The sequence below is a fragment of the Cyprinodon tularosa genome, unplaced genomic scaffold, assembly GCF_016077235.1.
Source record: "Cyprinodon tularosa strain WSP-4 unplaced genomic scaffold, ASM1607723v1 ctg1294, whole genome shotgun sequence".
Taxonomy (NCBI): Eukaryota; Metazoa; Chordata; class Actinopteri; order Cyprinodontiformes; family Cyprinodontidae; genus Cyprinodon; species Cyprinodon tularosa.
The window spans coordinates 80,389-152,477 of NW_024038108.1; the positions used below are offsets into that span (position 1 = coordinate 80,389).

A 72,089-nucleotide genomic window follows, 5' to 3' on the forward strand; every position below is an offset into this window, starting at 1 on the left:
TAAAGGCCACTATCAGAGCAACCTGGGCTCTCGTGACACCTGAGCAAAACCCCAGACTGATCAACTCCTTGCTACACTGCAAAACTGCAGCAATCCTGACTAAAGGGACCCCAACTAAGGATTGACAACTATACATGTTCATAAATTTCATGTTCATACAGATCCTTTCAGTGTTTTGGTCTCCCGAAATACTGACTTTGAGGATTTCATTAGTTGTCAATGATAATCGCCTAAATTGAAAGAAATAAACCCTTGAAATATCTGTCTGTGTGTAATGAATGGATATGATGTACAAGTTACAATGTTGGATTGAGTATAAAAGAAGTTGAAGACCACTCCTCTCTGCTTCTTGGCTGCCTATCCAATGCAGAGATGGAAAAAGAAGAACCACTGAACCCATTACAAACTCCACTGTCACCCAATGACTCCACAAACTGGGAAAGCCCTGATCCTTTCAAGTTTCAATTGGTAGAGCTCTAGACTTTGGCTGCAAGGATGCCAGTTTTTCCAAGTTACGTTTGTCAAAGTTTTTTTCAATATCACAAGATAGTTGAACTTGTGGATGTGTCACTTAGCGAGCTAAACCCTGGATAGAGAGTATTCAGATTGAGAAAGCCTTGAAGGCATGAGCCCTTCTAAGGGTTCTATGGTGTAATGGTTAGCACTCTGGACTCTGAATCCAGTGATCTGAGTTCAAGTCTCAGTAGAACCTAGCTGCTGTCTTTCGTGGCTTGACTGAAGCTCAAAGTTCTGAAAGCAGCTTTTGTGAGAGGTTGTTTATGACTGTGGACTGTCTTTGAGTCGATGCCTTTCTTTAGAAGATTCTTTGGCATTTCTCTTGTTCAAGGTTCCCCTAAGCATTTGCCCGTTGACAGATTCATAGGCTCTGTTCGAAAACCTAGGACGCGTCCTCCAAGGACGCGGTCTACCTAGACTGGATCCTTCGAAGACCGTGAAAATAAGGAGACCGGAAGTGTTCCGCCTATAAATTCGACCGGTGTAGCCTCCATCTGCTGCCTCCGCCCCTCATTCGGAGTAAGGTTCTTTGCTTAGCAACCGTGACAGCTCCCGCACAGGGCAAGAAAAATAATGGATGCGGAACGACTAACCATTGTTTTGTTGGGCAATCTAATTTTTGAAGAGCTCCAGCAGCAGTACCCTCGCCTAAGATATTACAGATATCTGATGCTGATGAATAATCGTATTCAGGTAAAGTAAATGTCATCATTGTTTTTATTTGTGTAACTACAGAAAGACATGCAGTGTAATGGCAAGTGAAATAATCAAATATTACATGTAAAAATGCTGCTGCATCAAATGCCTTTTATTACTTTTGTCAAGATAAATGTAACTTTAAATAAAGTCATTTAAAATAACCGGGCCCTAAATTTAATGGGACACCTGTCCCTGGTTCTGCACACCTCATGTAAATGGAAAGCTGATTAACAATCAGTCCTCTAAATAGACTGAAAGGAAACATGCAGAAAAGGCAGGGCTCTGGACCTCAGTGCTATAAGTTAAAGAACCCTTATTTAGAATTCCTTTTTTGTTGGTAGAATGAAATACAATTTAAACTAAAATCCCTTTATTATCCCACAATGAGGAAATTCTGGTGTTTAGAGTAGCAAGGAGATTATGGAAAAAATGGTTACACAAATGTGGACCTTAGTAAAGTGTATTTGAATAACATAATAGTGAAGAGTTTGAAAAGAAGTACATTTTATTGTTCTCACACATTCAAAATAATGTAAAACACATTGTTAGACTACTTTCTTCTGTTTTCTCGTCTATAGACTAGATCACAGTACTGCAGGATAAACCTCAGTGTCCCTGTCCTCAACCGCTTCTTTGATGATGAGGACACCAGACTGATTTCAGACTGAGCAGGGAGTCTTTGGGAGTCCTTTTAAATCTCCTGAAACAAGATTGGCGACATGGATGGGGAGCCACTATTGAAACATTGGTGTTCCTTTTCTGGCTGGCAAATGGTGCATCCTACAGGTTGGTGTCAGCTTCGTTTGGAATTCCACATACCAGTGTCCATGACATCATTCATCAGGTCACAAAGGATGTAGTGGCCATCCTTTCCTTTATCTACCTCCCCAAATCTGCACAGGATATTGATGATGGTTCTCTTGGGTTTGCACAGCTGGCACGCCACAGAGCTTTTTCCAAAGCAGTGGGTGCAATAGATGGCTGCCATATCCGCATAAAGTGTCCAGGCGGCGTTGATGGTTAGTGCTTTAGGAATAGGAAACTGTTCCCATCCATCATCATGCAAGCTGTTTGTGATCATCAGGGCCGTTTCCTAGACACACTTTTGTGAAAGATTGTTTATGATTGTGAGTACCTGTGGACTGTCTTTGAGTCGATGCATTTCTCTTGTTCAAGGTTCCCCTAAGCTTTTGCCCATTGACAGATTCATAGAGTAGTTTACTGGCTCTCTATGATTGTCTCAATGGATTCTGATTTCTAAAACAAACAGTAGAAGGGATTAGGAATTCTATATCTACAGTTTACTGTGGTATGTGTGAGAAATAGTTCCCTCAAAACATAACCCATGTGATAGACTTAATGCGATGAGGCCAATCATTAGCAGTGGGCTTTGGCATATTTCTGGTCTTTTCCAAGCAGCAGGGTGTGGCACAACACTGCCTGTAGTGTAGTGAGGAGGATTGTCTGACCAACATATAGCTCTCTGGTTTCATATAAAAAACAGAAATATTGTTTTCAGCTATAGTTTTATCATAGAGTTTTTTAATGGTGACATAACTATTCGACCTACAAATAGGGCACATACCACACAAAACACGAAATATACTTTTTCCAATACGAACCGTCCTACCTAGCTGCTGTCTTTATCTGCTTGGTGCTTCATACATTGTGGTGATCTACCAGAGACTGCATTGAAGAACCTCTTCCATATAAGAACTTGATGAACTCTCTCTCACCATGAGGTCCACTGCAGCTTTTTCACAGTCAGGGAGGGTTTGCTGTGCCATGACATCTGTTGTTGTTGGTCCATTGAGTTTTCTCAGGAAAGGGCAGCCACCTACTAGGAACGTTTAGAGTACTTCAGAGACCCTGCTGCTCACCCACCATAGGGACATCCAGATTTCATCCTCTAAATGGACTTGGCCACTGAACACAAATCCAAAGCTAGCATTACCTGCTTTTATGGACCATGGTATCCCCTTTTCTTAATCAGCCATCAAACTCACCCTTAGCATAACCCAATAGAATATCTATTAGGGTACTGGGAAGAGGAAGATAAGATACTCCAGACCTAAAAATGCAGAATAACTAAAGTCCACTATCAGAGCAACCTGGGCTCTCGTGACACCTGAGCAAAACCACAGACTGATCAACTCCTTGCTACACTGCAAAACTGCAGCAATCCTGACTAAAGGGGCCCCAACTGAGGATTGACAACTATACATGTTCATAAATTTCATGTTCCTTTCAGTGTTTTGGTCTCCCGAAATACTGACTTTGAGGATTTCATTAGTTGTCAATGATAATCGCCTAAATTGAAAGAAATAAACCCTTGAAATATCTGTCTGTGTGTAATGAATGGATATGATGTACAAGTTTCAATGTTGGATTGAGTATAAAAGAAGTTGAAGACCATTCCTCTCTGCTTCTTGGCTGCCTATCCAATGCAGGGATGGAAAAAGAAGAACCACTGAACCCATTACAAACTCCACTGTCAACCAATGACTCCACAAGCTGGAAAATGTCATGATGGGTTCACTGAAAGCGACCCAAGAATGCAGAACACCACTGACGGACACAAGGATGAAAGTTTAACAGTTTTATTTTGCACAAACACACTGAATATTCTGGTTCAGGTTCGGGGCCTGGATTCTGGTTCACCGGAGTCTGCGTGAGAGACAGTTCAGTTAGCGTTGCCAACAGAAGTTTGATTTCCAGAAGTCTACTGATTGTACCTTGAGGGTTCTTGAGATTAGCTTTGGGAGGGTCACTGTTGGTTCTGGAGAAGAGTTCATTAGCAGAGTCCGTAGCTGCTTCAGCGTCTCACTTCTACTTAGAACAGACCTTGGCTTTGGGTTACCCAGCTCAAATCCAGAGCTGCTTGGAGGTTCTCTGTGAATCTTCAGGTTTGGCTCAGAGGGTCGGCTCGGCAGGTTAGCTCTTCCAGAGCTTTCACAGAGGAGGCACAGGTTTCCTGGAAAACAGACACAGGGGTTAGAATCCAAGCTGGATTCAAAAGTCATAGATTTACTCTGAGGATCTAGGCTTAAGCGCTGACCAACTGGAACAACACTGTGGCGTTGAGGCAAGGACTGAAGACAGCTTAAGTAGTGGATCCTCTGATGATCTAGATTAGCTGCAGCTGTGCAGGAGGCTCCCTCAGAGGATCCACGGCGGACTCTGCTGGAGAAAGGTGGAATTTCTCCAGCTCCCAACAGTACCCCCCCCTCAACGACCGCCCCTTGGCGGTCCGGAAGAGGTTGATGGGCAGGAGCGCTCGTACTCCTCGATAAGAGCTGGATCGAGGATGTACGAGCCTGGAACCCACTGGCGATCCTCCGGTCCGTAGCCCTCCCAGTCGACGAGGTACTGCCATCCGCGACCTCGTCGACGGGAGTCCACCATGCGGCGAACCGTGAAGGCCGGATGTCCATCGACCTCCAGGGCGGGTGGTGGGGAGTCGGATGGAGGGCACAGAGGGCTTGAGGAGGCAGGCTTGATCTGGGACACGTGGAAAGTGGGGTGGATCCGGAGGGACTGAGGTAATTGGAGACGGACGGCTGAAGGGTTGATGACTCGAGTTATCCTGTAGGGTCCAATGAATCTAGGGGAGAGTTTTCGAGACATCCCCTTGAGGGGGATGTCTCAAGTGGACAGCCATACCTCCTGGCCTTCGGCGTACTCGGGGGCGGGACGTCTCCGGGCGTCGGCGAAGCGCTTAGTCGCTTCTGAAGACTGGTTGAGAGTGGCGATGGTTTCCCTCCAGATCCTTTGGCAACGGCGGATATGATGGTTGACGGACTGCACCGAAATCTCTCTCTCGTCTGCGGGAAAAAGAGGTGGTTGATAGCCGAGACTGACCTGAAATGGGGATTGTCCAGTGGATGCAGATCTGAGGGAGTTATGGGCGTATTCTATCCATGGCAGAAATTGGCTCCAATCCACGGGGTTATTGGACGTGAGGCAGCGAAGGGTGGATTCCAATTGCTGATTCATGCGTTAAGTCTGACCATTCGATTGGGGGTGGTAACCAGAGGTGAGAGAGGGTTTGCAGCCGAGAGCAGAACGGAAAGCCTTCCAGACCTGGGAGATGAACTGCGGGCCTCTGTCCGAGAGGATCTCTTGGGGAATGCCGTGTAACCGAAAAACATGCTTGATGAGAAGCTGGGCAGTCTGGAAGGCCGTGGGAAGTTTTCTGTGGGGAATAAGATGGCAGGACTTCGAGAAGCGGTCAGCAATAGTGAATATGGTGGACATACCTCGAGAGACAGGGAGACCGGTGACGAAATCAATGGCGATATGGGACCAGGGACGCGAGGGAACAGGAAGTGGTTGAAGCAGGCCAGAAGGAGGTTGGTGTGAGGCTTTGTTACGGGCACATGTGGGACAAGCCAACACATACTCCTTTACGTCCCTGTGGAGAGTGGGCCACCAGAAGCGTCTGGAAATGAGAGCTACTGTTCTACTGACTCCTGGATGAGCAGAGAATTTGGCGGCATGCATCCACTGGATGAGACGGGACCTGACAGAAGATGGGACATATGTACGATTAGATGGACCGTTACCTGGATCGGGTTCAGTGGCCAGGGCTGAGTTGATGAGGTCAGTTATCTCCCAGTTGACCATTCCCACTGTACATGAAGCCGGAAGGACAGGTTCAGGTGTCTCGGGATGATCGACGGAGTAGAGATGAGAGAGAGAATCGGGCTTCACGTTCTTGGATCCGGGTCTGTAGGAGATGATTAGATTGAACCGAGAAAAGAAGATTGACCACCTGGATTGGCGAGGATTAGCTTGTTTTGTTGACTGGATGTAAGCCAGGTTCTTGTGGTCTGTCCAAACAAGAACCGGGTGCTCAGCTCCCTCCAGCCAATGCCTCCATTCCTCCAGTGCCAGTTTAATGGCCAGGAGTTCTCAGTCACCCACATCATAATTCTGCTCAGCGGAAGAAAGCCTACGGGAGAAGAAAGCACAGGGGTGTATCTTCTGATCAGAGTCTAGTCTCTGGGAAAGGACTGCTCCAACACCGGAATCTGAAGCATCCACCTCTAGGATAAATTGCTTAGTTGGATCAGGTTGCATGAGGACTGGTGCTCTGGAAAACAATGACTTTAATTTTTCAAATGCAGATTGAGCCTCGGGAGTCCACTGAAAACTGCGTTTGACAGAGGTCAGAGAAGTTAGAGGAAGGGCGGTCTGGCTGTAGTTTCTGATAAACCGACGATAGAAGTTAGCAAAACCCAAAAACCTTTGTAATTGTTTGCGGTTCTCTGGAACTAGCCAGTCTAAAACTGCCTTGATCTTGTCCTCAGATGGTTTAACCTGGCCGCCCTCGAGCACAAACCCCAAAAAGGTGACTGATGGTTGATGAAATTTGCACTTCTCGGCTTTCACAAACAGTTTATTCTCCAGCAGTCTCTGTAAAACAAGACGGACATGTCTTTTATGTTCATTGAGGTCCTTGGAGTAAATGAGAATGTCATCAATGTACACAAAAACAAATACGTTGAGAAAGTCTCTTAGGACATCGTTAACGAGGGCCGTGAAGCAGGCTGGAGCGTTTGTGAGACCAAAGGGCATAACCAGGTATTCAAATTGACCTAAGGGTGTTTTGAAGGCAGTTTTCCACTCGTCGCCTTCACGGATCCTAAGGAGATGATAAGCGTTTCTTAAATCCAGTTTAGAAAATACAGTAGCCCCCTGTACGGGCTCAAAAGCAGAGGCGAGAAGAGGCAGTGGGTATTTATTTTTAATAGTGATCTGGTTCAAACCTCGATAGTCAATACAAGGTCTCAGGGAACCATCCTTTTTTCCCACGAAGAAGAACCCGGCGCCCAATGGGGAAGATGAAGGGCGAATTATTCCAGCAGCTAGTGATTCGTTGATGTACTTTTCCATTGTTTCTCTCTCGGGCTTAGAAATGTTGTACAATCTACTGCTAGGTAAAGGAGCACCAGGTAGAAGTTCAATGGCACAATCGTATGGTCTGTGTGGAGGTAGGGACGTCGCACTGACCTTACTGAAGACAGGGGCAAGATCATGGTACTCAGAGGGAACTGAAGAAAGGTCAGGAGAGTCCATCTCCCCCCCACCTCTAGGAGACCCCACCAAGGGGGCAGCAGAACGAAGGCATGTTTCGTGGCATGAGATGGACCATGATTCCAGGTGACGTTTAGCCCAGTTAATGTGAGGATTATGCTTCTCCAACCATTCGAAACCGAGCACCAGCGGGGAACATGCAGAGGGAAAAACAAAAAATGTTATCGTCTCTCTGTGGTTAGCTGACAGAAGTAGCTCGAGGGGCTGAGTTTGATGGGTAACTTGATGGAGTCTTCTTCCGTCAATAGCGGATACTCTGAGAGGCTGAGTCAGAGGAATAGTTTCAATTTGGAGTTGCTGGACGAGGTTAGAATCGATTAGGTTACATTCACAGCCTGAGTCAATGAATGCAGAGAAAGAGAGGCTCTGGTTAGCACAGAAAAGTGTGGCAGGCAGCAACAATCGAGGAGATTTCTTAGTATTTATTTGGCCCGCCAGACTCCTCAGATCCTCTGGCGGGCCCAGGCTTTTGATTTAGCCGGGCAGGAAGCAATGAAGTGTCCACTCTCACCACAATAGATACATAGTTTACTTAGAAAACGCCTTTGTCTCTCCTCTGGAGTGAGCCTGGTGTGTCCCACCTGCATGGGTTCGACATCCCTTTCGCCCGAATGAGAGGCCTGAACAAGCAATGGTAGAGACTGGGGCTTAGACCTCTGAATGGGCAACTGCTCTGTAGAGGGAGAACAAACAGTCACGTTATGAGAGGCAGAAGAAAGTGTACCCTGCTTCTTTGAACTGTTTCTGGCTCGAATTCTATTATCTAATCTGATGGAGAGGCGAATTAACTCTTCGAGGGTAGCAGGTTCGTCGAGGGTTGCGAGTTCATCTTTAATGTGCTCGTTTAATGCCATGAAAAAGGCTCCTTTCAAGGCGCTTTGGTTCCATCCGGAAGCTGCCGCTTTAACCCGGAAGTTAATAGAAAGCTCAGCCACCGAAGAGTTTCCCTGTTTGAGATTGAAAAGAGCCCTAGAATCAATAGTTTGGTCAGTTTCTTGGTTGAATACCTGAGTAAATTCAGAAATGAAATCGGAGTAGTAGCAATTTAAGCTATCGTCAGCGGCAAATCTTGCCTGAGCCCATTCCAAGGCTCTTCCTGTTAACTGAGAGAGAATGAAAGTTATCTTCTTGTGATCCGTGGAAAAACAGCCAGGGGAGTTCTGAAAAATCAATCGACATTGAAATAAAAATCCTTTGCAATCTTTCATGTTACCAGAAAATCTTTCTGGGAGACTTGGACGGAACTCTGATGACGTCACTGCTGGTGACCTCGGAGGAGGGACTGGACCCGGAAATGGTTGTTGTACCGACGCAGCATTAGCGCTGTTCACGTAGTTTGCATAGCCTTGAATGGCTTGATTCTGTCTTTCAATGTGGGTGTTTAACTCACGTAGAGCCAGGCCGTGTCCATGAATTTGGGCAGCCTGTTCCTCTAGACGACGGATGTAGTGATCTGCTGGGCCTTGAGTTTGGCCGCAGTGTTCTGTCATGATGGGTTCACTGAAAGCGACCCAAGAATGCAGAACACCACTGACGGACACAAGGATGAAAGTTTAACAGTTTTATTTTGCACAAACACACTGAATATTCTGGTTCAGGTTCGGGGCCTGGATTCTGGTTCACCGGAGTCTGCGTGAGAGACAGTTCAGTTAGCGTTGCCAACAGAAGTTTGATTTCCAGAAGTCTACTGATTGTACCTTGAGGGTTCTTGAGATTAGCTTTGGGAGGGTCACTGTTGGTTCTGGAGAAGAGTTCATTAGCAGAGTCCGTAGCTGCTTCAGCGTCTCACGTCTACTTAGAACAGACCTTGGCTTTGGGTTACCCAGCTCAAATCCAGAGCTGCTTGGAGGTTCTCTGTGAATCTTCAGGTTTGGCTCAGAGGGTCGGCTCGGCAGGTTAGCTCTTCCAGAGCTTTCACAGAGGAGGCACAGGTTTCCTGGAAAACAGACACAGGGGTTAGAATCCAAGCTGGATTCAAAAGTCATAGATTTACTCTGAGGATCTAGCCTTAAGCGGTGACCAACTGGAACAACACTGCGGCGTTGAGGCAAGGTCTGAAGACAGCTTAAGTAGTGGATCCTCTGATGATCTAGATGAGCTGCAGCTGTGCAGGAGGCTCCCTCAGAGGATCCACGGCGGACTTTGCTGGAGAAAGGTGGAATTTCTCCAGCTCTCAACAGAAAAGCCCTGATCCTTTCAAGTTTCAATTGGTAGAGCTCTAGACTTTGGATGCAAGGATGCCAGTTTTTCCAAGTTACACTGCATGAAAAGTGGGATTTTCGTCAATATGCGGCACTGTAGATTGTCGTGGAACTTCAGGTTAGTGGCAGTTTACGGCAATTTGCAGGCTTCGCCGAAAACTCCCGTAAATTGTCAGAAATTGACGTGGACTTTCTTAGGCAGTGTTCCCCCCATGCCTCCCCCCTTGGAATTCTAGGGGAGGCTTTAACATGTAAATGAACATGCTGTGAGCTATACAAATGCAAATCAGGGTTGCAGGGGGGGGGTTTACTCCAAGTGACATTTTTCTAAAAGGTAAGAAAATCTCTGATACAAAGAGATCAGGCTCAGTATAGCCTCTCACATTTTAGCTTGAATTGATTTATTTAATTAAAGTATAGAGACCAAAACAGATCTTTAGCTGACAGAGCAATACATTTAGAGCAGTAATTATAAAAAAAAAAAAATTGCATTTAAGATAAAAAATAAAATGTTGTCTGTCAATATGCTCAATTCACAATTACTTAAGTGAAAAGTTTCAAGAAATGAGTCTGAGATGATTCACTTTATAACATGGTGCATTATCCTGTTAGAAGTAGCCATCAGAAGATTGGTACACTGTGGTCATAAGGTCCGGCCAGGTCAAGATCCGCAATTGCAATCGCACCAAACAGGAAAAAGAACATCAACAAATTCCGGTTCGTCAAATTAAAATATAGCAGCAACAGATCGGTGACTAGAAATTATAGCACAATTCTTATATATATATAAAAAATAATAATAACACCGTTTATTTAAATGATTGGATCCAAACTATTGGTTATTCACCAACGAGGAAGCAGATTTCTCATCTCCATCAAAATATTTATTTTATACCGAGGGACTTAAACTTTAATCAAATCCATTCAAAAGAAACTTCTTATTACAGGAATGAAAAGAGATGCTGAGTTTGGGAGTAGAGAACAAGTTCATTAAAAAAAAGCAGTTTTGAATTATCCTTATCCCCGTTACAAAAATCTATATATATATTTGGGCAGAAACTGAACATATGCTGGATGATGGTGGGATTTTTTTAATATGTCATATTAAATTAAGCGCTCACAGGGTTCATACAGGAATGAGTGACTCTAATTTAATGCTATTTCAAATGATTTTAATGCCATCAACAAGAACCATGTACACAAGTTATTAGTGTACATGAAATATGAAGGAGCTGTAAGCAGAGTTCCATGACTCCTGTATGTATGTAAACACACACTCACACATATATACGTATATATATATCCTCTAGCTTTTTCTCCGCCTGGAGCGATATAATATATCTGATGAAATTGTTTTTATAAGCGTTTTTTATTAAAGAATTATAAATACTTCGATAAACATATTTAAATAATTTTAGCCCCAATTAAGGCCTTGATTTAAAAAAAAAAAAGAATGATTTTTTTATTATTTTTATTGATCCGCGGACACCCTGGTTCATCTCACGCATGCTCTCTACGATCTCCAAGAAACTCAGAGCGGCGAGGTGTGTAGCCACAGTGGAGGATGTATGCTTTGCTTTGTGCAGGCGGTCTGGAGCGGAGTATGTGGGATTTCGGGGTAAAACTCCTCTTGGACGCGATGGCAACTCTGCATCGAACAAGACGAACTCAAAGAAGAGAACCTACCGGTAAATATATGTTCGATTACTGCCTGCTAAGCTAAAAGCAGCCTAGCCTAAGCTACGGCTAATAGCAGCCTAGCCTAAAGCTACGGCTAAAAGCAGCCTAGCCTAAAGCTACGGCTAATAGCAGCCTAGCCTAAAGCTACGGCTAATAACAGCCTAGCCTAAAGCTACGGCTAATAGTAGCCTTGCAAGAACAAGCTTTATTAAAGTGTATTTTTTGTGATTCACAGGAAGCAGTACGCTGTCTTCACAACTCGGAGACTAATTGCAGGCGCTATGAACCGGAGCAAGGGTAAGATTTAAAGAATATGCTTTCATTCTGCGGTAAAAGGCAATGGATACGGATAGATACCAATCATAGCTTTTACATTTTGTTTTCACAGACCTCCTATTTGCTCGGAGCCATATCAGCAAGTCCAGATTTGCACGATGTTGATAAAGACGACATTGTGTGTGAGTGACTTGTTTTAATGTTTTCTCCTTCCTTGTTACTGTGACTTGCGTTTGATTTTTTATTCATACCGCTCTCATTTAATTTTTTTCCAGCTGCCTGTAAGACGTATTTTGAGACGGTACGCAGGAGCTTCAGATATACGCTGCCAGCGAACACGTTGCGTGCGGAGGCTTCCAAGCGATCTGCTCGGAGTCGGGCCAGAAGAAAGAGGGTAAGACTTTATTTGGTGACTATTTGTCAGGTGCATTGATAGATGTGTTGTGTCCAAACGCAGTGCGCTGATTCATTGTTTTTTTTTCAGCTGCTGAAAGCGAGGCAGAGTGTGCTAGCAGATGAGGAAGTGGAACTCTGGAAGTCCGCCACCGTCGACCTCATGTCCGACGAAGAAGATGGCGTCGTTGGCGGTGTCTCTGGATGGATTGTACGGTCGCCGCCATTTCGTAGGCCGGATCTCACTGAACTCTGTGTTAAGCTGCAGTCCCGGTTAGAAGCAATGCCGAAGTACAGGGCCACGCACAGTAGGCGTCTGCACATCGGACCTGCCTCGGAGGGAATGCTGCCAGTTACCTCCAACCCCGAGGAAGCAAACGGACCGTTCACGGAGTTGTAATTTTTAGATACGCTTTTGTTTGGATACGCGTTGTATATAGTTGTGTGTTTTTTTGTTTTGTTTTTTACAGTGTCCTGTCTGGCAAGGTGGCAATAAGAATAATTGTCTTGATGCCAAAAGGAGCCCAACAGATTTTACTTTCACAAGTGTAGCGGTATCGCAGTTGCCATACTGCTCCACTTGTTTCATATATATAAATTGCTTTATTATAATTATGCAGGGAGTTTTACAGTTCATATGGACACTGCAATGTAAGTAGAGCAGAAAAACAGAAGAAGAAGGAAAAAGAAAAAGAAAAAAAAGGACAAAAGATGAAAGAAAGAGGAGATAGGAAGGAGACAATGACAAAACATTTTCAGTCTGCTTCATCACCTGCAATGAGATGAGAAAAAAAAAAAAAGAACAGCACAACCAAAAGACATGGTACGAGATATACAATAAAGCAAACACCTTGAAACTATCGCTAAAGTAATATTATTAAGTCTGACATGTACTCTGTGTTACCTGAAGATATGAATGTGGGGTTTCTGTTTGGAAGTGAATCTCTAAGTACCTGAAGCCTAGCACCTGTAGTTGTTTGTGAGGGTGAACTTGTGCATGTAAAGTTTTAACCATAGAAAAAATGCTCAATAGTGGTTGTGGAGAGCCGGAGAGGCACACCCCCCAGAGCACTGAGTCCAGCGCCGGGAGACCCAAAGCCCCAGGCGCCCAAAGGGACCCCAGAAGCGAAGGCACCAAGGCGGGGCCAGCCCCGGAAATCAGACCCCCACCAAGGCAGGAGGAGAGACAGCCACGAAGAAGCCCCCCAGCCACCGCCATGCCGGCGCCCCGGGGAGCCGCGGGGACGAGTCCGCGGGCCCCGCCGGCAGCCGGCCACCCCGAAGTAGGGCCGGGCACCGAACACCAGCCCCCCCCCGGCGCCGACCGAAACGCCCCAGCCCCACAGAGCACCGAAACACGCCCCGCCCCCCGGCACCAAGCCCCGGCGACCGGCCGCAACACCCACCGCGACCGCACCACCCAGGAAAAACACTCAGGCGGCCCCGCCCCCGGCCGGGGCCCCCGCGCATCCGCCGCGAACCGGCCGCGAGCGCCGCGGGACCCCCCCAAAACGCCCCCCCGGCCAAAAGCGCAGCCCCACCCCACCAAGACCGATGCCAACAGCGCGCAACGAAACACACCGCGCACAGAATCAGCCCGAGAGCAGAAAAGCCGCCCGGCGCAAAACCGCAAGAAGAGCAGACCGCAGCCGGCGCAACCACCCCCCCCCAGCAGCCCGAGGGGCAGCACAAAGCCAGAGCGGAGCGAACCACGCCGCCCCCCCCTTACCGGACGAAGCCTAAGCAGCTCAGCCACGTCCGCCGCCCCCCCCCGCCGCCCGCACCAGGCCCTGACACGCGGCCAGAGCAGCTCCGCTGCCCCGGCCCCCCAACACGCGCCGGCCATAGCCACTCCAGGCCCCCACCCGCCCCGCAGCCCCACCCGCCGCGATCATCGGGAACAGAGCAGCCCCGCCATGCCTCCAGGAGGGAAAACCCACCCGAATACCCAGCCAGCGCAGCCAGCCCGCCCAGACCGGCCCCCCAACACCACCCCCGCTGGAGCCGCCCGGACCCCCACACACCAGCGGCGCGCCGCCAGCAGCACCCCCACCCAGCAGGCCCGCCCGCCCCCCGAGAAAACAGACATGCCAAACCCCCCAAAAAAAAACAAAGAAAAAAAAAATAATAAAAAATAACATAAATAAATAAATAGGTAAATAAATTAATTAATTAATAAATTAATAATTACAATTATAATAAATAGGCAAGAGGAGAAGTGCGAGCGGAAAAACCGGAGCCCAAAACAGGACCCAAGACCCGCACCCCACCATGCCGTGCAGCTCCCCCCCCCCCCCCGAACCGGTACCACAGAACCGGCATAGGAAAGAAACACCGCCCAGGAACCGGCATCGTAGCGAAGGCACCGGCACCGACCCCGAAAATCCCCGAACAACAGCCAGCCCCACCCCGAAGCGGATCCAGTCCCAGGCCCCAGGGATCCGAGGCCCCAAGGGCACCTGATCCCCAGACAGGAGCCCCAGCAAAGCCCCGGCCGGCCGGGGCCAGCGGGGAGGCCGCCAGGAATGAGCCAGCAGTCCCCCGGGCATCCACCCCCAGCTCCACCAGTGCACCGGTGAGCCCCGACGCCAGCCAGCGGAGGGAGAGCAGGACGGGGGGAATGGGCTCCGCACTTAGCGGAGACTTGAGATGTATTTGGGAGAGGGTGCGGTTGAGACCCCAACCTGGGAAAAAAAAACAAACAAAAAACACACCATCTCAATCATGCCTTCCCTCCCTAGTGCCCCCACTCGTACCACAGGAAAAAAAAAAAAAAAAAATTGAATAAAATAATAATAATAATAAATAAAGAAAATAACAACGCGGACACACATTCACACATAACACTCACATCCAATAATACCAAGTTGTGTGTGTTTTAATAAAGCTCTTTCTTTGCATAAACAGCTTCCTGGCAAATGTTCATTTCCTGTATAAATTCATTCATGTCCTTGATGACAGCCTAATAATTGTGTAGTAGTGTAGGATAACATAAATACACAGCATATGAATGAATAAATATATGAATGAATAAATATATATATATGTAAATTTTTATGTAAATATATATATATGCCAACCAATCACGAGCGACTTTACTTGTTTTGAAAAGAAGCGGTTCCGTCCAATACTCAGTAAGAAAATTAAAGCCTGGCGTGGCCACGTGTGGTTTTGCTGCCAATTACGAGCGATTTCATTTGTTTGAGAATAGTGGTTTCAGCCAATACTGAGTAGGTTATTCAAGCCAGACCTGGCCAGCCGCGCGGGTTTGCTGCATTGATTTTCGTCCCCGTAAACTCCCGCAGATCTGCCTGATTTTCGTCAGTTTCCGACAATTTGCAACCCGCGCTTGTCCGCGTTTGTCATGCCACAAATTGTCGGAAACGGACTCTGACGTATGTGGAGAGCGATCAGCTGTACTAATGGCCCTAATTAGCATATGAATGCAGCAAACCCGCGCGGCTGGCCAGGTCTGGCTTGAATAACCTTCTCAGTATTGGCTGAAACCACTATTCTCAAACAAGTGAAATCGCTCGTGATTGGCAGCAAAACCACACGTGGCCACGCCAGGCTTTAATTTTCTTACTGAGTATTGGACGGAACAGCTTCTTTTTAAACAAGTAAAGTCGCTCGTGATTGGTTGGCATATATATATATTTACATATAAATTTACATATATATATATATTTATGAATATATATTTATTCATTCATATATTTATTCATTCATATATTTATTCATTCCTATGCTGTGTATTTATGTTATCCTACACTACTACACAATTATTAGGCTGTCATCAAGGACATGAATGAATTTATACAGGAAATGAACATTTGCCAGGAAGCTGTTTATGCAAAGAAAGAGCTTTATTAAAACACACACAACTTGGTATTATTGGATGTGAGTGTTATGTGTGAATGTGTGTCCGCGTTGTTATTTTCTTTATTTATTATTATTATTATTTTATTCAAATTTTTTTTTTTTTTTTTTTCCTGTGGTACGAGTGGGGGCACTAGGGAGGGAAGGCATGATTGAGATGGTGTGTTTTTTGTTTGTTTTTTTTTCCCAGGTTGGGGTCTCAACCGCACCCTCTCCCAAATACATCTCCAGTCTCCGCTAAGTGCGGAGCCCATTCCCCCCGTCCTGCTCTCCCTCCGCTGGCTGGCGTCGGGGCTCACCGGTGCACTGGTGGAGCTGGGGGTGGATGCCCGGGGGACTGCTGGCTCATTCCTGGCGGCCTCCCCGCTGGCCCCGGCCGGCCGGGGCTTTGCTGGGGCTCCTGTCTGGGGATTAGGTGCCCTTGGGGCCTCGGATCCCTGGGGCCTGGGACTGGATCTTCTAACTATATACAACGCGTATCCAAACACATGCGTATCTAAAAATTACAACTCCGTGAACGGTCCGTTTGCTTCCTCGGGGTTGGAGGTAGCTGGCAGCATTCCCTCCGAGGCAGGTCCGATGTGCAGACGCCTACTGTGCGTGGCCCTGTACTTCGGCATCGCTTCTAACCGGGACTGCAGCTTAACACAGAGTTCAGAGAGATCTGGCCTACGAAATGGCGGCGACTGTACAATCCATCCAGAGACACCGCCGACGACGCCATCTTCTTCGTCGAAAATGAGGCCGACGGTGGCGGACTTCCAGAGTTAAACTTCCTCATCTGCTAGCACACTCTGCCTCGCTTTCAGCAGCTGAAAAAAAAAACAATGAATCAGCGCACTGCGTATGGACACAACACATCTATCAATGCACCTGAAAAATAGTCACCAAATAAAGTCTTACCCTCTTTCTTCTGGCCCGACTCCGAGCAGATCGCTTGGCAGCCTCCGCACGCAACGTGTTGGCTGGCTGCGTATATCTGCAGCTCCTGCGTACCGTCTCAAAATACGTCTTACAGGCAGCTGGAAAACAATTAAATGAGAGTGGTATGAATAAAAAATCAAATGCAAGTCACAGTAACAAGGAAGGAGAAAACATTAAAACAAGTCACTTACACACAATGTCGTCTTTATCAACATCGTGCAAATCTGGACTTGCTGATATAGCTCCGAGCAAATAGGAGGTCTGTGAAAACAAAATGTAAAGCTATGATCGGTATCTATCCGTATCCATTGCCTTTTACCGCAGAATGAAAGCATATTCTTTAAATCTTACCCTTGCTCCGGTTCATAGCGCCTGCAATTAGTCTCCGAGTTGTGAAGACGGCGCACTGCTTCCTGTGAATCACAAAAAATACACTTTAATAAAGCTTGTTCTTGCAAGGCTACTATTGGCCGTAGCTTTAGACTAGGCTGTTATTAGCCGTAGCTTTAGGCTAGGCTGCTATTAGCCGTAGCTTTAGGCTAGGCTGCTATTAGCCGTAGCTTAGGCTAGGCTGCTTTTAGCTTAGCAGGCAGTAATCGAACATATATTTACCGCTAGCATCTCTTCTTTGAGTTCGTCTTGTTCGATGCAGTCGCCATCGCGTCCAAGGGAAGTTTTACCCCGAAATCCCACATACTCCGCTCCAGACCGCCTGCACAAAGCAAAGCATACATCCTCCGCGCCGCTCTGAGTTTCTTGGAGATCGTACAGAGCATGCGCGAGATGAACCAGGGTTTCCGCGGATCAATAAAAATAATTAAAAAATCATTCTTTTTTTTTTTAAATCAAGGCCTTAATTGGCACTAAAATTATTTAAATATGTTTATCGAAGTATTTAAAATTCTTTAATAAAAAATGCTTATAAAAACAATTTCGTCAGATATATTATATCGCTCCAGGCGGAGAAAAACCTAGAGGATATATATATATATGTATATATATATATATATGTGTGTGTGTGTTTACATACATACATGAGTCATGGAACTCTGCTTACAGCTCCTTCATATTTCATGTACACTAATAACTTGTGTACATGGTTCTTGTTGATGGCAATAAAATCATTTCTAATAGCATTAAAATAGCATTAAATTAGAGTCACTCATTCCTGTATGAACCCTGTGAGCGCTTAATTTAATATGACATATTAAAAAAATCCCACCATCATCCAACATATGTTCAGTTTTCTGCCCAAATATATATATATATTTTTGTAGATTTTTGTAACGGGGATAAGGATAATTCAAAACTGCTTTTTTTGAATTAACTTGGTCTCTACTCCCAAACTCAGCATCTCTTTTCATTCCTGTAATAAGAAGTTTCTTTTGAATGGATTTGATTAAAGTTTAAGTCCCTCGGAATTAAAATATATATTTTGATGGAGATGAGAAATCTGCTTCCTCGTTGGTGAATAGCCAATAGTTTGGATCCAATCGTCTAAATAAACGGTGTTAGTTTTTTTTTTTATATATATATATATAAGAATTGTGCTATAATTTCTAGTCACCTATCTGTTGCTGCTATATTTTAATTTGACGAACCGGAATTTGTCGATGTTCTTTTTCCTGTTTGGTGCGATTGCAATTGCGGATCTTGACCTGGCCGGACCTTATGACCACAGTGTACCAATCTTCTGATGGCTACTTCCAACAGGATAATGCGCCATGTTATAAAGTGAATCATCTCAGACTCATTTCTTGAAACTTTTCCACTTAAGTAATTGTGAATTGAGCATATTGACAGACAACATTTTATTTTTTATCTTAAATGCAATTTTTTGTTTTTTTAATAATTACTGCTCTAAATGTATTGCTCTGTCAGCTAAAGATCTGTTTTGGTCTCTAAACTTTAATTAAATAAATCAATTCAAGCTAAAATGTAAGAGGCTATACTGAGCCTGATCTCTTTGTATCAGAGATTTTCTTACCTTTTAGAAAAATGTCACTTGGAGTAAAACCCCCCCCGCAACCCTGATTTGCATTTGTATCGCTCACATCATGTACATTTACATGTTAAAGCCTCCCCTAGAATTCCATGGGGGAAGGCATGGGGGGAACACTGCCTAAGAAAGTCCACGTCAATTTCTGACAATTTACGGGAGTTTTCGGCGAAGCCTGCAAATTGCCGTAAACTGCCGCTAACCTGAAGTTCAACGACAATCTACAGTGCCGCATATTGACAGAAATCCCACTTTTCATGCAGTGTCTGTTGTTGTTGGTCCACTGAGTTTTCTCAGGAAAGGGCAGTCACCTACTAGGAACGTTCAGAGTACTTCAGAGACCCTGCTACTCACCCACCATAGGGACATCCAGATTTCATCCTCTAAATGGACTTGGCCACTGAACACAAATCCAAAGCTAGCATTACCTGCTTTTATGGACCATGGTATCCCCTTTTCTTAATCAGCAATCAAACTCATCCTTAGCATAACCCAATAGAATATCTATTAGTGTATTGGGAAGAGGATTCCTATGTGGATTCCCCTGCTGCTCTTGGCTAAGAGCTGGAAACTCAGATCAAGGTCTGCCTTTAAAGTCAGAAGCAAGACGCTGCAGCTGCTCTTGGACTCTGCTGAACAAACAGTCTCAGGACCCAACAGTTCCCTCTCTCTCAAAGAGAAGCCCGGACTCCATCTAGGTATACTCCTGAATTATCTAAAGACTCATAACTCCTCAGCCTGTTTTCCTAATCAAACTATCATCTCTGCAGACCCCAGTGAACCTACCCTGACCAGTTCCAGATCCAGTTCCTGATCTTGTGTTTTTGTGCAAACTCAATAAACTCTGTTAAACTTTTACCCAGCCTCCACTGTGTTCTGCATGTGGGCTAAGAACTTAAGACCCATCATGACAGAACACTGCGGCCAAACACAAAGCCCAGCAGATCACCTCCGTCGGAGGCTTGAGGAACAAGACACTCAGATCCATGGACATGCGCAAACCCTCCGTGAGTTACATACCAAGATTGAACACCAAAATCAAATGCTTCAAACATATGCTAGCTACATGGGCAATGCTAACACCACGTCAGCGGCACGTCCAGTTCCGGATCCACTTCCGCCTCCAAGGTCACCAGTAGTGACTTCATCTCCTGAGTTCCGTCCCAGTCTCCCTGAAAAATTCTCAGGTAACCAGAAGGATTGTAAGGGATTTTTGTTTCAATGTCGACTAATTTTTGAACACTCTCCTGGCAGTTTTCCAACTGATAGAAAGATGATAACATTTATTTTGTCCCAACTCACTGGGCGAGACCTTGAACGGGCGGAGGCAAGGTTCTCTTCTGAGTCCAGTTTCAGGTGTACTTTTTCTGAGTTTGTTTCAGAATTTTCCCAGGTATTTAACCATGACTCTGATCAAACTATTGACTCCCGAGCTCTGCTAAATTTGAAACAGGGAAATTCCACAGTTGCAGAGTTTTCCATCGACTTCCTGGTCAAAGCCGCAGCTTCTGGGTGGAACGAATGTGCACTTAAAAGTGCATATCTTAAGGCCCTAAATGATAACATCAAGGATGAACTAGCTACGATCGACGAACCAACTAGTTTAGAGGATTTAATCCGCTTAACCATCAGGTTGGATAACAGACTCCGAACTAGAAACAGCACTAGACAAAGAAGTCTAAATTTTTCTGTGCCTGCCCCTGCATTAAATAATGCTTCTGTTTTTTCTGGATCCACAGAGCCTGTTTCCAAGCCAAAATCTAAAAACCAGACTTATTCTGTTCCTGTCCAAGTCTCTCACTCAGATGGAATGGAGGTCGAACCCATGCAGATTGGACACACAAGGCTAACCCCCGAGGAAAGACAACGACGTTTCAGGGGCAATCTGTGTCTATACTGTGTTGAGACTGGTCATTTCATAGCCTCATGCCCGGCTAAGTCAAAAGCCAGGGCCCGTCAGAGGAATTGAGGAGTCTGACGGGCCATTTGAAAACTGAAAAGTCTCCTCATTTGATGCTACCTGCTACACTTTTTTCGCTAACCAGAACCTCACCTTGTCAGCTTTCGTTGACTCTGGATGTGAGCGTAATCTTATTGACTCTAACCTGGTCCTGCAATTATAGATCGAAACAGTTCCGTTATCCAAGCCGCTCAGTGTTTCCACTATTGATGGAAAGAAACTCCATCAAGTTACTCATCAAACACAACCTCTAGAGCTGTTGATCTCCGGAAATCATCGTGAGACGTTAACCTTTTTTGTTTATCCTTTTGCATGTTCCCCCTTGGTGCTTGGATTCGAGTGGCTGGAACGACATAACCCCCATATCAACTGGGCTGAACGCCATATTGAGCCTTGGTCCATTCATTGGATTTCATTAGTTGTCAATGATAATCTCCTAAAGTGAAAGAAATAAACCCTTGAAATATCTGTCTGTGTGTAATGAATGGATATGATGTACAAGTTTCAATGTTGGATTGAGTATAAAAGAAGTCGAAGACCACTCCTCTCTGCTTCTTGGCTGCCTATCCAATGCAGAGATGGAAAAAGAAGAACCACTGAACTCATTACAAACTCCACTGTCAACCAATGACTCCACAAACTGGGAAAGCCCTGATCATTTCAAGTTTCAATTGGTAGAGCTCTAGACTTTGGCTGCAAGGATGCCAGTTTTTCCAAGTTACGTTTGACAAAGTTTTTTTTCAACATCAACAAGATAGTTGAACTGGTGGATGTGTCAGATAGCGAGCTAAACCCTGGATAGAGAGTATTCAGATTGAGAAAGCCTTGAAGGCATGAGCCCTTCCAAGGGTTCTATGGTGTAATGGTTAGCACTCTGGACTCTGAATCCAGTGATCTGAGTTCAAGTCTCAGTAGAACCTAGCTGCTGTCTTTAGCGGCTTGACTGAAGCTCAAAGTTCTGAAAGCAACTTTTGTGAAAGATTGTTTATGATTGTGAGTACCTGTGGACTGTCTTTGAGTCGATGCATTTCTCTTGTTCAAGGTTCCCCTAAGCTTTTGCCCATTGACAGATTCATAGAGTAGTTTACTGGCTCTCTATGTTTGTCTCAATGGATTCTGATTTCTAAAACAAACAGTAGAAGGGATTAGGAATTATATATCTACAGTTTACTGTGGTATGTGTGAGAAATAGGTCCCCCAAAACATTACGCACGTGATAGACTTAATGAGATGAGGCCAATCCTTAGCAGTGGGCTTTGGCATATTTCTGGTCTTTTCCAAGCAGCAGGGTGTGGCACAACACTGCCTGTAGTGTAGTAAGGAGGATTGTCTGACCAACATATAGCTCTCTGGTTTCATAAGCAAACAGAAATGTTGTTTTCAGCTATACTTTTATCGTAGAGTTTTTTAATGTCGACATAACTATTCAACCTACAAATAGGGCACATACCACACAAAACTGGAAATATACTTTTTCCAATACGGACCGTCCTACCTAGCTGCTGTCTTTATCTGCTTGGTGCTTCATACATTGTGGTGATCTACCAGAGACTGCATTGAAGAACCTCTTCCATCTGAGAACTTGATGAACTCTCTCTCACCATGAGGTCCACTGCAGCTTTTTCACAGTCAGGGAGGGTTTGCTGTGCCATGACATCTGTTGTTGTTGGTCCACTGAGTTTTCTCAGGAAAGGGCAGTCACCTACTAGGAACGTTTAGAGTACTTCAGAGACCCTGCTGCTCACCCACCATAGGGACATCCAGATTTCATCCTCTAAATGGACTTGGCCACTGAACACAAATCCAAAGCTAGCATTACCTGCTTTTATGGACCATGGTATCCCCTTTTCTTAATCAGCCATCAAACTCACCCTTAGCATAACCCAATAGAATATCTATTAGGGTATTGGGAAGAGGAAGATCAGATACTCCAGACCTAAAAATGCAGAATAACTAAAGGCCACTATCAGAGCAACCGGGCTCTCGTGACACCTGAGCAAAACCACAGACTGATCAACTCCTTGCTACACTGCAAAACTGCAGCAATCCTCACTAAAGAGGCCCCAACTAAGGCTTGACAACTATACATGTTCATAAATTTCATGTTCATACAGATCTTTTTAGTGTTTTGGTCTCCCGAAATACTGACTTTGAGGATTTCATTAGTTGTCAATGATAATCGCCTAAAGTGAAAGAAATAAACCCTTGAAATATCTGTCTGTGTGTAATGAATGGATATGATGTACAAGTTTCAATGTTGGATTGAGTATAAAAGAAGTTGAAGACCACTCCTCTCTGCTTCTTGGCTGCCTATCCAATGCAGATATGGAAAAAGAAGAACCACTGAACCCATTACAAAATCAACTGTCAACCAATGACTCCACAAACTGGGAAAGCCCTGATCATTTCAAGTTTCAATTGGTAGAGCTCTAGACTGCTGCAAGGATGCCAGTTGTTCCAAGTTACGTTTTTCAAAGTTTTTTTTCAATGTCAACGAGATAGTTGAACTTGTGGATGTGTCACATAGTGAGCTAAACCCTGGATAGAGAGTATTCAGATTCAGAAAGCCTTCAAGGCATTAGCCCTTCTAAGGGTTCTATGGTGTAATGGTTAGCACTCTGGACTCTGAATCCAGTGATCTGAGTTCAAGTCTCAGTAGAACCTAGCTGCTGGCTTTAGTGGCTTCACTGAAGCTCAAAGTTCTGAAAGCAACTTTTGTGAAGGATTGTTTATGATTGTGAGTACCTGTGGACTGTCTTTGAGTCGATGCCTTTCTTCAGAAGATTCTTTGGCATTTCTCTTGTTCAAGACTCCCCTAAGATTTTGCCCATTGACAGATTCATAGAGTAGTTTACTGGCTCTCTATGTTTGTCTCAATGGATTCTGATTTCTAAAACAAACAGTAGAAGGGATTAGGAATTCTATATCTACAGTTTACTGTGGTATGTGTGAGAAATAGGTCCCTCAAAACATAACGCATGTGATAGACTTAATGAGATCAGGCCAATCATCTGGTTTCATAAGCAAAGTGACACTTGTGGAAGTGTCACTTAGTGAGTTAAACCCTGGATAGAGAGTATTCAGATTGAGAAAGCCTTGAAGGCATTAGCCCTTCTAAGGGTTCTATGGCTTTATAAAACGCACTAATAAGCCCTTTTAAGCTAAATCGACCAGAGTTTGTTTGTTTCTTTTGTGCAGGTCTGATTTAAGCCCAGCTAAATCTGGTCCAGACCAAATAACTGGATGGAGTCTAACTTGCTGAAATGGTCTGATCCACTTCCTATTGGACTCTGGTGCAGGTTGCTTCAGGAATCATTACAAACTGGCCTCAGTCTCACCCAAATTCAAAAAGCTCACAGCTTTTGGGCTTAGCAAGCTACTGTTGTATTAAATGTAATACGGAAACTATACCTGATCCACCTTATGTTGCCTAGCAACATCGCTACCAGCATGTGTTGAATCTTCTTGGGTGGTATAAGGTAGGTAATGAGGTCTTTGAAGACAGTAATACTTTAGTTAAATACTGTTTATAAATGTCTGCATTTGATTGTAAAACTGAAATACAAAACTATGAGAAATCTTAAAAAAATTCAAGGACAATTACATTTCAAAGCATATATTTTTCTTTGAATAACTTTTTATCTGATCAGTAAAAGAAAACCAAAAATAACCCAAATTGAACAAAGAAGAAAGTTATTGTTTAAAAAACAGCTAATCTATTTTAAAAAATGCATTCCGTGTTCAGCAGTTGGGACTAGAATGTTGGATAACACCTGGCATGTGATGTCACAAAGAGACTGCTGATGACATCACAGACTTTGGAAGGGATCTGAGCATAAACCCACCCAGTGTTCTTATCTGTTCCCGACCTTCATCGAGACAGATCCCTTTTGAGAAGCACGTTCGAACCTTAGCGAAACCAACCAGACATCGTTCTCAGATATCACACGTCTTTTAGGTCGATATTCTGATTGATAGAAAGTTAGCCATGGAGCAAAAACAGTTTGTTTGTGGAAATGAAACCTCTCCAGCTAAACTTTCATGGGAAGACATGATTGACCTCCCCATCCAGGTCGACTATGAGGCCATTATTTTCCCAACTGAAGAAGACAGCTTTGTCACCAGCGAGCTGCATCTCAGCAAAGCAGAAGATGGTTCAGAGATCCAAGGGGAAGCGACTTCTTCTGCTTCCATTGAGGCTCCCCCCTTAGCGGAGGTTCAGCTGAAATCATCCATCGCTGCTGACTCTACGTCTCTCGACTCAGACGAGGTCCAGCTAGCATGTCAGCCATCTCCAAGGTTAGAAGAACCAAAGACTCGCCCCAGTTCGGGTCTTTCTTCTGACTCACACCATCATGGTAAGTGTTTTATGGGTCAATACTAGGGTTGTCAACTCGATACAGATACTAAGTAAAACATTCGATACTCGATGTCATTTTCGATACCACAAGGATAAAAACAAAGACTCCAAAATTCAACAGAAATGTTCTCATTAATAAACAAAATACAATAAATAGATAAATAAATACAATAAACAACATTTTGAGGTTGTATGCTGCGCACAATATTAAGCAAGCTTGATAAAAAACTTACAAAATTAAAATGAAGTGTTCCTTCCTTGGCTATGCTTTGCACCAGACATGGGCAATGTGGAGTCAACAAGTCATCTCCATGTCATGTATTGGTTCTACCCAGCCACTGAAGCAGGTGAGTCCAATCTTCATCGTGAATTAACCTGTGCAGATTGGACTCACCTGGTTAATTGGCTGGGTAGATTAAATACATGACATTGAGATGACTTGTTGACTCCACATTGCCCATGTCTGCTTTGCACACATAACAATGACACTAGCCAAACCAGTTAAAAAACAAAAATCATTCTCAGCAGCGGCACCTGTTACAGAAAAAAGTCTGAAACCGAAAAGTGCACAAAATTATTCAATCAAACAGTGTTCAGAAAGTGCATTTTCCTCTATTCTGCACTTTAGATGAATGACTGCTTAGGTGCCACTGGTGGTAGCACTGTATTCATACTTTTGAAAATGAAAATTGTATCCAGATACAACTTTTCAGTATCGATACTTTTGACAACCCTAGTCAATACAAACATGCAGTTTGGCCACATTTGATAACCCAGTTCATTATGTGTCTTCCAAACCAGATAAAAACAGGAGAAAGCCATGGCACACCGGGACCAACAGAAAAACTGATGTTGACCGCCCTAAGTTCTATCAAAGCAACAGGATGCCACGCCATGCGTCAGCGGTTACGATGATCCCTCGCTCGATGTGCATCGAAGAGGCTATCAAACATATCAACGACCTCACTCAGCAGGTTACTGCTCTAAAACAAGAACTGCACGAGAGGACTTGTGATCTGCATGAGGAGAGAGAACAAAGAATCCAGTTTCAGGTTGACTGCAAAACTCAGATGAAACAAATCGCAGAACTGGAAAAAAGTTTAGAAAGTGAACGTCGCATGAGACTCAAAAGTGAAGAGAAAGAGGAGAAGCAGGAAACATTCACTGTAACCCAGCCTACACGTGCGTCAAAGTTATCACGCATTCCCACAGTTACAGTGTGCGTCAGTGTCCTGCATGAGCTCGCCTTCCTGAAGAGGCAGGCTGAGAAATACGCCAGTAGAGAAGGGAGGCTGGCTCCAGACTCAAGGAACAGGAGGAACTGATCAAATCTCTGAAGAGTCAAGTCTCACAATTGTCCGCAGAGTTGAAACTTCCTTTGAATAAAGAACATCATGAAGCTTCCTCACAAACAGAGGAGTCCATGAAAACTGAAGCTTCCAGTCAGAAAGAGGCCCCCATGCAAAACAGGCCCCAAAGAAACAGATGTGGTTCCACAGTTAGAGGCCCCCACCATGAAAACAGGAGACAGAATCCAAACGGAGGCTTCAACCCAAACCCAGGCGTCTACATAAATGCTGGCCATCATCTGCATACAAGCCGCCATCGAGACGCAGGACTGTACATGAACCAAGGCCCCCCCACGCATGGAAACCACCATCCAACCAGAGGCCTGCAGGCAAACAGAAGATTTCCTCCCTACAGAGGCTATTAGACAAACACAGGCCACCAGCTTGAAAGTGTTTCTGGCCTGAATAAAGGCAACAGCTTTTAATATGCACATTAAAAAAGACAAAAAAAAAACAATAAAAAAAAAGAAAAAAAATGATCCCCTCCTTGTGTCAATTCATATATATGTGTAAACAAATTCTATTAAGAATTGATAGTTTCAGAAAAACATGTTTATTACTTTAATTGAACACAGATGTTTGTTATTTCATTGCTTTGTTTCTACTGTAATCAGCTTTGCAAAGGTTATTCAGTTTTTCAACTGGGGCAGAAACATGGTCTGATTTTCTTCCTGCTCCCCTTTGCTTATGGTGAATGTGTGACAAAGTGCCTGTTTGTTCTAGTGATTTTTACCATGGAGCAATAAATGAAGACATTGCCCCCCTGCACCTTCAGATAGGGTGGGGGTCTCTGTTTTCAGAGGCAAAGAGGTAGAAGAATTGCCAGACCTACTTTGTATCCCTGTGAGGAGGTTTTGGAAAGCACCCCTTTAGGGATTTTATCATTCTGCTCAGGAATCTTAATTCCCATGTGGAAAATAACAGTAATACCTGGAGCGGTGTGATCAGGGGCTGGGACGTGCAGAGGGGGGGGCTGAGGGTGCTTGAGCACCTGCCGCTAAGCTCCTTTATACCCAAAATGCCCTTTTGCCTTTTTTATTCATTTATTGTGTGCTTGTATCTATGTGCATGTGTGTGTTTGTGTGTGTGTGCATGCCGAAAATAATAATAATTTAGATCAGGGGTCACCAACATGGGGCCCGCGGGCACCAAGGGGCCCTCAAGGGGGGCCCTTAGAGTCTTCTGAAAATAGAACAACTCAACAGTGAGCTACGTTTGAAATTTCACTGTATTCTGTTGCTCTTCTTTTTTTAATTGGGTTATAGAACATTTCATCATTTAATCATATATGGCATTTAAGCATTTATAGAGATTTCAAAATGAAAATGTCTAAAAGAAAATTAGAAATTTAAAGAAACGATAAAGATATGTTTAGGATGTATGAAGTTTAGGTGAACGTTGACCCTTGCCATTCATAGGTCAGTATTGGTAGCCCTTCCTGTGACTCAGTACCCCTGAATTAGCCCTCAGCTGTAAAAAGGTTGGTGAGCGCTGATTTAGATCTACCGTGCCACGGTAACCGTTGCTGGTCACATGATGAACTTAACGTGCTCTCCCTCACTCTGCCTTCACTGCACTGATGTGCCCTTCTGCAAATAACCAAGCGCTGCTTCAGAAAAACACTGACTTCCAGAAAAAGTAAACATCTGGTCCAGTATCTACGTTCTGCGGCGGTGTTAGTTTGTGCACGATGTATTGCTGCAAGATGAGTAGAGTAGACTGACCAAGTAAAGTGAGCAATCAGCATCCTCTGTGCTTTCCACATTTGCACACACCGCCTCTCTCAAGTTATAGCAGCTTGTCAGCGGCGCAAAAGTGGGTATGCACTATAATACGCCAGCCTGGCTGAACTGGAGAGAGCGCAGATCCAATTGCAGTAAAATAATTTATATTACAGTTGTCGCATCCCTGCCGCTAGCAGGTTGACCACACATGCAAAGCGTGTTATGGGGAAGAATAACGTCAGGTTTTTACTGTCTGTTTCTCCTGCCATGAGCAAAGTGCAATAGCACTAGAAATCCTGGAGAATTCCAGTTTTCCTGCAAGCCCCCCTCCCCTCTACAAGCTTGTGTATTCACTCTACCTTGCTAACCGTCCTTGTTGTAATGCTAATAACCTGTGATATAACCAGCCCTTCTACATGAGACTGGATAAAGGCTGAAACAAACTGGCATCAGAACCAGAGCATGCTCCAAACTCTTTTCATTACCTGCCCCTGCAACATCAGACCTTTCTGCAGGAATATCTTGATAAGTCAGATCTAAATCTTTTATTTAGGCAAACCTATTGAACAACCAGATATCATACGGGTCCTAGTTCCTGAGCTGAGAACTGGTCATAACCAGCTTTTCCAACAAGGCAAGGCAGAGCCTATTTATATTGTCCATTCACCAACAGACTCATTTATATTGCAAAGCTCACTATGTGAAAGAAAGAACGACTTAGAGAATAATTGTATTTTGTCTTGTCTCGCCTTTTCACGTCATTCAACATTTCAGCTTAGAGAATGACAAACACTATGGTTTCAGTACTGGAGTAACATTTATTTCACCAAAGGAAAAGCTCTACATATGAAGCTACAATTTAGCAGTTTTCAAACCCAAGGTGAGTCCTTCCTGTTGCAGAGATTGCGCAACTGGCTTACTTATAAAAACAATTAAGAAATCTCAAAAAGTTTAGCACATTTTCCAAAAGCAAGAGTTGTAGTCTAAACTAGATGAGGTTATCTATGTGTGCTACAAGTTTGGTGGCACTACAATGATCTATAGTGCAATTATTGGCTATTATTATATATTATATCGGCTATATTGATCTAGTTTGGTTAGCAACCTGAGCCTAGTAAACCTGAGAATCTTTGCTATCTCCAATTGAGATAAGATTCTAACTCTTCCCTGTTTTTGCCTCACAGGAATCCTGTCTCTCCTTGAAGCTCTGGATGAGCTTAACCTGCCGAGCCTACCCTCGTGAGCCAAACCTGAAGACTCTTCTCTGGATTCCCCTGCAGCTCTTGGCTAAGAGCTGGAAACCCAATTCAAGGTCTGCCCTCAAAGTCAGAAGTAAGACGCTGAAGCAGTTATTGGACTCTGCTGAACAGTCTCTGGACCCGACAGTTTCCTCTCTCAAAAAGAAACCCGGACTCCTTCAAGGTATTCCTCAGTAAACTCTAAGACTCATAACTCACTAGTTCCTGCGCTAACTGAACTGTCATCCCTGCAGACTCCAGTGAACCTGCCCCCAGGCCTGAACCAGTTCCAGTGCAATATTCATGTGCCTGTGTTAACAATAAACCTTGTTAAACTTTTCATCAGCCTCCGTGTGTGTTCTGCATATTGGGCTTACTCTGTAACCAATCATGACAGAACACTGCGGCCAAACACTAAGCCCAGCAGATCACCTCCGTCGAAGGCTTGAGGAACAAGACGCTCAGATCCATGGACAATCTCAAACCCTCCGTGACTTACATGCTATGGTTGATTACCAAAACCAAATGCTCCAAAACTATGCTAGCTACATGGGCAGTGCTAACGCCGCGTCGGCGGCACGTCAAATTCCGGATCCACTTCCGCCTCTAAGGTCACCGGCTGTGACATCATCTCCTGAGTTCCGTCCTAGTCTCCCTGAAAAGTTCTCAGGTAATCAGAAAGACTGTAAAGGTTTTTTGTTTCAATGCCGTCTTATTTTTGAGAACTCTCCTGGCAGTTTCCCTACGGATAAAAAGAAAATAACTTTCACTTTGTCCCAACTCACTGGGCGAGCCCTCGAGTGGGCGGAGGCCAGATTTACTTCCGCGAGCAGTTCCAGAAAAACTTTTTCTGAATTTGTTTCTGAATTTTCCCAGGTGTTTAATCAGGACTCTGATCAAACAATTGACTCTCGAGCTCTGCTGAATCTAAGACAGGGAAATTCCTCAGTAGCGGATTTTTCCATCAACTTCCGGGTCAAAGCCGCAGCTTCCGGATGGAACGAATGTGCTCTTAAAAGTGCATATTTTAAGGCATTGAATGACAATATCAAAGATAAACTTGCAACTCTCGATGAACCAGCTAGTCTGGAGGATTTAATCCGCCTAACAATTAGGTTCGACAACAGACTTCGTGCTAGAAACAGTTCAAGACAAAGGAGTCAACGTTTTTTTGTGTCAGCCCCTGCATTGAATAGAGCTTCTGTTTTTTCTGGATCCACAGAACCCGTTTCCAAGCTAAGGCCTAAAACCCAGTCTCTCTCTATGCCTGTCCAGGTCTCTCACTCAGTTGAGGCGGAAGCCGAACCTATGCAGGTTGGACACACAAGGCTAACCCCTGAGGAAAGACTAAGACGTTTCAGGGGCAAATTGTGCATCTACTGTGGTGAGACTGGCCATTTTATTGGCTCATGCCCAGCTAAGTCAAAAGCCGGGGCCCGTCAGAGGATCTGAGGAGTCTGACGGGCCATTTGAAAACTGAAAAATCTCCTCATTTGATGCTTCCAGCCACCCTATTTTTCTCTAAGCAGAATCTCACATTGTCAGCTTTTATCGACTCTGGATGTGAGTATAATCTGATAGACTCTAACCTGGTTCTGCAGCTACAGATTGAAACTGTCCCTTTAACCAAGCCACTTAGTGTCTCAGCTATTGATGGGAAGAGACTTCATCAGGTTACCCATCAAACGCAACCTCTGGAGCTTTTGATCTCAGGTAATCATCGTGAAACTCTGACATTTTTTGTTCTTCCTTCTACATGTTCTCCCTTGGTGCTTGGTTTTGAGTGGCTGGAACGACATAATCCCCATATAAATTGGGCTGAACGTCACATTGAGTCATGGTCGACCTCATGTCATGAAACATGCCTTCGTTCTGCAGCTCCCGCTGTACGGTCTCCTAGAGGGAGGGGGGAGATGGACTCTCCTGACCTTACTTCTGTCCCTTCCGAATACCATGATCTGGCTCCTGTCTTCAGTAAGGTTAGTGCTACGTCTCTTCCACCTCACAGACCATATGACTGTGCGATTGAGCTATTACCAGGAGCTCCTCTACCCAGCAGTAGACTTTACAATATTTCCAAACCAGAACGAGAAACCATGGAAAATATATAAATGAGTCCCTAGCTGCTGGAATAATCCGTCCATCTTCTTCTCTGTTGGGTGCTGGTTTCTTTTTTGTGGGCAAAAAGGATGGTTCCATAAGACCTTGTATAGACTACAGAGGCCTGAACCAAATAACTGTTAAAAATAAATACCCACTTCCGTTACTAGCATCAGCCTTTGAACCAGTACAAGGTGCAACTGTCTTCACCAAGCTTGACTTAAGAAACGCATATCACCTTCTCAGGATTAGAGAGGGTGACGAGTGGAAGACAGCCTTTAAAACCCCTTTGGGCCAGTTTGAATATCTGGTCATGCCTTTTGGTCTCACTAACGCCCCTGCATGTTTCCAAGCCCTCGTCAACGATGTCCTCAGAGACTTTTTGAATATCTTCGTGTTTGTTTACATTGACGACATTCTGATCTATTCAAAGAACCTTTCCGAGCATAAAAAACATGTCCGCCTGGTCCTGCAAAGATTATTGGAGAACAAACTTTTTGTAAAGGCTGAAAAATGCGAGTTTCATCAACCTTCAGTCACCTTTTTAGGGTTTTTGCTCGAGGGCGGGCAGGTTAAGCCATCTGAAGAAAAGATAAAAGCTGTTTTGGAATAGCCGATACCTGAGAACCGTAAACAGCTGCAGAGATTCCTGGGTTTTGCCAACTTCTACCGTCGATTTATCAGGAATTATAGTCAGACAGCCAGGGGAGGATCTTGGATCCTAGGAGATCAGGGGCTTAGCCCTGAGGGTGAAGATGAGAGAGTAGACTTTCTTCTAAATCCCGTTCTAATGTAAGATATGACAGATTACTGGATTAAAGAAATTTCTACTATACTACATGCTATCACACATAACAATTCCCCCTCGATTACATGGGAAGAAATGAATTCACCTGCAAGTCTTTAACTGTGTTTATCCCTCTCTTCATCAACAGCAAACTCTGTGGATTTGGTCAAATTTGATCATTATTTGACAAAGTTATCAGAGGGAAATCATATATTTTAGCCGCCTGATAGAATCCGTTTCCCCATAACATGGGAAAAAAAATAAACAAATCCAGTGAAACTGTCATTATTTTTCATATATTATGTTTAAAACATTTATTATTTTATATTTTTAAATACAAAATAGTTGTTGGATTACCTTTATTTAATGTATTTTAATTCTCAATTCCAAATGTCTGCAATAGCATTGCTCCAGACATTTGGAATTAAGAAACATCTTCAAACTTGGAAAACAATGTCCAGTGGTTTTGGTTTGAACTTTTTTTTTTTTGAATATTTATGAATTGTTAGATAAACATTTAAACAGAAAATATATTTCATAAAGATAATCAAAGGTGGAACGGATTCTATCAGGGGGCTAAAATATACGATTCCCCCCTCATAACTTTGGCAAATAATGATCAAATGTCACTAAATCCAGAGGATTTGTTGTTGATGAAGAGGAATAAACACAGTTAAAAATGTGCAGGTAAATTAATTTCTTCCCATGTTATGGAGGAGGAACAGATTATTTCAGGCAGCTGAAACATCAAGTCTCTCCTCCTCCCATATCTTTGGGAAGTAAAAAGCATCTGTTTCCAGATTCTCAAAAATTGTTTGTGTGATATCATGTAGTATACTAGGAATGTCCTTAATCCAGTAATCTGTCATATTTTACATTAGAACGGGATAAATCAGAAAGTCTAAACTCTCATCTTTTCAGGAATATTTGTGTCCTGCTATCAGCCAGTTTCCATCCTCTGATATCAGCAATGAAAAATGATTAATACTCACTACTGTTGGAAAACTGTTTGGTGACTGACTTTTATTTCTGTCAGGTTTAAGTGACAGAAGTTGGAAAAAGACGATTTTCTTGGCGTTTAAAATAACACAAAATAGCTTTAAAGCACCTCGTCTATTTATTTATTTTACAATTTTGTAAACAACAGCTGCTGATTAAACTGGATGTTGCAACCGTGACATGATTATAGCTGATTTTAGCGAGAAATCGATCAGACGCGTCGTGAAAATGGTCGAAAATGGTCCCATCCGCCATGTCCGCCTCTCTGGCTTCAATGCGATTCCCGAAATAAGGGGAACAGAATTTCATACACCACCGGGACAAACACGTCTGGAAGTCAGTCAGAGCTTCACATCCCTGGAACATCAGTCTGTTTAGCGTTGTCATTACACGATCCGTACCGGAAGCATGATCCGTACCATCAGCTCATTTGTGCGTGCGCAAACAGAATAACTTCCGGTGGCAATATTTCCTTTTTCTTACTTTTTTATTCTTTTGTATTTTTGAGAGGCATGGGTTTCTTTTTGTATATCTTTGTATTTTCGTCAATATTGCATTTTCTAAAAATAAAAAACAGAAATACATAAAAAAGTTCAATCGCCTTGTGACAGTTACTTTGACTGCTCTGAGCATGCGCATATATACGTCACACAGCGTATATATTTAAATTTGTTTAAATATTTGATTTACTCCGTTCTTAACTATGCACTCCAGCAGTACTGATCCCACAATGGATTCATTTGCTACATTTCGTGACCTGCAGTTTTTCATTGATAAGGGAACATTTCCCGAAAATTTTGATTTTTATTCCAGAAAAATGACGTCAAGCAATACAATGGATTGAATTTAAAAAGCATTCTTTTCTTCAAGAAAAGTCTTCAATATTGTCTTTACGATGTAGTTTAGTATTCTTTAATTATTTAAGGATATAAATAAAGTTTTTTAAGTACCGAAATTACGTTATTTTTTGGCGACCCGGAAGTTATTCTGTTCGCGCAGGCGCAAATGAGCTGATGGTACGGATCGTGCTACCGGTACGGATCGGGTAGCGACAAGCATGGATATCCATAATAAAGGCTAGATGTCTCGTCCGCGCTGCTGGCCAATGGGGGTCGACGTCCGCACGTGGCGGCCATCTTGCTACAGGCAGCTCTCTCATTCGTAACATTGTGTTTTAAAGGCGCATTTACTTAAATAACCATAACTTCCTGAATTGTCTAATTGTTTGGTTTGTTAAACAAAAGTCAGACATGTAGTTATGATACTGCACACTTATGAATAATTATAACCATGGTATTTCATATGAAAAGAACATTGAATAGAACATACAGGTGCAATAAATATACACATGCACAAGGTATTTATGTTAAATCAATATGTGCTAATAAAACTCAGTGTACTGAATGGCAACATGATATATAGATATATCTATAGATATCTATATAGATATCTATATAGATATAGATACCTATATATATAAATATGTGTATATATATATATATATATATATATATATATAAATATGTATATATATAAATAAAATTATGTATATATATATATATATAAATATGTATGTATATATATATATATATATATATATATATATATATATATATATATATATATATATATATATATATATATATATATATATGTATATATAAATATATATATATATATATATATATAAATAAACACTTTTATTTGGGTGTGATTAATTATTTCACAGTCCTAATTTATTTATATTTACATACATACTTTTATAATATGAATATTATTGTTATAATAAAATATGGAATACTGACAGAAAAGGCTTATTGTGTGGCAACCTCTTGGTGTAGAAGCATAATCCAGGTTTCAAATTAAAGGTAGCACTTTGAAGTTTCATGTAGACTATTCGGATTATATATCAGGGGTAATTACACAAAAGTTCCTATTTTTAAACCATTATAAAAGTGACATTTATTTGCTATTAAAATTGGTACAATAGTCCCCTTCACAAGTATATATAGATGTAGCATGTTGAAATCCCCACTTACACTACTGTAATGGTATACACATGGAAGACAGAGATTTAAAAAATGACCCAAAAAACATAGCTTGGCTAATGCCCTTTGAAAAGGACGGTTTTATTGAGCTTCTGTGTAATGTACAAGAGAGCGTTGTCCACAAGGCCATCAAAGCGGACAGGAAGGTAGCTGTGGTCATGTACTAGTGCAGGAATGTCAGCAAACGGGGATGGAAGATCTTCTCCTCCTGCTTACACATTATATAACCTGCAGAAACAAAAACAAAAGTGACCAACAACAATTCACAGTGTATAAGATTGGTATATCAATATGTGATTAAATTTCAATGATACACATGCCCTTTGAAGATGAGCTGGAAAGTTGAAAATGTTTGGCACAACACCATCTTTAAGTTGTCCAAATGAAACTAATACAAACTTATAAATGCTTTGAGTCAACAACAATCTTGTAATACTATTATGTCATAGCAAAAGTCTGGCATCTTCCTTTTAATAAACCCAGCAAATTCCTGTAACATAATGTAAGATGTGTTGACAAACCATATCGATTGGAAATCATGTCAAATTCTGCCTCTTCCACTGATGTAAAGTTGCTGGTTAATGTTAGCAGCTAGCTAAACTGTAACGTTAGCTGCTAACTTACTAACGTTAGGTCTCACTTCGCAGCTTCTTGTTATTAGCCAGCTAACGTTAGGCTAATAATGAAAATACAACAACACTCAGATTATTGTTATTAGCCAACTAATAACTACAACCACATCCACAAAGATTGTAATTTACACCAAAGATTAATTGTCACACAATCGTTATTGGTGTCAGTAAAACTTATATAATTGACCAATAGTCTCAGACTTGATAACTTGCGCAAGTAGCCGTGATGCACAACTATGCTGCATGATTAAGTCATTTTTCGACAAGAAAATCTAAATCTGCAATTTCGACATGTTCAAGCATCTAGAATAATAGCCACGTTCATAATGTTTGTAAGACACCAAACTGTTTGTAAATCCGTCAAGAATTCAGTGAGATGAGAGTATTTGTGTTCGTGCTGATCACTCACCTTACATTAGGTACCACAGAGCACAACAGAAAGCCTGCCTGAGGTAAGATGGCCGCCGGTGATGCCGTTTGAGACTCCGCCGTAAGACATCTAGCCTTTATTATGGATATCTATGGCGACAAGCAACAGCCATTGGTGAGAACCTCTTCTTCTGCACGGGAATGCTACGGGCTGCTTTCCTGCCTTTGCTGCCACCATCTGGTGAAATCCAGTACTGCACATTTTACTCAGATCAGCACAGAAGCGAGATCCGGGGCTCTAGGGGAAACATCCGGGGCTGCAGCCCAAGTAGCCGCCCCCTAGATCCGCCACTGCAGACAGCTCTACCTCTCACAACTCTAACATCAGTCAAAAGGACCTTCCAGTGGACCCCCGAAGCTCAAGTTGCCTTTGATAAACTTAAGACGTTATTTTCCAGAGCTCCCGTGTTAATCCAGCCTGATCCTGCCAAGCAATTCATCCTCGAGGTGGACGCCTCTGACTCTGGTGTTGGTGCCGTGTTATCCCAACAACTCGACTCTGATCAAAGAATTCACCCCTCTGCATTTTTCTCCCGTAGACTCTCCACAGCAGAGCAAAACTACGACGTTGGAGACCGAGAACTCCTGGCCATCAAACTCGCTTTGGAGGAGTGGAGACACTGGCTCAAGGGAGCTGAACACCCAGTCTTAGTTTGGACGGATCACAAAAACCTAGCATACATCCAGTCCGCCAAACAAGCTAACCCTCGTCAGTCAAGGTGGTCTCTGTTTTTCTCCCGTTTCAACCTCATTATTTCTTACAGACCCGGATCCAAGGATCCATTCTCTCTCTCGTCTATACTCTGTTGATCAATCCGAGACGCCTGAACCCGTTCTTCCTGCTTCCTGTACTGTTGGAGTGGTTTCCTGGGAGATCTCCGATCTCTTAAACTCTGCCTTGGCTTCTGAACCTGACCCAGGTAACGGTCCTCCTAACAGAACCTATGTTCCCTCATCTGTCAGATCTCGCCTGATTCAATGGACGCACACAGCCAAGTTCTCCGCTCACCCGGGGGTGAGCCGAACAATCGCCTTGATTTCCAGACGTTTCTGGTGGCCTACGTTGCACAAGGATGTGAAGGAATACGTTTTGGCCTGCTCCATATGTGCCAGAAACAAGACCTCACATCAACCGCCTTCTAGCCTGTTGCATCCTCTTCCTGTTCCAACTCGTCCCTGGTCTCACATCGCCATAGATTTTGTTACTGGTCTCCCAATCTCCAGAGGTATGTCAACTATTTTTACCATCGTCGATCGATTTTCGAAGTCATGTCATCTGATTCCCCTCAGGAAACTGCCCACGGCCTTTCAAACCGCTCAGCTCCTAGTGAAGCACGTTTTCCAACTCCATGGTATACCCCGGGAGATTCTCTCTGACCGTGGACCACAGTTTATCTCCCAAGTCTGGAAGGCCTTCTGTGCAGCTCTGAATTGTAAGTCGTCACTCACTTCTGGTTATCATCCACAGTCCAACGGTCAAACTGAAAGAATGAACCAGCAGATTTCGGTTCCATCTGTCAATCACCACATCCGCCGCTGTCAACGTGTCTGGAGGGACACCATCGCCTCCCTCAATCGATCTGTGACCACCAAGCGCTTTGCGGACTCCAAGAGACGTCCTGCCCTAGAGTATGCCATCGGTCAGGAGGTATGGCTTTCCACTCGGGACATTCCCCTCAAGGGAATGTCTCGTAAGTTGTCTCCGAGATTCATTGGCCCATACAGGATTGCCCAGGTTATTAACCCTTCTGCCGTAAGACTGCACCTTCCTTCTAGTCTCCGCATACATCCCACGTTCCACATCTCCCAGATAAAACCAGTTATCACCAGTCCTTTGTGCCCTCCACCCGACTCCCCTCCACCCACCGTGGACGTCGATGGACATCCTGCCTTCACCGTCCGCCGGATCGTGGACTCTCGTCGGCGAGGTCGCGGATGGCAGTACCTCGTCGATTGGGAGGGCTACGGTCCGGAGGATCGCCAATGGGTTCCTGGCTCCTACATCCTCGATCTGTCCTTGATAGAGGATTATGAGCGCTCCCTCCCGTCGACTTCTTCTGGACCGCCAAGAGGCGGTCGTTGAGAGGGGGGTACTGTTGGGATCTGGAGCTGTTCCACCTTCCTCCAGCAGAGTTCGCCGTGGGTCCTCCTGAGCTGAGCTCCCAACACACCTGTGGCCCATCTCATCATCAGAGGATCCACCACTATATAACCTGCCTTCAGACCTTGCCTCAACGCCGCAGTGTTGATCTAGTTTGGTTAGCACCTGAGCCTAGTAAACCTGAGAATCTTTGCTATCTCTGGTTGAGATAAGATTCCAACTCTTCCTTGTTTTTGCCTCACAGGAGTCCTGCCTCTCCTTGAAGCTCTGGATGAGCTTAACCTGCCGAGCCTACCCTCGTGAGCCAAACCTGAAGACTCTTCTCTGGATTCCCCCGCAGCTCTTGGCTAAGAGCTGGAAACCCAATTCAAGGTCTGCCCTCATAGTCAGAAGTAAGACGCTGAAGCAGTTATTGGACTCTTCTGAACAAACAGTCTCTGGAGCCAACAGTAACCTCTCTCAAAGAGAAACCCGGACTCCTTCAAGGTATTCTTCGGCTAACTCAAAGTCTCATAACTCATCTGTCCCTGCGCTAACTGAACTATCATCTCTGCAGACTCCAGTGAACCTGCCCCCAGGCCTGAGCCAGTTCCAGTTGAAATATTCATGTGCTTGTGTAACAATACACCTTGTTAAACTTTTCATCAGCTTCCGTTTGTGTTCTGCATATTGGGCTTACTCAGTAACCAATCATGACACAGATATGTCTTTATGAGCCTGAAACGTCAGGCCTAACTAACATCATAGATAGAGAAATAAGGTTCTGCAACCTGATTTTTATCATCTCAAAATCAGCATTGCAGCTATGCTAGCAACATTGTGCTTTCATTATGATTTAATTTCTCGATAGATAGTTAATCAGTTTCTACCTGTTTCATCCTGTGTCTCCTCTCCCCATCACCCCAGGCTCCCTCGCTTTGCCCCATTCGGTTTCCAAAACTAATCAGTCTCAGTCGCTCTCGTGTCATCTCGTGCTGCATTCACTGCAGTCCGACATTGGAAATTAGCGGTCGTAATTCTCAAATTATCCATAATTTATAAGCCTCGCCAAGCCTACAGCCAACTGGGCTGGCAGCAGGGGTGGCAAGGCTGTCATTTAGGGTGGCAGTTGCCACCCTATGCCACCCCAGTAGATCCGTCTATGGTTCTATGGTGTAATGGTTAGCACTCTGGACTCTGAAACCAGTGATCTGAGTTCAAGTCTCAGTAGAACCTAGCTGCTGTCTTTAGCGGCTTGACTGAAGCTCAAAGTTCTGAAAGCAACCTTTATGAGAGGTTGTTTATGATTGTCAGTACCTGTGGACTGTCTTTGATTCAATGCATTTCTCTTGTTCAAGGTTCCCCTAAGCTTTTGCCCATTGACAGATTCATAGAGTAGTTTACTGGCTCTCTATGTTTGTCTCAATGGATTCTGATTTCTAAAACAAACAGTAGAAGGGATTAGGAATTCAATATCTACAGTTTACTTTGGTATGTGTGAGAAATAGGTCCCTCAAAACATAACGCATGTGATAGACTTAATGCGATGAGGCCAATCATTAGCAGTGGGCTTTGGCATATTTCTGGTCTTTTCCAAGCAGCAGGGTGTGGCACAACACTGCCTGTAGTGTAGTAAGGAGGATTGTCTGACCAACATATAGCTCTCTGGTTTCATAAGCAAACAGAAATATTGTTTTCAGCTATAGTTTTATCATAGAGTTTTTTAATGTCCACATAACTATTCAACCTACAAATAGGGCACATACCACATAAAACTGGAAATATACTTTTTTCCAATACGGACCGTCCTACCTAGCTGCTGTCTTTATCTGCTTGGTGCTTCATACATTGTGGTGATCTACCAGAGACTGCATTGAAGAACCTCTTCCATCTGAGAACTTGATGAACTCTCTCTCACCATGAGGTCCACTGCAGCTTTTTCACAGTCAGGGAGGGTTTGCTGTGCCATGACATCTGTTGTTGTTGGTCCACTGAGTTTTCTCAGGAAAGGGCAGTCACCTACTAGGAACGTTTAGAGTACTTCAGAGACCCTGCTGCTCACCCACCATAGGGACATCCAGATTTCATCCTCTAAATGGACTTGGCCCCTGAACACAAATCCAAAGCTAGCCTTACCTGCTTTTATGGACCAAGGTATCCCCTTTTCTTAATCAGCAATCAAACTCACCCTTAGCATAACCCAATAGAATATCTATTAGGGTATTGGGAAGAGGAAGATAAGATACCCCAGACCTAAAAATGCAGACCAACTAAAGGCCACTATCAGAGCAACCTGGGCTCTCGTGACACCTGAGCAAAACCACAGACTGATCAACTCCTTGCTACACTGCAAAACTGCAGCAATCCTGACTATAGGGGCCCCAACTAAGGATTGACAACTATACATGTTCATAAATTTCATGTTCATACAGATGCTTTCAGTGTTTTGGTCTCCCGAAATACTGACTTTGAGGATTTCATTAGTTGTCAATGATAATCGCCTCAATTGAAAGAAATAAACCCTTGAAATATCTGTCTGTGTGTAATGAATGGATATGATGTACAAGCTTCAATGTTGGATTGAGTATAAAAGAAGTTGAAGACCACTCCTCTCTGCTTCTTGGCTGCCTATCCAATGCAGAGATGGAAAAAGAAAGACCACTGAACCCATTACAAACTCCACTGTCAACCAATGACTCCACAAACTGGAAAAGCCCTGATCCTTTCAAGTTTCAATTGGTAGAGCTCTAGACTTTGGCTGCAAGGATGCCAGTTTTTCCAAGTTACGTTTGTCAACCTTTTTTTTCAATATCGACAAGATAGTTGAACTTGTGGATGTGTCACATAGCGAGCTAAACCCTGGATAGAGAGTATTCAGATTGAGAAAGCCTTGAAGGCATTAGCCCTTCTAAGGGTTCTATGGTGTAATGGTTAGCACTCTGGTCTCTGAATCCAGTGATCTGAGTTCAAGTCTCAGTAGAACCTAGCTGCTGTCTTTAGTGGCTTCACTGAAGCTCAAAGTTCTGGAAACAACTTTTGTGAGAGGTTGTTTATGATTGTGAGTACCTGTGGACTGTCTTTGAGTCGATGCATTTCTCTTGTTCAAGGTTCCCCTAAGCTTTTGTCTATTGACAGATTCATAGAGTAGTTTACTGGCTCAAAATGCTTGTCTCAATGGATTCTGATTTCTAAAACAAACAGTAGAAGGGATTAGGAATTCTATATCTACAGCTTACTGTGGTATGTGTGAGAAATAGGTCCCTCAAAACATAACCCAATAGAATATCTATTAGGATATTGGGAAGAGGAAGATCAGATACTCCAGACCTAATAACTAAAGGCCACTATCAGAGCAACCTGGGCTCTCATGACACTCACACTGCATGAAAAGTGAGATTTTCGTCCCCGTAAACTCCCGCAGATCTGCCTGATTTTCGTCAGTTTCCGACAATTTGCAACCCATGCTTGTCCGCGTTTGTCGTGCCACAAATTGTCGGAAATGGATTCTGACGTATGTGGAGAGCGATCAGCTGTACTAATGGCCCTAATTAGCATATGAATGCAGCAAACCCGCGCGGCTGGCCAGGTCTGGCTTGAATAACCTTCTCAGTATTGGCTGAAACCACTATTCTCAAACAAGTGAAATCGCTCGTGATTGGCAGCAAAACCACACGTGGCCACGCACGCTTTAATTTTCTTACTGAGTATTGGACGGAACCACTTCTTTTTAAACAAGTAAAGTCGCTCGTGATTGGTTGGCATATATATATATATTTACATAAAAATTTACATATATATATATATTTATGAATATATATTTATTCTTTCATATATTTATTCATTCATATATTTATTCATTCATATGGTGTGTATTTATGTTATCCTACACTACTACACAATTATTAGGCTACCATCAAGGACATGAATGAATTTATACAGGAAATGAACATTTGCCAGGAAGCTGTTTATGCAAAGAAAGAGCTTTATTGAAACACACACAACTATATACAACGCGTATCCAAACACATGCGTATCTAAAAATTACAACTCCGTGAGCGGTCCGTTTGCTTCCTAGGGGTTGGAGGTAACTGGCAGCATTCCCTCCGAGGCAGGTCGGATGTGCAGACGCCTACTGTGCGTGGCCCTGTACTTCGGCATCGCTTCTAACCGGGACTGCAGCTTAACACAGAGTTCAGTGAGATCCGGCCTACGAAATGGCGGCGACCGTACAATCCATCCAGAGACACCGCCAACGACGCCATCTTCTTCGTCGGACATGAGGCCGACGGTGGCGGACTTCCAGAGTTCCACTTCCTCATCTGCTAGCACACTCTGCCTCGCTTTCAGCAGCTGAAAAAAAAAACAATGAATCAGCGCACTGCGTATGGACACAACACATCTATCAATGCACCTGAAAAATAGTCACCAAATAAAGTCTTACCCTCTTTCTTCTGGCCCGACTCCGAGCAGATTGCTTGGCAGCCTCCGCACGCAGTGTGTTGGCTGGCTGCGTATATCTGAAGCTCCTGCGTACCGTCTCAAAATACGTCTTACAGGCAGCTGGAAAAAAATTTAATGAGAGTGGTATGAATAAAAAATCAAACGCAAGTCACAGTAACAAGGAAGGAGAAAATATTAAAACAAGTCACTTACACACAATGTCGTCTTTATCAACATCGTGCAAATCTGGACTTGCTGATATGGCTCCGAGCAAATAGGAGGTCTGTGAAAACAAAATGTAAAGCTATGATCGGTATCTATCCGTATCCATTTCCTTTTACCGCAGAATGAAAGCATATTCTTTAAATCTTACCCTTGCTCCGGTTCATAGCGCCTGCAATTAGTCTCCGAGTTTTGAAGACGGCGTACTGCTTCCTGTGAATCACAAAAAATACACTTTAATAAAGCTTGTTCTTGCAAGGCTACTATTAGCCGTAGCTTTAGGCTAGGCTGTTATTAGCCGTAGCCTTAGGCTAGGCTGGTATTAGCCGTAGCTTTAGGCTAGGCTGCTATTAGCCGTAGCTTAGGCTAGGCTGCTTTTAGCTTAGCAGGCAGTAATCGAACATATATTTACCGCTAGCATCTCTTCTTTGAGTTCGTCTTGTTCGATGCAGAGTCGCCATCGCGTTCAAGAGGAGTTTTACCCCGAAATCCCACATACTCCGCTCCAGACCGCCTGCACAAAGCAAAGCATACATCCTCCGTGCCGCTCTGAGTTTCTTGGAGATCGTAGAGAGCATGCGCGAGATGAACCAGGGTTTCCGCGGATCAATAAAAATAATTAAAAAATCATTCTTTTTTTTTTAAATCAAGGCCTTAAATGGCACTAAAATTATTTAAATATGTTTATCGAAGTATTTATAATTCTTTAATAAAAAATGCTTATCAAAACAATTTCGTCAGATATATTATATCGCTCCAGGCGGAGAAAAAGCTAGAGGATATATATATACGTATATATGTGTGTGTGTGTGTTTACATACATACAGGAGTCATGGAACTCTGCTTACAGCTCCTTCATATTTCATGTACACTAATAACTTGTGTACATGGTTCTTGTTGATGGCATTAAAATCATTTCTAATAGCATTAAAATAGCATTAAATTAGAGTCACTCATTCCTGTATGAACCCTGTGAGCGCTTAATTTAAAGGAAAATTCCGGTTTTTAACACTTTTAGCCCATTTTCTGTAGTGTCCAGGATGAAATCGAATGATCGACACCAAAATTTTGACGATTGGTCCTGTCTCTGCTATTTGGCTCATGCAGAATCCCCCCCTGGCTGCTTCAGAATGGCTTCCATAGTGCATGTCCGATAATGTCCTTAAAACAACCTTAAACGTTCTTTTTTTAAAATATGCTACTCACCGGGTCGTCAGCGCTGTTCAATGACGTTCCAAAACAAGTTTCGTGAAGAAAAACCGTTCCTGTCTTGTTTTATTTAGCATTTTGTAAATCCCAGAACTATTTTTTCCGATACATCACAACCGCTTATAAACTTCCGCTTCCCGTTCGAATCTGAAGCGTTGCACACTCCAGACCACTAGTTGGCGACGGTATCCTCTACCGTCAAACTCAAAGTCCAATATGTCCTCCTCAAGAATCCACCTTTCGTATTCCATTTTCAGAGTTTTTTAAAGTGTTTAACAGAGACGTTAGCACCTCGACGTCGGAGTACACAGAGTGAAGCATAAACACTTGGGCCTTGCGAAAAGACTACAACTAATCGTAAACCGGCCCCATTTCCGTTTCCGGTGGCGGAGGGATATTGACTATTCCAACAGAACTCAATGGGATTTACAAAATGCTAAATAAAACACTACAGGAACGTTTTTTCTTTACGAAACTTTTTTTGGAACGTCATTGAACAGCGCTGACGACCCGGTGAGTACCATATTTTAAAAAAAGAACGTTTAAGTTTGTTTTAAGGACATTATCGGACATGCACTATGGAAGCCATTCTGAAGCAGCCAGGGGGGGATTCTGCATGAGCCAAATAGCAGAGACAGGACCAATTGTCAAAATTTTGGTGTCAATCATTCGATTTCATCCTGGACACTACAGAAAATGGGCTAAAAGTGTTAAAAACCGGAATTTTCCTTTAATATGACATATTAAAAAATCCCACCATCATACAGCATATGTTCAGTTTCTGTCCAAATATATATATATTTTTTAGTAGATTTTTGTAACGGGGATAAGGATAATTCAAAGCTGCTTTTTTTGAATGAACTTGTTCACTACTCCCAAACATTCCTGTAATAAGAAGTTTCTTTTGAATGGATTTTATTAAAGTTTAAGTCCCTCGGTATAAAATAAATATTTTGATGGAGATGAGAAATCTGCTTCCTCGTTGGTGAATAACCAATAGTTTGGATCCAATCGTCTAAATAAACGGTGTTAGTTTTTTTTTTTTTATATATATAAGAATTGTGCTATAATTTCTAGTCACCGATCTGTTGCTGCTATATTTTAATTTGACGAACCGGAATTTGTCGATGTTCTTTTTCCTGTTTGGTGCGATTGCAATTGCGGATCTTGACCTGGCCGGACCTTATGACCACAGTGTACCAATCTTCTGATGGCTACTTCCAACAGGATAATGCGCCATGTTATAAAGTGAATCATCTCAGACTCATTTCTTGAAACTTTTCCACTTAAGTAATTGTGAATTGAGCATATTGACAGACAACATTTTATTTTTTATCTTAAATGCATTTTTTTTTTTTTTATAATTACTGCTCTAAATGAATTGCTCTGTCAGCTAAAGATCTGTTTTGGTCTCTATACTTTAATTAAATAAATCAATTCAAGCTAAAATGTAAGAGGCTATACTGAGCCTGATCTCTTTGTAACAGAGATTTTCTTACCTTTTAGAAAAATGTCACTTGGAGTAAACCCCCCCCCCTGCAACCCTGATTTGCATTTGTATAGCTCACAGCATGTTAATTTACATGTTAAAGCCTCCCCTAGAATTCCATGGGGGGGAGGCATGGGGGGAACACTCACTGCATGAAAAGTGAGATTTTCGTCCCCGTAAACTCCCGCAGATCTGCCTGATTTTCGTCAGTTTCCGACAATTTGCAACCCGTGCATGTCCGCGTTTGTCGTGCCACAAATTGTCGAAAACGGACTCTGACATATGTGGAGAGCGATCAGCTGTACTAATGGCCCTAATTAGCATATGAATGCAGCAAACCCGCGCGGCTGGCCAGGTCTGGCTTGAATAACCTACTCAGTATTGGCTGAAACCACTATTCTCAAACAAGTGAAATCGCTCGTGATTGGCAGCAAAACCACACGTGGCCACGCCAGGCTTTAATTTTCTTACTGAGTATTGGACGGAACCACTTCTTTTTAAACCAGTAAAGTCGCTCGTGATTGGTTGGCATATATATATATATTTACATATAAATTTACATATATATATTTATTCATATATATATATATATATATATATATATATATATATATATATATATATATATATATATATATATATATTTATTCATTCATATATTTATTCATTCATATATTTATTCATTCATATGGTGTGTATTTATGTTATCCTACACTACTACACAATTATTAGGCTACCATCAAGGACATGAATGAATTTATACAGGAAATGAACATTTGCCAGGAAGCTGTTTATGCAAAGAAAGAGCTTTATTGAAACACACACACACACAACTATATACAACGCGTATCCAAACACATGTGTTTCTAAAAATTAAAAGTCCGTGAACGGTCCGTTTGCTTCCTCGGGGTTGGAGGTAGCTGGCAGCATTCCCTCCGAGGCAGGTCCGATCTGCAGACGCCTACTGTGCGTGGCCCTGTACTTCGCCATCGCTTCTAACCGGGACTGCAGCTTAACACAGAGTTCAGTGAGATCCGGCCTACGAAATGGCGGCGACCGTACAATCCATCCAGAGACGCCGCCGACGACGGCATCTTCTTCGTCGGACATGAGGCCGACGGTGGCGGACTTCCAGAGTTCCACTTCCTCATCTGCTAGCACACTCTGCCTCGCTTTCAGCAGCTGAAAAAAACAAAACAATGAATCAGCGCACTGCGTATGGACACAACACATCTATCAATGCACCTGAAAAATAGTCACCAAATAAAGTCTTACCCTCTTTCTTCTGGCCCGACTCCGAGCAGATTGCTTGGCAGCCTCCGCACGCAGCGTGTGGCTGGCTGCGTATATCTGAAGCTCCTGCGTACCGTCTGAAAATACGTCTTACAGGCAGCTGGAAAACAATTAAATGAGAGTGGTATGAATAAAAAATCAAACGCAAGTCACAGTAACAAGGAAGGAGAAAACATTAAAACAAGTCACTTACACACAATGTCGTCTTTATCAACATCGTGCAAATCTGGACTTGCTGATACTGTATGGCTCCGAGCAAATAGGAGGTCACCGCCTCATTGTGAGGCGACAGTAGTCTGTGAAAACAAAATGTAAAGCTATGATCGGTATCTATCCGTATCCATTGCCTTTTACCGCAGAATGAAAGCATATTCTTTAAATCTTACCCTTGCTCCGGTTCATAGCGCCTGCAATTAGTCTCCGAGTTGTGAAGATGGCGTACTGCTTCCTGTGAATCACAAAAAATACACTTTAATAAAGCTTGTTCTTGCAAGGCTACTATTAGCGGTAGCTTCTGGCTAGGCTGCTATTAGCCGTAGCTTAGGCTAGGCTGCTTTTAGCCTAGCAGGCAGTAATCGAACATATATTTACCGCTATCATCTCTTCTTTGAGTTCGTCTTGTTCGATGCAGAGTCGCCATCGCGTCCAAGAGGAGTTTTACCCCGAAATCCAGACGCTCCAGACCGCATGCACAAAGCAAAGCATCCATCCTCCACCGCACCGCTCTACTTCTTCTTCTTCTTGTCGAGTTTTATGGCGGTTGGCAACAAACTGTTAGTAGCATTACCGCCACTTACTGGTATGGAGTGTGGTTCGTGATGGTTTAAATATTTATCCTAATACATTCTACCCTAACTTCTTCTAAACATACATTCACACTTAAAAATATATACATATTTGTGCACAGCTTTGTATATCATTCCTTCACTCACAAACACACTTACTATAATTAAATTCTATGGAATAATTTCGTTTTCTTTAGAAATCGAATAATTATTTGTATGTGTTTACTCCCTAAATTTTTGCTCAGTATATCTAATAAATTAACCTTCTCCTTAATGTCTTCAAACTCTCTTCTCATATATCTTCTCTCTCTTTCATATTTATGACATTCTAATATAACATGTTCTATGGTTTCATATTTATCACAGAAATCACATTTGCCCGTTTTATGTTTTTGTATTTTAAAAAGTGTATAATTAAGTCCTGTATGACCAAATCTTAACCTTGTTATCACTCTTTCCTCCTTTCTATTTCTTCTTCCATTTCTTCTTTCTCCTACCATCTTCTGAATTTTATAAAACCATCTTCCTGTTTTATCTTCATCCCACCTTTTTTGCCAAATTTCCATAAGTTTCTCTTTAATAATACTCTTTCCTTCTGATTTACTTATTTTAACTATAAAACTAATAGAATGTTTAATTGCCCTTTTTGCCATTTTATCTGCCCTCTCGTTTCCTACTACCCCAATATGTGCTGGAACCCACACAAATGTAACTATCAGCCCCATGTTTCGTATTCTGAACAGTGTATGATTTATTTCTAATAAAATGTCCATCCTACTATCGGTTTGGTTATTTTTTTAAACTTAACAATGCAGAGCTTGAATCTGAACATATTGTTTTTAATGGTTTTATGTCTTCTACCCATTGTAACGCTAATAATATTGCCAACATTTCTCCTGTGTATACTGATAATCCATCTGTAATTCGTTTTCCTATTTTTATATTGAATTCTGATACTACAAATGCTATTCCTAGTTTCTCAGTGATTTTTGATGCATCAGTATAAATTTGAATATATTGATTATAACTGTCTAAATGTAACTGTACTAAATTAATATCTACCGTGTACGTTTTATCTTGTTTCTTTTCCATTAGTGACATATCTACTGTTGCTTCTGGTAGAAATCAGGGAGGTATAATTGATATTGGTGTTGTTTGACTCATTTCTAAACTATTCATTTTAATTTTTTTTTATTTTTGTTTCAATTGTCCATCCAAAACTCCTCATTTCTTTCTTTTCTTTTTCCCAGCATGGATTTAAAATGTCCAAAGTTGGGTGATCCCCATTATTTCCTTGTAAATTTAACCAGTAATTGATTTCTAATTTTGTTCTTCTTAAATCTAATGGCATTTCTCCCATTTCTATTTCTAATGCTGCTGTTGGTGTGGTTTTAAATGCTCCAGTACATAATCTTAGTGCCTGATGTTGGATAATGTCTAATTTGGTTAGATGTGTTTTAGCTGCTGAACCGTACACTAAACAACCAAAGTCTATGTTAGATCTTATCATACTTGTGTAAATCTGTTTTAGTGATTTCCTATCTGCTCCCCAGTCACTGCCAGCCAAACATCTCAAAATATTCAAGATTTTCTTACATTTATCAACAACTTTTTGTATATGTATATGCCATTTTAATTTTTCATCAAACTATAATCCTAAAAATCACCGCGCCGCTCTGAGTTTCTTGGAGATCGTAAAGAGCATGCGCGAGATGAACCAGGGTTTCCGCGGATCAATAAAAATAATTAAAAAATCATTCTTTTTTTTTTTTAATCAAGGCCTTAATTGGCACTAAAATTATTTAAATATGTTTATCAAAGTATTTATAATTCTTTAATAAAAAATGCTTATAAAAACAATGAACTTGTTCACTACTCCCAAACAGGGGCGTCTCTAGGTTTAAGAGACAAGGGTGGCTCAGCCCCTAGAAGATATTGCGCGTCTCAGACAACTGCTAAGGCGTTCAGATTAACTTGTCTTCTTTATGGCTTTTATTTGGTGCTTTACTGCATTTGTTTTGGGAAAATATGAGGAAAAAATAAATACAGAAAAAAAAATGTTTTTTTTTAAATCGCAAAATAATTATAGGGTGTCTAATGCCAAAGAAAGGATGACTGAAGCCACCCTTAAATAGGTCTAACGACACTTATGCTCCCAAACTCAGCATCTCTTTTCATTCCTGTAATAAGAAGTTTCTTTTGAATGGATTTGATTAAAGTTTAAGTCCCTCGGTATAAAATAAATATTTTGATGGAGATGAGAAATCTGCTTCCTCGTTGGTGAATAACCAATAGTTTGGATCCAATCATTTAAATAAACGGTGTTAGGTTTTTTTATATATATATATAAGAATCGTGCTATAATTTCTAGTCACCGATCTGTTGCTGCTATATTTTAATTTGACGAACCGGAATTTGTCGATGTTCTTTTTCCTGTTTGGTGCGATTGCAATTGCGGATCTTGACCTGGCCGGACCTTATGACCACAGTGTACCAATCTTCTGATGGCTACTTCCAACAGGATAATGCGCCATGTTATAAAGTGAATCATCTCAGACTCATTTCTTGAAACTTTTCCACTTAAGTAATTGTGAATTGAGCATATTGACAGACAACATTTTATTTTTTATCTTAAATGCAATTCTTTTTTAAATAATTACTGCTCTAAATGTATTGCTCTGTCAGCTAAAGATCTGTTTTGGTCTCTATACTTTAATTAAATAAATCAATTCAAGCTAAAATGTAAGAGGCTATACTGAGCCTGATCTCTTTGTATCAGAGATTTTCTTATCTTTTAGAAAAATGTCACTTGGGGTAAAACCCCCCCTGCAACCCTGATTTGCATTTGTATAGCTCACAGCATGTTGTATAGCTCACAGAATTCCATGGGGGGGAGGCATGGGGGGAACACTGCCTAAGAAATTCCACGTCAATTTCTGACAATTTACGGGAGTTTTCGGCGAAGCCTGCAAACTGCCGTAAACTGCCGCTAACCAGAAGTTCCACGACAATCTACAGTGCCGCATATTGACGAAAATCCCACTTTTCCTGCAGTGACTGCCAAAGAAAGTCCACGTCAATTTCTGACAATTTACGGGAGTTTTCGGCGAAGCCTGCAAACTGCCGTAAACTGCCGCTAACCTGAAGTTCCACGACAATCTACAGTGCCGCATATTGACGAAAATCCCACTTTTCCTGCAGTGACTGCCAAAGAAAGTCCACGTCAATTTCTGACAATTTACGGGAGTTTTCGGCGAAGCCTGCAAATTGCCGTAAAATGCCGCTAACCTGAAGTTCCATTTCAATCTACAGTGCCGCATATTGACGAAAATCCCACTTTTCATGCAGTGGGAGCAAAACCACAGACTGATCAACTCCTTGCTACACTGCAAAACTGCAGCAATCCTGACTAAAGAGGCCCCAACTAAAGATTGACAACTATACATGTTCATAAATTTCATGTTCATACAGATCCTTTCAGTGTTTTGGTCTCCCGAAATACTGACTTTGAGGATTTCATTAGTTGTCAATGATAATCACCTAAATTGAAAGAAATAAACCCTTGAAATATCTGTCTGTGTGTAATGAATGGAAATGATGTACAAGTTTCAATGTTGGATTGAGTATAAAACAAGTTGAAGACCACTCCTCTCTGCTTCTTGGCTGCCTATCCAATGCTGAGATGGAAAAACAAGAACCACTGAACCCATTACAAACTCCACTGTCAATCAATGACTCCACAAACTGGAAAAGCCCTGATCCTTTCAAATTTCAATTGGTAGAGCTCTAGACTTTGGCTGCAAGGATGCCAGTTTTTCCAAGTTACGTTTGTCAAAGTTTTTTTTCAATATACACAAGATAGTTGAACTTGTGGATGTGTCAGATAGCGAGCTAAACCCTGGATAGAGAGTATTCAGATTGAGAAAGCCTTGAAGGCATTAGCCATTCTAAGGGTTCTATGGTGTAATGGTTAGCACTCTGGACTCTGAATCCAGTGATCTGAGTTCAAGTCTCTGTAGAACCTAGTTGCTGTCTTTAGCGGCTTGACTGAAGCTCAAAGTTCTGAAACCAACTTTTGTGAAAGATTGTTTATGATTGTGAGTACCTGTGGACTGTGTTTGAGTCGATGCATTTCTCTTGTTCAAGGTTCCCCTAAGCTTTTGCCCATTGACAGATTCATAGAGTAGTTTACTGGCTCTCTATGTATGTCTCAATGGATTCTGATTTCTAAAACAAACAGTAGAAGGTGCTGATGAAGGTTTTCAGTCATCCAGGTCATAGTCATTCCGTAAAACAGGCTAACGATGGAACTAAACGACCCATTCATCGGTTACCATTTGCATGTTTCCAAGCGATACAAGGCTTTGTCTATATTAGACTCAAACTCACTGCGGATCCAGACATTTGAATTGAGAAAGCTTCCTGGAGAGGTGGCGAAACGTCTTCAAATCTTGGAAACCAAGTCCAGTGGATATTTTTTGAATTTTTACGGAAAAACAGTAGAAGGGATTAGGAATTCTATATCTACAGTTTACTGTGGTATGTGTGAGAAATAGGCCCCTCAAAACATAACGCATGTGATAGACTTAATGCGATGAGGCCAATCATTAGCAGTGGGCTTTGGCATATTTCTGGTCTTTTCCAAGCAGCAGGGTGTGGCACAACACTGCCTGTAGTGTAGTAAGGAGGATTGTCTGACCAACATATGGCTCTCTGGTTTCATAAGCAAACAGAAATATTGTTTTCTGCTATACTTTTATCATAGAGTTTTTAATGTCGACGTAACTATTCAACCTACAAATAGGGCACATACCACATAAAACTGGAAATATACTTTTTCCAATACGGACCGTCCTACCTAGCTGCTGTCTTTATCTGCTTGGTGCTTCATACATTGTGGTGATCTACCAGAGACTGCATTGAAGAACCTCTTCCATCTGAGAACTTGATGAACTCTCTCTCACCATGAGGTCCACTGCAGCTTTTTCACAGTCAGGGAGGGTTTGCTGTGCCATGACATCTGTTGTTGTTGGTCCACTGAGTTTTCTCAGGAAAGGGCAGCCACCTGCTAGGAACGTTTAGAGTACTTCAGAGACCCTGCTGCTCACCCACCATAGGGACATCCAGATTTCATCCTCTAAATGGACTTGGCCACTAAACACAAATCCAAAGCTAGCATTACCTGCTTTTATGGACCATGGTATCCCCTTTTCTTAATCAGCCATAAAACTCACCCTTAGCATAACCCAATAGAATATCTATTAGTGTATTGGGAAGAGGAAGATCAGATACTCCAGACCTAAAAATGCAGAATAACTAAAGGCCACTATCAGAGCAACCTGGGCTCTCGTGACACCTGAGCAAAACCACAGACTGATCAACTCCTTGCTACACTGCAAAACTGCAGCAATCCTGACTAAAGGGGCCCCAACTAAGGATTGACAACTATACATGTTCATAAATTTCATGTTCATACAGATCCTTTCAGTGTTTTGGTCTCCCGAAATACTGACTTTGAGGATTTCATTAGTTGTCAATGATAATCGCCTAAATTGAAAGAAATAAACCCTTGAAATATCTGTCTGTGTGTAATGAATGGATATGATGTACAAGTTTCAATGTTGGATTGAGTATAAAACAAGTTGAAGACCACTCCTCTCTGCTTCTTGGCTGCCTATCCAATGCAGGGATGGAAAAAGAAGAACCACTGAACCCATTACAAACTCCACTGTCAACCAATGACTCCACAAACTGGGAAAGCCCTGATCCTTTCAAGTTTCAATTGGTAGAGCTCTAGACTTTGGCGCCAAGGATGCCAGTTTTTCCAAGTTACGTTTGTCAAAGTTTTTTTCAATGTCAACAAGATAGTTGAACTTGTGGATGTGTCACTTAGCGAGCTAAACCCTGGATAGAGAGTATTCAGATTGAGAAAGCCTTGAAGGCATAAGCTCTTCTAAGGGTTCAATGGTGTAGTGGTTAGCACTCTGGACTCTGAATCCAGGGATCTGAGTTCAAGTCTCAGTAGAACCTATCTGCTGTCTTTAGTGGCTTGACTGAAGCTCAAAGTTCTGAAAGCAACTTTTGTGAGAGGTTGTTTATGATTGTGAGTAACTGTGGACTGTCTTTGAGTTGATCCCTATCTTTAGAATATTCTTTGGCATTTCTCTTGTTCAACGTTCCCCTAAGCTTTTGCCCGTTGACAGATTCATAGGCTCTGTTCCAAAACCTAGGACGCATCCTCCAAGGACGCGGTCTACCTAGACTGGATCCTTCGAAGACCGTGAAAATAAGGAGACCGGAAGTGTTCTGCCTATAAATTCGACCGGTCTAGCCTCCATCTGCTGCCTCCACCCCTCATTCGGAGTAAGGTTCTTTGCTTAGCAACCGTGACAGCTCCCGCACAGGGCAAGAAAAATAATGCATGCGGAACGACCAACCATTGTTTTGTTGGGCAATCTAATTTTTGAAGAGCTCCAGCAGCAGTACCCTCGCCTAATATATTCCAGATATCTGATGCTGATGAATAATCGTATTCAGGTAAAGTAAATGTCATCATTGTTTTTATTTGTGTAACTACAGAAAGACATGCAGTGTAATGGCGAGTGAAATAATCAAATATTACATGTAAAAATGCTGCTGCATCAAATGCCTTTTATTACTTTTGTCAAGATAAATGTAACTTTAAATAAAGTCATTTAAAATAACCGGGCCCTAAATTTAATGGGACACCTGTCCCTGGTTCTGCACACCTCATGTAAATGGAAAGCTGATTAACAATCTGTCCTCTAAATGAGGACTGAAAGGAAACATGCAGAACAGGCAGGGCTCTGGACCTCAGTGCTTTGAGTTAAAGAACCCTTATTTAGAATTCCTTTTTTGTTGGTAGAATGAAATACAATTTAAACTAAAATCCCTTTATTATCCCACAATGAGGAAATTCTGGTGTTTACAGTAGCAAGGAGATTATGGAAAAAATGGTTACACAAATGTGGACCTTAGTAAAGTGTATTTGAATAACATAATAGTGAAGAGTTTGAAAAGAAGTACATTTTATTGTTCTCACACATTCAAAATAATGTAAAACACATTGTTAGACTACTTTCTTCTGTTTTCTCGTCTATAGACTAGATCACAGTACTGCAGGATCAACCTCAGTGTCCCTGTCCTCAACCGCTTCTTTGATGATGAGGACACCAGACTGATTTCAGACTGAGCAGGGAGTCTTTGGGAGTCCTTTTAAATCTCCTGAAAAAAGATCGGCGACATGGATGGGGAGCCACTATTGAAACATTGGTGTTCCTTTTCTGGCTGGCAAGTGGTGCATCCTACAGGTTGGTGTCAGCTTTGTTTGGAATTCCACGTACCACTGTCCATGACATCATTCATCGGGTCACAAAGGATGTAGTGGCCATCCTTTCCCGGGTTATCTACCTCCCCAAATCTGCACAGGATATTGATGATGGTTCTCTTGGGTTTGCACAGCTGGCACGCCACAGAGCTTTTTCCAAAGCAGTGGGTGCAATAGATGGCTGCCACATCCGCATAAAGTGTCCAGGCGGCGTTGATGGTCAGTGCTTTAGGAATAGGAAACTGTTCCCATCCATCATCATGCAAGCTGTTTGTGATCATCAGGGCCGTTTCATAGACACATATGTGGGCTGGCCTGGGTCAGTGCATGACTCCAGGGTCCTCCGACACAGCCCACTGTATAGGCAGTCGGTCTATCCTCCTCCAGAGTATTTCCTTGTTGCAGATGGAGGGTATCCCTGCCTCCAACACCCACTCCCCCTCATCACTCCCTACAAGAAGCCGGTACAAAGTGTGGGAGCCCTGCACTTCAATAGCCATCATTCCAAAGCGCGCTGTATTGTGGAGCGAGCTTTTGGAATGATGAAGACCAGATTCCGTGTCATCTTCATGCAAGCGCTGGAGGTGCACCACTCGTTTGTACCATATGTAGGTTTTTGCAAACCCATGGAACTTTCCTGAACACACTACCTATATACATAACAATTAATGCTATAAATATTTCCAGAAAAAAGATGTATTTCGGAATCTGTTATTTGCCCCCCAGGTCATAACAGCATGCGCCATCCTTCACAACATCTGCCTGGGTGCTGGTGATGTCACCAGACGATGAAGCAGAATACGCTGTAGATGAGGATGAGGGGGTGACAGAGCTTGGAGCAGTCAGTGGCGCTTGGTGGCGGGACCAAATCGCAGCTGAGGTGTCTGCCCTGGAGGAGGTACTACCAGACCACACCTACTGTTTGCAGGTAAGTCAAAATAAATAAGTGTCACGTCTAGGAATTGATGTGTCAGAGTATTATCACCATTGTGATATTAACAATCCATGCACAGAATCATATGCTTTTGCATGCCTTTGGTTTATTCATTTATCCTGATTTCTTGCATATTACTGATGCTGAGGTTGACTGTGCCAGCCCTGTAAACCCAATTGGATGATGGCATGGACTCTGCTTGATACCTTCCGAAAACCTCCACAGGCCACTGAGTGATGCTTCACTGGCTATCCAGAAAAAAGCATGCAGACTATTGGAGCAACCCATCCACATCGCTGGTCTTAAAACAGAAGACACTACCAGAGACCTCCTGTTTAGTTAACCATTAGACCGTTACCCTTTTTAATGCAGAGTCGGATAAATAAGGTCAATCCTGTATATTTACTTTTGGAAATATTTTGTTTATCACAACATTCTCCTTGAATATATCCTTTATTTTCTTGAAAAATGTTTGTGTTATGACCTCATTTCTTTGGAATTACACAAGTTACAATAAATGTTTATATTGTGGAAATAAAAGATGGGTGCTACTTAGTTACATTTACTCAAGCAACCTTTTGAAAACATGTACCATAAGGAGTAATTTTACAGGCTTGAACTGTTTACCTTGGAGTAAAATTCCTGGCTACTCCATTCGCTTATTTTTTGTTTTTCCTCCGAGCGTGTGGCATATTTATAGGGCTTGCTTGGTCTCGCAATGAATCCTGGGTAAACCAAGGATATCGAGGATACATCAGACCCGTCCTTCAAATCCGGCAAAAAGAAGGACGCATTGTAAGGCCGCATAACGAAGATTTTTGGAATCCGACCAGACCTCGGTGCCGCGCTATGACGTCATCGGCCTTCGAATCCGGTCTTCTAAGGACGCATCCCAGGATTTCGAACAGAGCAATAGAGTAGTTTACTGGCTCTCTATTTTTGTCTCAATGGATTCTGATTTCTAAAACAACCAGTAGAAGGGATTAGGAATTCTATATCTACAGTTTACTGTGGTATGTGTGAGAAATAGGTCCCTCAAAACATAACGCATGTGATAGACTTAATACGATGAGGCCAATCATTAGCAGTGGGCTTTGGCATATTTCTGGTCTTTTCCAAGCAGCAGGGTGTGGCACAACACTGCCTGTAGTGTAGTAAGGAGGACTGTCTGACCAACATATAGCTCTCTGGTTTCATCAGCAAACAGAAATATTGTTTTCAGCTATACTTTTATCATAGAGTTTTTAATGTCGACTAGAGACTGACACGGGAGTGGATTTTCACTCCTGTCCCGTCCCACTCCCACAGAAAAAAAATGTGTCCTGTTCCGATCCCGGGCAAGAGCAGAAATGTAAATCCTGTCCCGTCCCACTCCTGGTGAAATTACTCCCACTCCCATCCCGCTCCCATTCAGAATGACTCCCGCTCCCGCACCACTCCCATTCTTGTTGTCTTCAATAAGGCAAATACATTGAATCTGAATTTAGTAAAAGTAAAAGGAATAATAATTATAAATACATAATAAAAGTAACAAACAAGGAAACAGACCATGCTTATCTTAGGTTAATAAACAAAATGTACAATATTGCCTTTTAGAAATTTATTGTTTCGTTTGAACAAAGAAGTTACTTTTAATTTTCAAATTGCTGAAACTTAAAATCTATGCTTAATTGACCAAAAAGTGCATAAACGCATTACATTCACAATTTAGATAACAAACACAAATGGCTCAAAAAGCTGGATATGGTAAACTTCCAGACTTGCCCATTTGCAAGAAAACAACTTACTATAAGAACTAAATTATTGAACGTTAAACACATTCTTGGATGAGTCCAGGAACCTTATAAGTTGCTATGCAGGAACAAATGTGCATCCACATTGTCTGGACTGAGGTTGGAACGTCTCTCCTCAATGAGTCTTCCAGCTGCACTGAAACTACGTTCAGAAGGTGTACTTGTTGCTGGGATTGCTAGCAGCCTCTTGGCAACAGGCACTAGCCCACCTGACCTCTCTTTCCAGAAGTCAAGAAGAGACTGAAAGCGTGTCCACTTGGAGTCAGTCATATACTCAAGGACCAACTGGCGACCCATTGATTCCATAGTGCCAATGTCCTCCTCCCTCTCCTCCTCTACGACACAACTTGCAAAGAAGTTATGCACCTCTGTGGTCTTTGTGGATGAGCTGGATGGGGATTAACCTTCAGGAAAAAGAGAAATTATTATAGGACATTGCCATTTGCAATATAGCTCTTTGTCTTCCAAATAGCCTATTTCTTTGTCTATCAAAGGTCTCATCTAAATAAAACATGACCTACTAGATACTGCACACACCCGTGTGTGTGAGAATGTATGCCACAAAATAAAAGGAAGGCCTTTTGCTATTTACTACTGCTCTGAATGCTCTGTTCATGTAGTGTTAGTCACCCGATTTCTCCACACAGCCTGTCTCTCTCTCCTCTGTCCCTGATGTTTCTGTGAGTGCTGCCAGGGTGTTGATGACCTCCTCATACTCCTGACAAAGGAGAGTTTTCCTCAAGAAACTCCTTAAGCTAGGTGAGAAAGCTGTGGCTAGCTTATGGTACTGGTGGATTTTGAACTTCAACTCCACTGCCTGGGCTAACTTCACTTTCAGCTAGGGGAGGAGGAGGGAAATGACATAGTGATACATGCATTGTTATCATGATAATATATACAACATCATTTTTATGGAGCATGAGTTCTAAGGCAGAAAAAAATGTGCTTTATATTACTCATGGAACAGTTATGATTGTATTTAATAATTAACCAACACTTTATGCTGGACAAGATCAAACACACAATTCTTTTCTTGTGTTTATTTGTCTGTTATTGGATAGGGCCAAGTTCCTGTCAGCAACTTCAGTCACCCCCCACCTTAACAACAAAAATCACTAATGTTTTGTATTACCTCTTTCATAACCACACTGTCTCCTTCCACGATCGACAGACCCCTCAGTAGAGTCGCTTTGGTCGGGAGAACGAGGTGAAGGGTTGGTGTCTGCTCAGTAGAGAGGTGTCTGGTAGCCTCATCAAAAGGTTCCAGGAGTTTGATGATGTCCTCGAGCAGATCGCAATCTATGGTGTTTAGATAACGCAGCTCGTTTCTGCGGAGCAGGATCTCATGCAGCTTAACAGACCTCAGAGCATCATTAACAGACTGGAGCATTGCTAGTCTGGTATTCCACCTTGTCTCGACAGCTTGCTTTAATGACTGGTCCAGCTCTTTTTGTAACCTGAAATTAAAAGAGGAGTGACAAGGTTACAGGGATTACAAATTGTAATTAGAGGGTCTTTTTGGGAAAAAAGAAAAAAAATTCATTTGATTTCATAATTAGATACAAGGCAATATTTTATGTTATCTTACCCTGCTCTTTTGAAGTGTGTCACAAGAGTCTTTGTGTCCCTAAACAGTTTGATGATCCTACTGTGGACTGGGTTGTCTTCATCCAAGTGGTCAAATACATGTTTTAAGATTAAGTTGATATTATGACCAGCACAGGAGATTCTGATATAATCCTTAAAAGCTGCTGTTACGTTGGAGCCATTATCCGTCACAAAGACTGTGTCCTTTCTTAGGATGCTAAATTCCTGTTAGTTATTTTTTTACAAAGACAAAACATAAAACCTTAGTAAATAGAAGCCCAGACATAAGATCATCATATAACAGAATGATAAATAATAATGTATTTTACAGATGTAATTTTCCTAAATATATATATTACTAAAATAATTGCTTACTCATATGCTTTTTCAGCATCTTGTCATTCTCTTGTGAAATATTCTTATTGCACAATGTTCTATTTTGAAGTACATGTCTTAAAGACATTTTATGAATTAATTGGCACGTTCAATTTTATATGCCATGTAAATAAGTATTATTTTATATGCCATGTAAATAAAATCCATCTGATTTGAGAGAGATACCTGAAGAATTCCCTCCACAGTTCTTCTGATGTTGTCACCGGTTTTGACACCTTCCATCTCCCTTGTAGCCAAAATCCGGTTCATTAGCTTCCAATCCATAATGTAATGAACTGTGACAGTAATGTAGTGTGTGCTGGTCCTCTCCTCTGTCCAAAGGTCTGTGGTTATAGCATGGTCTGCAGTCTGCAGAAAAAGGAATTAAGTATTTTATTACATGGCCACAAATATTTAACATAATACATGCCTCACTAAGAATACTGAGAAATTGAGCAGTTAAAAAAGGAAATAAATCTAGTGTTAGGATAATTATTGATTAGACTGCTGAATGACTAAGTATTTGTTTTACAAAATAACGCTATGTTACATACCTGACGGAGCTCTTCCATGACAAGTTGCTTAACTTTGTCATACTCCTCTTCCACATGACGGGACACTGTGCGTGCACACGGCAGTATGTCTTCCACCTGTACCTCTCCATACTTGGCTCCAATATCGAGCAGGTCCTGCGCAACGCTGATGAAGCCTTTCCCCTCTACTGTAGCAAATGGTCTTATATCTTGACTGCACATGCGAGCAATTTTATTGGTCAATTGAGTCTTCACATGTGATGGTACCTTACGCTTGACAAACGAAGAAATGAAAGGCTGATTCTTTCCAGTATTACCCTTGCAAGTGTGTCTTTTGAGACCGCTCGTCCCGGACTCACTAGTGTACTTGATTACGGTCAAGCACGTTTTACAAGCGGCGTATTGGGTGTTAACACCGTGATACTGAACTCTTGTGAAGTTCGGTAATATCTGAGACTTTCCTGTCAGCTCCGTGAGTTTTACTGATACATCCTTATTTCTCAGCTTGCGTTGCAAATCAAATTTTTCAAAGTCTTGTTCGCCACTAACTGTTGGTCCCTCCATTGTTGTTCAGAGAACTCAGAGCGGAAGCACTGATGGTTTCTGGGTCGTGTAGTTTTTTTTTTACTCGCATTATAGTGTAGGCTTCAAGGAAAAAAACTACAAAATGGCGGCGCCGCGCAAGTACTGGATTTTTTTTTTTCTTTCTATTTTATTTAATTATTTGGCATCGATCCTAGTTTTTTTTTAGTTACTATTGGTTTGCTCCCGCTCCCGTCTGCTCCCGTTAATGTTTAATCCTGTACCGTCCCAATCACGTGATCGTTACTAATACTGACTCCCATCCCACGGGAATCCCACGGGAATCCCGTGACCCATGGGATTCCCGAAAAAATGTCAGTCTCTAATGTCGACATAACTATTCAACCTACAAATAGGGCACATACCACACAAAACTGGAAATATACTTTTTCCAATACGGACCGTCCTACCTAGCTGCTGTCTTTATCTGCTTGGTGCTTCATACATTGTGGTGATCTACCAGAGACTGCATTGAAGAACCTCTTCCATCTGAGAACTTGATGAACTCTCTCTCACCATGAGGTCCACTGCAGCTTTTTTACAGTCAGGGAGGGTTTGCTGTGCCATGACATCTGTTGTTGTTGGTCCACTGAGTTTTCTCAGGAAAGGGTAGTCACCTACTAGGACAACCCAGTCTCATGGGAAAATGTACCCCCACTACGTTGGTCCACACTGCAAAACGTAGTGGAGGTACATTAATGGCCATTTTTTTGTGGTACTGTTACATTTCTTCTGCCTATACGCTTTCTATTGTTTTACGTCCTAGTCACGTGACTTTCAAGATTCCAGCTGGGAGAAGAAAAAAAAATATATATATGGCCGACATTCGCTAATTTTTTTGTGGAAAGATTAATAACTTGAGTTTGTTTTTGCATTAAAATTAGTTTTGATTACATTTCTAGTGAGAAATGTATAGTTTGTTGCCAGAATATTTACTCAGGGAATGTACATATTCACTTGCTTGTTCGTTTCTTGCAAAGATTTTTCAAGATAATGTGAAACTGTAACGTTTTGGTATAAACATGGCTGAGATTTCTCTAACTTTTAGTGGGAAAATTAATAATTTCAATCGGTTTCTGCATTTAAATGGGTTTTGATTACATTTATAGCGAGAAGTGTAGGGTTTATTTACATAATATTTACTTAGTGAACATACTCTGGTACATACAGGTGCTGGTCATAAAATTAGAATATCATGAAAAAGTAGATTGATTTCAGTAATTCCATTTAAAAAGTGAAACTTGTATATTATATTCATACATTACATACAAACTCATATATTTCAGATGTTTATTTTGTTTAATTTTGATGATTACAAATGACAACAAATGAAAATCCCAAATTCATCATATCAGAAAATTAGAATATTACTGAAGACCAATAAAAACAAAGGATTTATAGAAATGTTGGCCAACTGAAAAGTATGAACATGAAAAGTATGAGCATGTACAGCACTCAGTATTTAGTTGGGCCTCCTTTGGCCTGTATTACTGCAGCAATGCGGCGTGGCATGGAGTCGATCAGTCTGTGGCACTGCTCAGGTGTTATGATAGCCCAGGTTGCTCTAATAGTGGCTTTTAGCTCTTCTGAATTGTTGGGTCTGGTGTATTGCATCTTCTTCTTCACAATACCCCATAGATTTTCTATGGGGTTAAGGTCAGGAGAGTTTGCTGGCCAATTAAGAACAGGGATACCATGGTCCTTCAACCAGGTACTGGTAGCTTTGGCACTGTGTGCAGGTGCCAAGTCCTGTTGGAAAATGAAATCTGCATCTCCAAAAAGTTGGTCAGCTGCAGGAAGCATGAAGTGCTCTAAAACTTCCTGGTATGTGGCTGCGTTGACCCTGGACCTCAGAAAACACAATGGACCAACACCAGCAGATGACATGGCACCCCAAACCATCACTGACTGTGGAAACTTTACACTGGACTTCAAGCAACGTGGATGAAGTGCCTCTCTTCTTTTCCTCCAGACTCTGGGACCTTGATTTCCAAAGGAAATGCAAAATTTACTTTCATCAGAGAACATGACTTTGGAGCACTCACCAGCAGTCCAGTCCTGTTTCTCTTTAGCCCAGGCAAGACGCTTCTGACGCTGTCTGTGGTTCAAGAGTGGCTTGACACAAGGAATGCGACAGCAGAAACCCATGTCTTTCATACGTCTGTGTGTGGTGGTTCTTGAAGCACTCACTCCAGCTGCAGTCCACTCTTTGTGAATCTCCCCCACATTTTTGAATGGGTTTTGTTTCACAATCCTCTCCAGGGTGCGGTTATCTCTCTTGCTTGTACACTTTTTTCGACCACATCTTTTCCTTCCCTTCGCCTCTCTATTAATGTGCTTGAACACTGAGCTCTGTGAACAGCCAGCCTCTTTAGCGATGACCTTTTGTGTCTTGCCCTCCTTGTGCAAGGTGTCGATGGTCGTCTTTTGGACAACTGTCAAGTCAGCAGTCTTCCCCATGATTGTGTAGCCTATAGAACTAGACTGAAAGACCATTTAAAGGCTTTTGCAGGTGGTTTGAGTTAATTAGCTGATTAGAGTGTGGCACCAGGGGCCATCAATTTTGAACCTTTTCACAATATTCTAATTTTCTGATATGATGAATTTGAGATTTTCATTTGTTGTCATTTGTAATCATCAAAATTAAACAAAATAAACATCTGAAATATATGAGTTTGTATGTAATGTATGAATATAATATACAAGTTTCACTTTTTAAATGGAATTACTGAAATCAATCTACTTTTTCATGATATTCTAATTTTATGACCAGCACCTGTATATTCCTATTCCCACACACCCTTTTAAATTCTTTGAAAAGCATAGTAATAATAATAATAATATTTTTTTAAAGCAGTTAATGATTCCAACAAGCAAACTCATATTATAATTATCTTAAAATATATTCTGATGGTTCTAAAAAGGGTGTGTGGGAATAGGAATATATGCACCAGAGCTCAAAATACACATTTCTAAAAGAATTTCAGATCAACTATCTGTTTTCACAGCAGAGATGGTGGCAGTTATACTGAATTTCCAATGGGTGGAGGAGGTCAGACCAGACAGGTTGGTGGTCTGTACGGATTACAAAGCAGATTTAGAAAGTATTCAGGAAGAAGGAAATAATAGGAAAGATTTAGTATTAGAAATTCAGCACAGTTTATTTAGAATTTACAGGAGTGGCATTGATGTTTGGTTTTGTTGGGTTCCAGCACATGAAGGGGTAAAAGGAAAGGAAAAGGCAGACAAATTAGCAAAAAGGGCTTTAGAGGAGGCAATAACAATTACAATTCCTTTAGGGAAAGGGGAAGGAAAATCATTTAAGAGGAAAGAAATTGAAAAATGGCAAAAAAGGTGGAATGAAGATAAAAAAGGAAGAAGGTTATATAAAGTACAAAAGTCAGTATTAAATAGAAATATTAATGAGAGAAACCGAAGGGAAGAAATACTAATGATCAGATTAAGAGTAGGTCATACTTATTTAAATGACAATTTATACTTAATAGGGAGGAAAAATAATGATAAATGTGAAGGATGTGGAGAGATAGAAAATGTAGAACATGTATTGATGAACTGCAAAACATATGAACCTGAAATTTTGAAATTTTGAATGGAAATCAATGGGGAGAAATTAATAAACTTCTGGTCCCAGTCGCTCTCTGTCACTGATTCCAGATATGCTGGTTGTGTATTTAAATTGTTTTGTTTTTTTTAGTTCCTCTTTGGTCAAAATCTGGTCAAAATCCATCAATGAGATCGCACCAAACAGGAAGTTAAATGCACAAAGGATCCGGTAGATTTCCAAATAAAACACATCCGATCTTAACCCATGATCCTTTTTTTAACTAGTTTAATTAGTTTCTCCCGTATGCCACGACGTAATGCATTGATCTGAAAATCAACCTCAGACGCAACGCTCGCAGTGGCGAGGGTTTGATCCGTCAGATGGAGTTAAATCACAAAGAATTCAATGTTGAATCGGGGCGGCAGCTAAATGCTAGGCGATGGGTAGCAGCCAAAACGTTGCAATTTCACATAATCCTGACGAGATCCGAAAAACCGTAGCAAAAACTAGCAAGCGGGTGATTATGTATGTTCACTAAGTAAATATTATGTAAATAAACCCTACACTTCTCGCTATAAATGTAATCAAAACCCATTTAAATGCAGAAACTGATTGAAATTATTGATTTTCCCACTAAAAGTTAGAGAAATCTCAGCCATGTTTATACCAAAACGTTACATTTTGACATTATCTTGAAAAATCTTTGCAAGAAACGAACAAGCAAGTGAATATGTACATTCCCTGAGTAAATATCCTGACAACAAACTATACATTTCTCACTAGAAATGTAATCAAAACTCATTTTAATGCAAAAACAAACTGAAGTCATTAATCTTTCCACAAAAAAATGAGCGAATGTCGGCCATCTATATATATCTTTTTTCTTCTCCCAGCTGGAATCTTGAAAGTCACGTGACTAGGACGTAAAACAACAGAAAGCGTATAGGCAGAAGAAATGTAACAGTGCCACAAAAAAATGGCCATTAATGTACCTCCACTACGTTTTGCAGTGTGGACCAACGTAGTGGGGGGACATTTTCCCATGAGACTGGGTTGACTAGGAACGTTTAGAGTACCTCAGAGACCCTGCTGCCAGGGGCGGATCTAGAAAAATATTTATGGGGTGGCGAGAGGGGGCAGGAATTTTTGAGGGGTGGCAACATATGGCATTTGTTTACACTGAATTTAATTTTAATTTTCTTTTCTCAAACAATATAGAAAAAATGATAGCTTTCCTCTGAATCCGTTTTAAGATCTCTTATGTCTTCTTCCTCCATAAATCCATTTATGGTCTGTTTTTTGTTGTTGTTGTTGACTATGTTCTTTATTGGTGGGTAGGAAGGGAAAGAGTCTGTTATAATCAGCTGATTTCTTCTAAAGCACTTTCTGTGGTGCATAGCTTTATAAAACGCACTAATAAGCCCTATTAAAGCTACAGTGTGTAACTTTTAGCGACATCTAGCGGTCAGACTGCAGCAACATGAACATCTCCCCCCCACCGCCTCTCCCCCCCAACAGTACGGCGAGCGTTACGGGACAAAATGTCTTCCATGACGTCCACATCACCTACCTTCTCAAGTGATGAGGTTTGTTTACATAGATAATTTTACAGATAGTATTTCATTAGTCTATGTAGGGTATAGATTTCATGTAGACTTAAGATGATAAATATACCCGTTATTTTTTCTACATCGTTGTGACGTTTTGGCGATCTCGCAATCGCTAGTTTGTTGGCTCTGCGCTGCCGTAGCGCAAAGATGTCTGCCTCCATGGCTGCGAGACCCACTCCTATGTAATTATAAATAACGAATTCTAAGGCAACACAAATATTAAGGTTAAGAGGCTGAGCTCGTAGATAATGATAAATAACACAGTTATGTATAATATATTACATTTCTGACTGCATATCCCTGTAATTATTACACACTGTAGCTTTAAGCTAAATCGACCAGAGTTTGTTTGTTTCTTTTGAGCAGGTCTGATTTAAGCCCAGCTAAATCTGGTCCAGACCAAATAACTGGATGGAGTCTAACTTGCTGAAATGGTCTGATCCACTTCCTATTGGACTCTGGTGCAGGTTGCTTCAGGAATCATTACAAACTGGCCTCAGTCTCACCCAAATTCAAAAAGCTCACAGCTTTTGGGCTTAGCAAGCTACTGTTGTATTAAATGTAATACGGAAACTATACCTGATCCACCTTATGTTGCCTAGCAACATCGCTACCAGCATGTGTTGAATCTTCTTGGGTGGTATAAGCAGAGATGGGAAGTAACGAAGTACAAATACTTTGTCACTGTACTCAAGTAGATTTTTCTGATATTTTTAGTTTACTACTTATTTTTATGGCGACTTTTTACTTCTACTCCTTACATTTCTACACAAATATCTGTACTTTCTACTCCTTACATTTAAAAAAATTGGCTCGTTACTTTAGTTTTGAATCATTTCAATGGAGTTACAGTTATTATTTTTCACGTCATCAATACCAAATTCAATCTAATTGGATGGGAATCTACGTTGCATTTGACGCACCACTACAAGATGAATCGACAGATTCGGCGGTATTCATTGGCGGCAAATCATTGCAGCTTGGTGGCGGTGGCGTTAGCATAGTAGCATGGACGACGAGATGATTGAAAATGAACACAACGGAGATCTAGTCCTATTGGCAGACATCCATTTAAAATGTAGCCAACGGCATGAAAAAAGTGGTTTCTACTTTTACTTTTATACTTTAAGTAAATTTACAAGCCTGTACTTTGTTACTTTTACTTGAGTAAAGAAGTTTAATCAGTACTTCCACTTTTACCAGAGTATTTTTTAACACAGCTATCTGTACTTTTACTCAAGTACGGAAAGTGAGTACTTTTGCCATCTCTGGGTATAAGGTAGGTAATGAGGTCTTTGAAGACAGTAATACTTTAGTTAAATACTGTTTATAAATGTCTGCATTTGATTGTAAAACTGAAATACAAAACTATGATAAATCTTAAAAAGTATTCAAGGACAATTACATTTCAAAGCATATATTTTTCTTTGAATAACTTTTTATCTGATCAGTAAAAGAAAACCAAAAATAAACCAAATTGAACAAAGAAGAAAGTTATTGTTTAAAAAACAGCTAATCTATTTTAAAAAATGCATTCCGTGTTCAGCAGTTGGGACTAGAATGTTGGATAACACCTGGCATGTGATGTCACAAAGAGACTGCTGATGACATCACAGACTTTGGAAGGGATCTGAGCATAAACCCACCCAGTGTTCTTATCTGTTCCCGACCTTCATCGAGACAGATCCCTTTTGAGAAGCACGTTCGAACCTTAGCGAAACCAACCAGACATTGTTCTCAGATATCACACGACTTTTAGGTCGATATTCTGATTGATAGAAAGTTAGCCATGGAGCAAAAACAGTTTGTTTGTGGAAATGAAACCTCTCCAGCTAAACTTTCATGGGAAGACATGATTGACCTCCCCATCCAGGTTGACTATGAGGCCATTATTTTCCCAACTGAAGATGACAGCTCTGTCACCAGCGAGCTGCATCTCAGGAAAGCAGAAGACGGTCCAGAGATCCAAGGGGAAGCGACTTCTTCTGCTACCATTGAGGCTCCCCCCTTAGCGGAGGTTCAGCTGAAATCATCCATCGCTGCTGACTCTACGTCTCTCGACTCAGACGAGGTCCAGCTAGCATGTCAGCCATCTCCAAGGTTAGAAGAACCAAAGACTCGCCCCAGTTCGGGTCTTTCTTCTGACTCACACCATCATGGTAAGTGTTTTATGGGTCAATACTAGGGTTGTCAACTCGATACAGATACTAAGTAAAACATTCGATACTCGATGTCATTTTCGATACCACAAGGATAAAAACAAAGACTCCAAAATTCAACAGAAATGTTCTCATTAATAAACAAAATACAATAAATAGATAAATAAATACAATAAACAACATTTCGAGGTTGTATGCTGTGCACAATATTAAGCAAGCTTGATAAAAAACTTACAAAATTAAAATGAAGTGTTCCTTCCTTGGCTATGCTTTGCACCAGACATGGGCAATGTGGAGTCAACAAGTCATCTCCATGTCATGTATTGGTTCTACCCAGCCACTGAAGCAGGTGAGTCCAATCTTCATCGTGAATTAACCTGTGCAGATTGGACTCACCTGGTTAATTGGCTGGGTAGATTAAATACATGACATTGAGATGACTTGTTGACTCCACATTGCCCATGTCTGCTTTGCACACATAACAATGACACTAGCCAAACCAGTTAAAAAACAAAAATCATTCTCAGCAGCGGCACCTGTTACAGAAAAAAGTCTGAAACCGAAAAGTGCACAAAATTATTCAATTACACAGTGTTCAGAAAGTGCATTTTCCTCTATTCTGCACTTTAGATGAATGACTGCTTAGGTGCCACTGGTGGTAGCACTGTATTCATACTTTTGAAAAAGAAAATTGTATCCAGATACAACTTTTCAGTATCGATACTTTTGACAACCCTAGTCAATACAAACATGCAGTTTGGCCACATTTGATAACCCAGTTCATTATGTGTCTTCCAAACCAGATAAAAACAGGAGAAAGCCATGGCACACCGGGACCAACAGAAAAACTGATGTTGACCGCCCTAAGTTCTATCAAAGCAACAGGATGCCACGCCATGCGTCAGCGGTTACGATGATCCCTCGCTCCATGTGCATCGAAGAGGCTATCAAACATATCAACGACCTCACTCAGCAGGTTACTGCTCTAAAACAAGAGCTGCACGAGAGAACATGTGATCTGCATGAGGAGAGAGAACAAAGAATCCAGTTTCAGGTTGACTGCAAAACTCAGATGAAACAAATCGCAGAACTGGAAAAAAGTTTAGAAAGTGAACGTCGCATGAGACTCAAAAGTGAAGAGAAAGAGGAGAAGCAGGAAACATTCACTGTAACCCAGCCTACACGTGCGTCAAAGTTATCACGCATTCCCACAGTTACAGTGTGCGTCAGTGTCCTGCATGAGCTCGCCTTCCTGAAGAGGCAGGCTGAGAAATACGCCAGTAGAGAGGGGAGGCTGGCAGAGGCTTTTGTAGAGGAACGAGAGCTGAGGCTCAAATATGAGGAACTGCTGAAGACTAAAACTGAACATGACTCCAGACTCAAGGAACAGGAGGAACTGATCAAATCTCTGAAGAGTCAAGTCTCACAATTGACAGCAGAGTTGAAACTTCCTTTGAATAAAGAACATCATGAAGCTTCCTCACAAACAGAGGAGTCCATGAAAACTGAAGCTTCCAGTCAAAAAGAGGCCCCCATGCAAAACAGGCCCCAAAGAAACAGATGTGGTTCCACAGTTAGAGGCCCCCACCATGAAAACAGGAGACAGAATCCAAACGGAGGCTTCAACCCAAACCCAAGCGTCTACATAAATGCTGGCCATCATCTGCATACAAGCCACCATCAAGACGCAGGGCTGTACATGAACCAAGGCCCCCCCACGCATGGAAACCACCATCCAACCAGAGGCCTGCAGGCAAACAGAAGATTTCCTCCCTACAGAGGCTATTAGACAAACACAGGCCACCAGCTTGAAAGTGTTTCTGGCCTGAATAAAGGCAACAGCTTTTAATATGCACATAAAAAAAGACAAAAAAAAAACAATAAAAAAATGATCCCCTCCTTGTGTCAATTCATATATATGTGTAAACAAATTCTATTAAGAATTGATAGTTTCAGAAAAACATGTTTATTACTTTAATTGAACACAGATGTTTGTTATTTCATTGCTTTGTTTCTACTGTAATCAGCTTTGCAAAGGTTATTCAGGTTTTCAACTGGGGCAGAAACATGGTCTGATTTTCTTCCTGCTCCCCTTTGCTTATAGTGAATGTGTGACAAAGTGCCTGTTTTTTCTACTGATTTTTAACATGGAGCAACACTGCATGAAAAGGGAGATTTTCGTCCCCATAAACCCCCTGTAAACTCCCGCAGATCTCCCTGATTTTCGTCAGTTTCCGACAATTTGCAACCTTGTCCAAACTTGTCCGCGTTTGTCGTGCCACAAATTGTCGGAAACGGACTCTGACGTATGTGGAGAGCGATCAGCTGTACTAATGGCCCTAATTAGCATATGAATGCAGCAAACCCGCGCGGCTGGCCAGGTCTGGCTTGAATAACCTACTCAGTATTGGCTGAAACCACTATTCTCAAACAAGTAAAATCGCTTGTGATTGGCAACAAAACCACACGTGCCCACGCCAGGCTTTAATTTTCTTACTGAGTATTGGACGGAACTGCCGTGGAATTTCTCTTTCCTTCACGACTTTAAATTGAGTCAAAGTTTATAAAAATTCAAAGTTCTTAAAGAATAGAAAAGTCTTCAACCAGAACTCCAAAGAACAGGCAGGAGTCGCGGTTTTCCAAGTCCAGAGTGTTTTATTGCAAAACACATAGCATTCACACTGAGCTGCCCTCCGGAGAACAACTGACAATACAATGAAACAGCTTCCCTTTTATACATTTCAGGCTGTTGGGGGCTCCTCCCCCAAGCTCCTCCTTTCTTTTTACCATTTTAGATACATTTTCTTCAGTTAAATCTAATTAATTTTACCCTACCGGAGGAAAGTCCTTTCCAAAACATATTTTTTATATATTTATTCAAAAACCTTTTATTACAGATTATGGTTACATTTCTTATAGGTTATGATAACATGTATTGCCATTAATACATCACAGTCTTTGTTATTAATATTTCAGGGGAGAACATAGTCTTAGTTATTAATGTTTTGAAACAAAGTTCTCTTCCAGTGAGTCATGTGTATAACTTTCACATCAAACTAGGGTGCTTAAAGTTTCAGTAAAACATCACATTGACTGTACCCAGTACTGCTCGGTGCGTGTGTGTTAAAGACAATACCTCCATTTATCACAATTAGTTTAACTAAGCTGTGCACTTCTGCACAACTGCATTTCAAACAGGCCTTACTCTGACTTTCTGCAGCTTCTGAGGCATTAATGACCTCAGCCATCTGCCTTTTCGACGCTGTGCTCAGAATTCTTCCCTTCCTTAGAAACCTACATTTGCAAAACTACACTTAGAATTTTTCCACTTAATTTCATAAAAAGCCCACATCTGCAAAGCTGCACTTAAAATTCTTTCCACTTAATTAACCAGCCTTATCTGTAAAGCTGTACTCAGCTCTGTGTGTGCAAGGTCTCTCACACACAGCTCAGAATTCTCCATGCTGAGGCACAAACGGTTAGATTTTTAAAGTAAGCCCTTTATTCAATGTGAAAGATGTCGTGTATATAATTTTAATCATTGGTGCACACTAAATCACTACATTTCCCCCCCTTTGATCCTAGAAGGATCAACACTACATGAGACTACTCAGAATATCACAAGTGTAAAATGTCAAAAGTAACTACTGCTCATATATCATGCACATCAAACTAGAAGGTAAACTAAACCTACATCATATGATTATAGTGACCAATATAGAGGTCATGAGTATATAAGGATAGCTTAGTCAAAGAGGGATCCCCCTCTTGGCTCACTTATGAGGATCTTTCC

General features: G+C 42.0%; 7 non-coding genes across 7 annotated transcripts; all 7 read left to right on the forward strand.

The window, feature by feature from the left end:
- The first annotated feature begins 640 nt into the window (after positions 1–640).
- Positions 641–712, forward strand: trnaq-cug. Its single transcript has one exon. It is a non-coding gene; the product is annotated as a tRNA-Gln (tRNA).
- Positions 713–21,474: 20,762 nt separating this feature from the next.
- Positions 21,475–21,546, forward strand: trnaq-cug. Its single transcript has one exon. It is a non-coding gene; the product is annotated as a tRNA-Gln (tRNA).
- A 1,672-nt stretch (positions 21,547–23,218) lies between these two features.
- Positions 23,219–23,290, forward strand: trnaq-cug. Its single transcript has one exon. It is a non-coding gene; the product is annotated as a tRNA-Gln (tRNA).
- A 16,246-nt stretch (positions 23,291–39,536) lies between these two features.
- trnaq-cug lies at positions 39,537–39,608 on the forward strand. The gene has a single exon. It is a non-coding gene; the product is annotated as a tRNA-Gln (tRNA).
- A 1,677-nt stretch (positions 39,609–41,285) lies between these two features.
- On the forward strand, positions 41,286–41,357 carry trnaq-cug. Its single transcript has one exon. It is a non-coding gene; the product is annotated as a tRNA-Gln (tRNA).
- A 10,405-nt stretch (positions 41,358–51,762) lies between these two features.
- trnaq-cug lies at positions 51,763–51,834 on the forward strand. The gene has a single exon. It is a non-coding gene; the product is annotated as a tRNA-Gln (tRNA).
- Positions 51,835–53,768: 1,934 nt separating this feature from the next.
- On the forward strand, positions 53,769–53,840 carry trnaq-cug. Its single transcript has one exon. It is a non-coding gene; the product is annotated as a tRNA-Gln (tRNA).
- The last annotated feature ends 18,249 nt before the right edge of the window (positions 53,841–72,089 follow it).